Source organism: Scaptodrosophila lebanonensis, unplaced genomic scaffold, assembly GCF_003285725.1.
Source record: "Scaptodrosophila lebanonensis strain 11010-0011.00,11010-0021.00 unplaced genomic scaffold, SlebRS2 tig00000053-arrow-pilon, whole genome shotgun sequence".
NCBI classification, from domain to species: Eukaryota; Metazoa; Arthropoda; class Insecta; order Diptera; family Drosophilidae; genus Scaptodrosophila; species Scaptodrosophila lebanonensis.
Window position 1 is genome coordinate 6068027 of NW_022060548.1, and position 72089 is coordinate 6140115.

Below are 72089 nucleotides of genomic sequence, written 5' to 3' on the forward strand. Positions count from 1 at the left end.
TTCACATATCAGCCGAGGTCCTTGCATTGCCAATTGCCGCCTGCCACTCAATTAAACAACGGGTGGGCCAAATCGCTTCCGGTCGCACTTAACGTAATTCTGCGATAATGTTACGAATGTAATTTCCGAGAGGCCGTGGCCGAGGCCCATTGAAGACGCTGCGTTCCCTACAGGCCCACAGGACGACGACATTTCTGTTTGGCCGCGGCGGCGTCGGCATTGGCGTTGGTGTTGGCAGAGTCGGCGGCGCTCGGCCGCCACAAATTGTGGCCCGGCTCCGGCATCAGTTGTTGACCGGCATTGGCTTTAGCCTATTGTTGTTGCTGCTGCGCTGCGTACCAACAACCACGACAACAACAACAACAACAACAACCATCACAACAAACACAACAACAACAGTGACAAGCACGCAACGCATCGACAGCAATGTTGCTTCTGCAACAGCAATCCCAGCGTCTGCAGCCTCAGCGACGTCGCCGGAGCACGCTGTGCCAACCCGTGGCGCTTCTCGTGGCCGCCATGGCGCGCACAACACAACTTATAGTATTCCAGCCTTCGCAGGCATCGCCTTTACCACCGATTACCAGGGCAGCGCCACCACAACCACCGGCAACGCGAGCAATGCCAACGACACTGATCAGATGCTGCCACAGATTCCGCCGTATATACGCACAACCGCAATGTTCTTCTGCATAGTCATCATGGTTCTGGGGGTCGTCGGCAATGTTATGGTAAGTACGGATCGAAAGGGAACTAAACTATGGTTAGACGTGCAGAAATATTTTAGCAGATCTGGATGAAGTTGACGGTTTTACTTTAGTTCATCCAGCCGTAAGAGCTTTGCCATTTGCCATTTGCCCATCCTCTTTCCTCCCCAGGTGCCCATTGTCATTGTGAAGACGAAGGATATGCGCAACTCCACAAACATTTTCCTGACCAATCTCAGCATTGCCGATTTGCTGGTCCTGCTCGTCTGCACGCCCACCGTGCTCGTCGAGGTTAACACGCGCCCGGAGACCTGGGTACTGGGCCATGAGATGTGTGAGTAGACAGTAGAGTGTCTGACCTAATTGCCTGCCATCTTATCCTTCGAGTTCTCACTCTATCCCCTTCCATTGGTGTTTCTGCTTATGTTTCTCTTCGACAGGCAAGGCTGTGCCCTTCGTTGAGCTGACTGTCGCGCATGCCAGCGTCCTGACCATCCTGGCCATCTCATTCGAGCGCTACTATGCCATCTGTGAGCCATTAAAAGCCGGCTATGTGTGCACCAAGGCGCGTGCTATTCTCATCTGCGTCCTGGCCTGGGGCATTGCGGCGCTCTTTACGAGGTAAGCGCGCCAATTTTCAGACTCTGTGCTTTACTTACTCCCTACATAGTACAAATAGACTCGTATACATGCTATTTATTTAATTTCGGACAACGGTGCAATGAACCTGCCTCGTTGTCCGCCTGTCTGTCTATGTGTCTGTTTATCTGTCTGTCGCTTGGTCTCTCTGTGTCTGCTTGTTGTCTTAAAGTAAATTATAACATTAACATTATTATTTGATAATATGCTACAGCACACGCTCCATATGGAAACCACTGTTGCACAGAAAATTAGTTGTATTCATCCACTGTTCCTACACCTACAAGTACTCGTATATATATTCAAGGCTGACTACGTTTCAAAGAAATATTTTTGTTAATTAAAAGCACATTGTATATTTAGTATATGAATAACCAAAAAAAAATCACAAATCATGTCACATCATGAGAATGAGAATCAATCGAAAATATAGCTGTGGACCTAATCTTCAACTAACTTCAACTATTATACACGTAAATACACAGAATAGAATCAGCTTTAATGAATCGTCTCTATCTTGCTTCAAATAGAACATAATCCTAGTACTCGAATCAAAAGAAAGCGGAAATTTAAAACTAGAACATTTTTGATTTCGCGGCAATAAAAAATTTACAATTTCAAAATAAATATATTGAATTTAATAAATAATGATAAACTCTTATCATTAAATGTTAAAGTTTGTTTTATTTGCAAAATATTTATATTTGATATTTTTTGTGTATAGTATCTATTCCTTTATATAAGCTTTAGTTTTATTCACTGAGTACTAGGCATTGTTTAGATCAAATTTACGTCCATATAAATACATAGATAGAAAGCGTATACTTAATAACGAGCGTTTACTGTAACATATACATATGTAGGTATATATGTATATCTTTAAATGCATTGGTTGTGTTGGCCTGGGGTCTGGTGTTGGTTTCAGCTTTAGCCTGAATAGAACTGTCAGCTTTGGTCTGTTTATGATTTATTCTTCCTGTTTCACATTAAATTTGTCAACGCTGGCATTATCCTGTCTTTATTCGGTGGAGCATTAAACCTTTCAGCATTTATCTGTCCATCTATCTGCATATAATAATATACATACATAATTAATATTAATTCAGATCATTTTTAACGATTTGCTGTGATATTTTCTACTGACATTCTGGGCTTTTGTTTTGCGTCCACCGATGTCGATTTTCATGCTAAATAGAGGCCATTACTTGCACTCTACTTCCACATATTATCCTTCCTCGCAACTTCTCCTTTTCTATGCCTCTCTTCTTCTATCTCTAATGTGTTTCTGTCTTTGCCTTACAACGCGTTTTTTGTTTGTTTCGCGCCTCAAAACATTTGTACTCGTTTATTTTTTTTCTTCCGCCTGCCCCTCGCCCACAACTCCTTAACATCTATGGCTGTCCACTGTCCAGTGCCCGAAATTTCTCTACGCCTGGCCCGTTATCAGTGTGCTGTCATCTTTAATAAGCACCAATGTCCGCTATCATGGCATTTCATTTCATTGACACTTTATTATGTATAAAGACGACCCTTTTTAATATTGCATATCTTGCTGTGGACATAACAATGAAATAAACAGAACATTGCCCAGCATTCCCTGACCTTTCAACAACCACGACCATGGACAATAGGGAAGGAGGAGCATCATAGAGACTTAGACCTATAGGCAGGGCCATTAATTACGCTACATAAGAAGCCTGCCTCATAGGCAGCATTGACCAACCATTTTTCTGTCGCCCGCTGGCTGGTCGGCAGGAAATCGAAACCCCGCGGACGGGCACAGCTGGTGTGCCATTTAACGGACGCACGTCATTTGGACTCATCAACATGGGCAAACACTCCATACTCCACACCCAGGCACACACTTCATGTTCGAGGCTGCCTGTTGCCTATGGTCTCATTTTACTGCGGCTAGGATTCGTACTTACTCTGAATCCATTTATTGCCTACACAGAGAGGAGAGAGAAGCCTATTCTTTCGTAATGTCTAAAACGTTGTTTTTACGAGTATACTACTTACCGAAGCCTATTTGCATTTAACTGTAGAATGAATTACTCCTCAAGGAGTATCAATAAAGGACTACTTTACTCTAAAAAGAAGATGTATGTAGATGGTCTTTTTTAATTAAACCCACAGAAAATAATCAACAAATAAAGGTCAGCTTTTACTTACAACTGAAAAAAACATCACATATTCGTCATACACATTCGTCTTGTCAGTTGTTGGTCGTTCCGTCTAAAGGCGCTATTTTGATTTTTTCTCAGTGTACGCTTCATCTGCTTCTACGCCTCCCTATCCCCCTATCTCTCTTTCACTCTATTTCTCTTATTCGCTCTCTGCCTCACTTCCACTGTGCTCTTCACCAGCGCCACCAACATCAACCACCAACCATCTTTTTATTGGAGAACGTTGAATATTCCAACTCGATTATGTTTCTTGTTTGCTTTCTCTTCCCCTCTTTTTCCCAATTTTAATGCGTAGCCCCATACTCTGGGTGGCTGAGTACAAGTACGTTGAGTATGTTGATGGATCATCGGTGGCCGTTTGCCTGACGCAGGCCATCACCGATTGGACCATTGGCTTTTTCCTGATGACCATATCACTTTTCTTCGTGCTGCCATTCATTATATTGTTGATTCTATATGGCATTATAGCCAAGAACCTCATCTCTAATAAGGGCGCGATGTTGCGTGCCCGCCCCACGAAACCGGAGCTCAGTCTGAAGGCCAGAAAGCAGGTGGTGCTTATGCTTGGCGCCGTCGTTCTCTCCTTCTTTATCTGCCTGCTGCCCTTCCGGGTGCTAACCATTTGGATTATATTAAGCACCGAGCAGACCCTGCACGATATCGGTCTGGCCCGGTACTATAGCATGCTCTACTTTTGCCGCATCATGTTGTATCTGAACTCGGCCATGAATCCAATACTGTACAATCTGATGTCCTCGAAGTTTCGCAAAGGCTTTGCCCGACTATTCACCAGCGGTATGCTCCAGCTCGGTCGCAGCCTTGGCGGTGGTCGTGGTCGCAGCGGCACCATGTCCACGGGAGCCAACACCAATACCACAACATCTTCGAATGCGACAGCGGCTACGAACTCCAGCATTTTGTCGCGCAGCTCCAATAGACGTGGCAGCGAGGACATCAGTCGAACACGCCTCAAGATCGAACTGCAAATGCCATGTGGGAACGATTTGGAGACCATGGCCATGCTTCAAAACACAATGACGCGCACGCGTTTGCCGCCCAAGCGACGCGAAAGCGATAGCAAACTGTTATCCTTGTGCGGCACAGCGGTGGCGGTAAAGGAAACTGAACATCTCCACTAGCCACAACCTACAGATTGAAGAATGCTGTTGGGCGTCAAGTGTGAAAAATCGAGTTTAACCCGTTCACGCTTTCGCTTCAGTTGACTGGAATTTAGCAAGAGGTCGGCGCGACAACGGCACAAATAGCATTTTGAGCGTTTTCAGCGAACATAATCGATTTCATACAGTCGAGGTCTCTCGTCCTTGCCTTTGGACATTTCCGACACAAAAAACAATCAATTTTTCGGGCTATTAAACTCAAATGAATGTGCCAAAGATAAATAACAGCAACGACAGCCAAAGCACTACAACTATATGCTACAACTACAACTAGCCCCTTGAATGGGCGGGGCTGTAAGGCAGGCGGCAGGCGGTATGGCCATTAAACGTTTGGCGCATGTAAAGCACAGGAAATGGCTTAATATGGTTTCGGTAGCGAGCACCCATCAGTGCTGCGGATAAACATGATTTAGGTGTATTGAAATAGTTATTCCTTTACTTGCGGACCCAAATCCAATCCCATTCGTCGTCTCCTCACACTCAACCAACAAAGAGGCAGCCATTACAACCAAAAACTGTTGCCTACTTTCAGGCTGCGACTCGAACAGCAGCCGAAAAAAGTAAAACAAACAAATATAAAATGCTTAGTTCAATATGTACATGTTCTTCATATGTAAACACAGCTGTATATATATACACATATACACATACACACATACTATACAATATTATATATTTGGCCTAATGCTTATAAACACACACATACACACACCGCACACGCACACACAGCAACGTCGAGCTTGTAAGTAAATAAAATTTTTTATGACAACTCAACTGATCAACAAAAGCTTTTTCTGCGCTTCCCAGCGAAGCCTTTTGTGGGGCAAAGTTTGTACACATTTTTCGCAGAAATTGACGCATTAGCAAACCAAAGTGATGAGAAGGATTTGCGCGATGGCAGTTACAGTAAACCTAGGCTACAACGACTGTGTAGGCAAAAAGTAAGGAAGGTAGTAGGCACTGAAGAAACTAGGAAAAAGTATATTTTCAATTACAAAACAAAAACTCAGTCAGAATTAAAACTACTCGCCGCAGAACTATATGAATTATTTTCAGTATCTAAAAAAGGCTAAAAGCCACAGCTTTAAATTTATTACTGACATATTATGTGAAAATTAAAGTTTGCCAACTAGAACCACGCCTATGGCTAAAGGACAAAGCAAAATGTTCATCTCCAATAAGAAAATACTGTTCTATAAATTCATTTATAATTTTGCAGTAACAGAACATTTCTTATTTTCGATATGAAGCAACAGCAACAGCCATAATACACTAATTTGAACAATTTATTGAACCAAGCAGCAAAACACACAAGAAAATACTTCATCGTCGGTATAAATTAGAATAAGAATGTGCTCATACTTGCTTTATTAAAAGTACAAAATTGTCATAGCTGCGTAAAATTCGTTTTAAGTATAGCCGACTGTAATGTTACGTTTCTAGCGAAATTGTAAATATGTATGAGTTTATTTTTATCATTTAAGAAAACTGTATTTGTAATTTGGCAGTTGTACAGTGTAGAGTGACGTAGTTTTCGTTGTTGTTTTGAAAAGCCTGTTATATGAGCATACGAAATGAGTAGACATTTCCGCTTCCGCTTTACTTCTTAACCCTATAATTAAGTTGAGTGCTTCCTTAGAAAGTTGTACTGACAACTTATAAATGTGAATGTATCAATAGTTACTGAGTAATTTTTAAATGTTTGTTTTCCAATAATGCTGGAAAACTTTACAGACAAAAACAAAATACGCATGCCAACCCCTGCACAATATTTACATAACGTCGGTCTCAATCCATGATTTATTGCGTTTGAATTACAAGAAAACAAATATGGATATGGATATTCAAATTCGATATTTGAAGACAACAATATGGTAAAGCAGCTTGGGACAATATATTTGAAAATGCTATATAGAGAGAGAATCCGAAGACTGATTTCTAATTACTTTTCTCAATTATTGTTTTAGTTGTTTTAGTCAGTCGTATTTTTAGGATCTTTAACGTCATCTTTGTGGAATTGGATGAAGCTATTAAAATATATTTATAGGCTAACAAAATATAAATAATTGAAAGCAACAATTTCAACACTTATTGGCTGGCAGGTCTATAAACAAGTCGACGTCGTCAAAATCAATTTTATCGAGCTCCAAGATGATTTCATCATCAATGAATTTGGTCGGATCCTGAAAAAAGTTTCTCTTCATATGTTGTTATTATTATTATTTTAAGCTGCTTACAATTTTGGCGTACTTCCAGCATTCTAGCGCAGCATAATTGTCTCCGAGATGGATGTTCACTAAAGCCAGATGGGCCCAAATGTCCGGTACATGGGTATTATGTCTTGTACACCGCGCAAAATACTCGATCGCCTTTTCGTATTTCTGTAGCTTGTAGTAGGACTTTCCAATCATATAATTACAAACTAGCGGCACGAGTCGTCCACAAACTTGCTTTGAAAATGCCTTAATAGCAGTCTCATAATCGCCATTATCATACGATATATAGGCCAGCCGCAAAGCGCTTAATAGGAATCTATCTCTTTCATTTTCAGCCACCGGCAGCTCCAGATTCCGCTGATAGTAGTTGGCCGCCTTACTCATATTTCCTCGATGATATTCCAAGTTACCATTGGCCTGGGATAGAAACGCGCTCTAGCAATACAAAAATATATTTATGTATATTAAATAAACTTTGAATAATTTAGCAGCCTATTCACCATTTTCTTGCCGTGATCCGAACTGTCGAAACTGAACTGGCGAACTGTAAACTTCGGATCCAATTGATTTAGTAAAGTATTTAACGTCGTATTTATCAAATAGCGGTCCGATTCATTGCATAGATTTTCCACAGTCGAAAATATGACTTTGGCAAATTCGTAAAGGCCGAGTCGGACAAAGACTTTGAAAACATCGTAGAATATGTATCCGCGATCGTCATTGAATTTCGGATATAGATTTAGCACAATCCCCCATAAACTGTAGGGAGCCGACGATATGCTGCTTCGCAGCTGGTTATACTGATCCTCGTACCGCCATCGGGCATATGCAGAGCCCGGCACATATTTGAATTGTTTGTAATAACAATACAATAATATCCAACCGTCCATCTGAGCGGAGTGCTCTTCTGAATAGTTAGTAATACTATTTAAAAGGCACTCAGTGGCATTAACAGCCGTTACAGGATTACTTCGAGTATCCACATACGTTATGTAAAGCTTTATCCAGCCTCTAAATAAATCATTTAGTATGTAGATAGTAAAAAAAGAAAAAAAGAAAAAAGAAATATATAGAACATATACATGTATTCACAAAATTACTAAAATGAGAAAACAGTTGAACCAATTTTGTTTATATTCAATGGTCTTGAAGTTTGATTGTATAGTATCAATGAATTCTTTTGTTCTCATTTTTACAATTTATTGATTTATTTATATTTTCTATATGTATATGAATACTTAATACTCACGCAAAGTAGTCGTGCACTTCTGAGACTTTTTTGGGGGAAATGAAATAGGCTTTGGCTGCCTCATAATCTCCACGCTCCATATTACTGATAAGAAGATAAAAGTCTAGCAAGTCTGGATCGTGACATTCTCGTTTTATCTGAAAATGTTAAGGTTATTATTATTATTATTATTATTTTTTTTTTTTGATTAAAAAAAATGCCCCTTAACCTGCTCGTACAAAAATTTTTCCATACGCCCCGCCCTTACGGAATAGAGGATTTTTATTGCGTTCATATGATCGATGAGTGTATCCATCTGGGCGTGTTCATCACTGCTGACGTCTTCGAATCCGTCTTCTTCGACTTTTGCAACAATATTATGCACTCGCAGCTCCAACTCATTGTACGCAATAGAGCAGAGATTCTACAGAGTAGATAATACACTCCTATATCGTTTCGGACGAGGTAGTTATTGGCTTACCGCGAAATCCACATTAGTTTTGGTGGGAACACGAACATTGAAATCACTGCCCACCACCTTTAGAAGAATATTCGCGAAATTGTTAAGGATACAGCAAAAATACTCTCTCCGCTCCTCCACAGAATGGACATCGTTTTCCACAATATATGTAATTGTTTCCTGCATAAACTTATCGAACATACGATAAGCCTCGCGTTCAATTTCCGCATATTTCACAATATGTACATCTGAGGGAAGATGGTCGCAGATGCCCAAACGATTGTGGCTGACACAACTATCGCCGAGTCTTACGAGCTCCTTAGAAATTTCGCCCAATGGGGCAAACAGGCAGATCTTTACAATTGCAAAAGTGGGAAGTCTGGGCGCCGGATGGTTTTGTTTATTACGACTGGAGCTAATGCGTTGGCTAGCTAGGCTCGTCAAAGTTTGTCGCCTGGATTTGGGTTTTCCCTTTGGCCCCACATATTCGAGCTCGACGGCGAAGCGCATGGTGGTCACTAAAAGGGTTTTATAAAGAAAAGTTATGTAGAGATGTCGTATGATAACTTAGGGAAGGGGGGAATGATTTAAAGCTCCACTTTAAGCGGCATATGTTATGTTTGTATAGATCATTACCAGAAAAGTGTTTCATAAAGAAGAGAATTGCGCACAATGCTTACCATTGGGATAGACGAGTATAGCTGGATCCAGAACGCCACGAAATAGTTTTTGTCGCGTCTCTCCGGCCTGCCAAATATCGATGGCCACCACGAACTGTTGAAAGGCAATGGCCTGGACCAATATGCTGGACATCTCATGTGTCAAAGCATAGCGATGGAAGGAGTTGCAGACAATGACATCATCATACACTACATCTATGTATTCGAAGTCCACTTGCAGGCCTTCGGATCGCATCAGATCTAGAAAGAGTCTGTGCAGTTCCACCTCCATCACAGACTTCAGACCGGGGGCATTACATTCCTGCAGGTTTAAGGACTTGCTGCGAAAGGATTCAAAGACATGGTGAATGTGCTGCTTACTGATAGTGGTGTTGACCAGATGCTTAAAGGTACACAATGGTATCTCCTCATACTCGTTGCGCTCATTGGGGCGCGTGGAGCGAAAGGATAGGTCGATCTCCATTGTGTTGGTATCAATAACATAGTTATCCTTCAGATTGTAGATGGACTCAAACGTGATAAAAGCCATTTCCGTAAACTTCAGCTCCTTGGCTATGGGTAATAACGTATATAGATGCCATTCCGTTTTCACTGTCCGCCTCAACTCGTTGGGTACATCCGGGAATGGGTATAAAAATAAATCTTCCCGTGTCATGCAGCGTCGATGACTGAAGAGCTTTATTAAATCCAAATATCCCGCACAGAGCAGCAGCATTGTCTCATTTTCTAGATAGTAATCCACATCATCATCTTCTTCATGTTTTCCCGATTCCTCATATTGAACACTCGGTCGCACAGGTTCCTTTTGTATTTGCACTTCCGCTTCTGTTGTGGATGCGGGACGCTCTTCTGATTCGCCCTCATCCATCAGATTCTCCTCCTCCACTGACATTGGTGGCACCTCAAGCTTACGCATATAAAGCATAATGAGCAATGGATTGTCTACGGCATGATTTATCCTATCTATGTTGTCCTGTTGGAAAATAAGTGTAAACGTGGGCTTTGAATCGAACTCATTTTGCAAAATGTATCCATCAGTATTGTATTGCTCGCTGCACTTCACAATCAAACTACCGCCCTGCTCGAGATGTATTTCCAATGGATGAATAGTGGTCGGCAGGGAAGAAATGTTGGCCAGTTGGATATAAAGGAATATATTTGGTGCTTGCGGTTTTGTATAGGATTCATCAAACGCCGGCACCGGCTCTTCAATGAATTTCTTTTTGCCACGGTCTTGAGCAGTCTTCTTGATGCTACGACGGTTCGCCATTTCAGAATCTTTGAGTTCAAATTTTGTACACTTTGCTCTAAATTCGTAAAATATGACAACTTTTTGAATTACACAATAGTTGTAACGAATGGATAATGGATGTTATACTAACAAATGAATAATTTAAGGAAGCTTTGTAATGGCCCAATCTAGTCGGGCTAAATTTAAAAATGTAGTTTATACCCGATTTAAATTCCTTTTATATATTCAGCTTTAGAATGCAACTTTTTACGCAGCTTCGAATATTTGGTGCATATAAATGGAAACAATAGTGTCGCAAAGAGATCGCCATATATACTTGTAGTATAGCGCAAAAGCATGTAATAATACTTGGACGCTATCTAGAGATCTTTATATAACTTTATATTTGCTTTTCTGTAGCACCTCTAATACTGATTGCTGATTTATTTTATTTATTTAATTTATTAATGTAATTATTGTTGTATTCTTGTTATAGTATTTATTGTAACCATCCGATTTTGCCATATTGCCAGTTTATAGTTAGGAAATCTGAAGGTTCCATTGCTGTGAAAATATTTATTTATTTCAAAATATGCGAAAATAGTTGATATGTTATTTTCGAGAAGAAAGTATTCCCCAGCTCTTGCTCTTCAAATCAAATGTTAAAAAAATCGAAATGAATTGCGACCGACGATATGTATACCTCTTTGTTTATTTATGATACACTACCGTATTGAAAATTTGAATACGACCGTTGCAGCCCCATCATTGCCATTGCTAGCTACACCATAGAGCCGTACGGCGATGGAACGGACGCTCCCATTTGCATTACGGCAGCAGATGGCTTCTGGGCCACATTCTATTTTGTGGCCAGCATAACGCTGTTCTTCTTCCTGCCCTTCGGCATCCTTGTGCTACTCTATGCTGCCATTGCCTACAAGCTGCTGCGCCCCAATAATGCCTTTCATCGGCCCACCTCACCGCAGCCTCAGCCAGCGGCATCCAGTGTGGGACCCCCGAAGGGCAGCAGCCACCAGCAGAGCAACGGAATGAGAAAGCATCGCAAGCAGGTGATCTTCATGCTGGTGGCGGTCGTCTCCAGTTTCTTTGTCTGTCTGCTGCCCTTTCGGGCCTTCACGCTGTGGGTGATTACAGCGAATGCGGAGGATGTGCAGCATTTGGGCATTGCCGGTTACTATAATCTCCTCTATTTTTCACGCTTCATGCTTTATCTCAACTCGGCCATGAATCCCATTCTCTACAATTTGATGTCATCGAAGTTCCGCAGTGGCTTCTGGCGCCTGCTGCTCACATGCTGCGGTCAACGGCCACACCATCAGCGGCACCTGCATGGGGCACAGAGCATGCGGAACACCACAAGACGACCTACGAATGAGGCGGATGCTGGCACAGCTTTGGCCGGCACTGGAAGAGCTGCAGCCCAACAGGCACGTCGCACACTGCGTCGTGAGGCAACCTTTCTAATCAATTCCATATCGACATCCTCCGGCACGGAACGCACCTCCTCCACATGGCGCAGCAACAGTCTCTCCACTTCGCTGGGTCTACGCTTCTCCATTGAGGAGCGTAGAGGCAACTGCGGCAACGGTAACCACTGCCTGCCTATCGGGGCAGAGACGTTCCAGTAAAATCTAAGATCCCCTTTCATCCCACCTCTAAATGGTATTTAGTCAAATATTCCAACAGTTTCAGTTCGGCGCTAAGTCATTTAAAATACATACATACATAGTTTATACACATAATAAAGGAATTTTGTTGTTAAGACTGAAGTACCTCAGATGAAGTCAATAAACGATACAAATAAAACAGTTTTTGAAACCACACCACCGAGTTTTCTTTATATAATAGCGGCTTCAGGCAAATACAGAAAAGTAGCATTGTTTGAATTAAGAACTAAGAAAAACAGAATTTGTAACGTATGTAATTTTCCTCAGACTTTGAATATTTAAATTTATGCGCTATATATAACGATGCAAAGAAAACAGTTTTGGACCCTCATCACGAAGTTGTTCTCAATATTTTCGGATAAAGCCAAATTCAAACAGATCGTTACAGAATAGTAGGATTACAACCACACGTTTTAAATCTAATCAGATCCGAATTAGATTTTTAAAAACTTATTGAAAACGGTACCATTCATGTTCTGTTCAAGGCATCACCAATTGAGTTCGTTAATTGTTAGCCTTTATTAAGCCCAATATGTTCGCCAATTAAGTATATTGGGATTTGGGCATTCGATTCATTGAAGGATTTGAGAAGGCTCTGTGATTTACTCTCACGCAAGTTTTATTAAATTATATGTATACGTAATTATTCACTTTTATCATCATCATCATCATCGGCATCATTAAACTAATTATGTGGCTAAGCAAAACCGTCACTCAAAATATAAACACATATGTATGTAATTTGTTGTTAATTCTAATAAAAATTGTTTTGATTTACATAAAAATTACAATATGATAGAGACATGTGGCGAGCCCGTTGGATAATATGTATGTTCGTAAGTTTTAATTTAAATATAATAGCATACACAATGATGTTAAATATGTTCTCTTCTGGCTCCGTCTTTGTTTGTTTGTTTTTCTGGGGGTGTGTGTGGGCGTATTTATGTGTGACGGCGCTCGCCAAGGAGCTATGCTTACAATAAACGCAGTATTTCATTCATTTGTTTAACTCTTTACTTTCGCAATTGTTTACGTGTTTTAATAGTGTTCGGTTCGCGCTGCTGCTGTGGTAAGTAACTCTTACAATAGGTTAGATTAATTTAATTACTACACCTTTTTTTTCTTTTGCTTTGCACTACTTATGAACAGAAAACTCGAAATGAAAAAGACGTGTATAGTACTTGTTTTTTGTTTTTCGATTTCTTGGTTGCCTATTATTTGCTTAAATTGTGTCCACAGATTGGATTTTCATTTTCGTATTAATGGGGCATGCTAGCATTTTACTTCGCAGTGCTCATTTATACTCTCATTATATATGCTTGGTCATAATTATTAATATATAATTATGATTTGCTTTTTGCTTTTGTAATGTTGCTGTTTTTTCCTTTGTTTTAATTTATTATGTTTAAATTTTGTTTACTTTTATAATAATGATTCACAATCAGAGTTATTCAGCAGCAACCAGATTTGGTGTTTTCCACTGGACGTCCATTATCGATTTTCACTTTGCTAGCATTGTCGGTAGCGCTTGACGGCGGCCCGACACGGTTCTTGATCTCAGCTGCCATCGTCATGAAGGCCTGCTCTACATTGGTGGCGCTCTTGGCCGAAGTTTCAAGGAATGGAATGCCTAATTGGGTTGCATATTCCTATGGCATAGAAAACAATAAGCTTTTATATGTCGACTTGATTATTAATCCTTCTAATTGCTACATACCGCAGCCGTGGTATGATCCACAACTTTCTTGGTGGTCAAATCACTCTTGTTGCCCACCAGCAACTTATTAACATTCTCGCAGGCATATCGTTCGATTTCCTCCAGCCATTGCTTTACATTGTTAAAGGACTCCTGATCCGTGCAATCGTACACAACAATAATGCCATGCGCACCTCGATAATATGACGAAGTTATTGTACGGAAGCGCTCCTGGCCAGCAGTATCCCACTAAGTAAGAGCAACAGAAGATCTAATTAGGAAGGGAATGCTATAGGAAATGATTATGCTCTTACGATTTGCAACTTTATGGTCTTGCCATCCAGCTCTATAGTTCTGATTTTCTGTAGAATGAAAATAGTTTGTGAGTCACAAACAAGTCTTATAAAATCTTACTTACAAAATCTACACCAATTGTGCTGATATAGCTCTCTGTATATGTATCATCAGCAAACCGAAGCAACAAGCAGGACTTTCCAACGCCAGAGTCGCCGATAAGCAGCAGTTTGAAGAGATAATCACTGCAAAAATAGAGAAAAATAAAAAAAAAGTAGTCAATGTTTTGCAAACATACATCAACATATATATGTGCATACATACATTCACACATATTTGTATGTGAATGTATATTTTAGTCATTATTGTGTTGAAATGCGATATGAAGAATGTTTGATTTGCCAATGTAATCCTAGCTACCGACACTGACCGACGTACACACTAACTGTTTCATCACTCTGCCCTTTTGTTGACCAATGCATTTGCGCACTCAAACATAGACGAGAAGGGCAACAACAAAGAGTGGGACTTTCTACGTCTACGCATCTCAAGTTCAATTGTTTTCATTTAGTGAGCAAAGCAGAATAATTAAATCAAAATAGCGTAGAAGCTTTGATTACGTAGCAGATCGACGGCAATAGCAACGCAGCTGCAATGGACATCGACAACGAAAGTAGTCAAACAACAACAAAAAGTACGCGAGAGGGTAGGAGACGCCAGGCAGGTGACTCATCCGCCCCACGAATACGAATCAGCGGCGTAGTCAGGCAGCCACGGTTGAGACTTGGCAGGCAGCCACTCGAACTCGATAAAATACAAACAATTAACAGCAATTCCCTATGTACAAAGTCTGCTTACAGGCACCATGAGTTATTGAATTCGTTTTAACTATGAACCCATGGGTAAACTCATTCTTAATTTATTTAAATCGTCGTTTTTTGAGTTGCTCGCGCTACAATAATAAAAAGGGAGTGGGCTGGACCCCTGCCTATATGTATTACAAAAGTTGTCGTGGACTTCGCAAAAATGACGTCGCAGAAAATAAACGAGTATGACTACTGAACAAAAGTTCATATATGCAAAAATAAAATTGAAGAAAAATAAAATTGTGTATGATGTTATGCGCAATTTACGCATGTGACGACTTACTATTCTGGATTCATAGATGACATATTTTTGGCTTTTGCACACAATTACACTTTTGCCACGAACAAATATTTGATTTTTGCTTGGATCAGAGACGATTATAGTTTTAATTTCACAACAACTCTTCTTTGAATTGCACTGGTAATGCGCACAGTTTCACAGATTGGTTTTTTATTAACGCGCTATTGCATTTAATGCTGGTATTTCTACGGAAATTTAACTATTCCAAAGAAATTTTTTTCGGCCGAGAGAACGAGAACAATGGCGACCAAAAGATGACGAAGTGGCAATAGTGTGAGGCAGTGCCAATATGTGATTAGTGTTACTAAACGCTCACAGTCAGTGTGCCAGGGTTGCGCTAACTCCTAGGGCTACGCACCTAAGTGTGGGCGGCAACCACAATAACCACCTCCAAAAATCCATAATAAGCCTGCCTCCCGCCGTTGTTTAATATTTGCACTTGCAATTAATCTCTTATTATTAAACATTATTTGATTCTAAACATGCTGGACATTTAACATTTGAGAGTTTTTCTTGCATCAGAACACATAAATTCAGATAATAGTAATATGTAATAATAATACATATGTATGTATGTATGTATATGAAAGGATTCGATAAGCGGGTATTTGTATATGTATAACTAACCACAAGGGGCAATGGGAATGCATCGTTCACGCAAATGGGGCTCTACTCCAATGAGTTCAGCGTCAGCAGCTGCTTGAGCACTTTCGTTTGCGATGTCTCACGTATTTCGCCAGCTAAGAACATTTCGTCCACAACGCTATAGACTTTGTAAAAGTTAAATACCAGGTCCAGCTCGCATACGTTGTGGAAATACTCGTTCAGCACTTCGACAAAGTTGTGAATTGCCTCCAGATAGCACAAGTTATTGTCATTGACGTCCACACAAATGCAGAAGTAAAGGCCAGCATATCGTCTGTACACGATCTTGAAATTACGAAACTGTCGAATCCAAGAGGAGGGGGAACTTTACATTAGACTCAATTGCTACACGCCCCCAATTGTCTAAAATACATACCTCTACAAAGTTTGTGTGTTTCGCATCGCGTACTGTGACTACCGCATGCACTTCCTCAATTAGTTTTTGCTTCTCGTCATCATCAAAATTCATATACCACTTGGCCAGGCGAGTTTTGCCAGCTCGGTTTTGTATGAGTATAAAGCGTATCTGCGTGAATTCAAATGAATAAATCCCATTCAAAAATGCGGAACACAATAGGCTTACCATTTTGAAATATCTGTTTTGGTAATTATTTAGTAATTACTTGACTATTTACAGTTTTCAACAGCGGAAGCAAAAATCTGATAGTGAACAAATTCTGTATCACTGTTACCAGTGCTGCAATGCAACAGAACAGCTGTTATTTTATAGTGTTGGCAAGCGCAATCAGACTATACATTACGTTAGTTGGCAACACCACTGGATTACGTTTTCACTTTTCATATTTGTTTGGAGGCATAAATATCTCCCGAAGCTAGTCATTAACACTTCATTGCCAAAAATGCTGACAGCACGCTCAAGTCTATGGCCGCGTCTACCCCTGCTGCGCAGATGCTCCACAACCTCTGTGGGCCAGCAGAAAGAAGCAGCTGAAGCGCTTCACGACCCTCTCCAGGTGGCCGCTCTGAAGGAACAATGTATTTTGGTGGACGAGAAGGACAAAGCCATTGGGGCTGCATCTAAGGCGGACTGCCACCGAGTCCATGCAGAGACGGGGGAGGTGAAGCTACATCGTGCTTTCAGCGTCTTTCTCTTCAACAGCAAGGGCGAAATGCTGGTGCAGAGGCGCTCTGTACATAAGGTGGGTGTGGATGGCGATTGCTGTTGGGATTCGGATTTTTCATGTCACTCACATTTAGATAACTTTCCCAGACACGTATACGAATGCCTGCTGCAGTCATCCCTTGCATGACATAAAGGAGGAGCGTGAGGAGTCCAACGCTCGTGGAATACGCAAAGCAGCACAACGGCGCCTGAATTATGAGCTGGGAATACCGATCGAAGAGATCCAGCCGGAGAACTTTCACTACCTGACTCGAATACACTACGCTAACAAGGGCGACGGGGTGTGGGGTGAGCACGAGATCGACTACATACTGTTCCTGCAAAAGGACGTTACCTTGAAGCCAAACAGCAACGAGGTTAGTGAGGTGCGCTTTCTAAAACGAGATGAAATCGACAATGCTGTGTCTCAGTTTAGTGCACCCATGACTCCCTGGTTCGCACTCATTTTACGTCATCGTCTTAAACAGTGGTGGGACAATTTGCATAGACTGAAACAGTTCGAGGACTTGCATAATATACAACGCTTTTAAATGAAACAATATACATAAGCATATATAGTAAATCTCATAGTCGATGTTTTTTGAATTTTTATTTTAAATTCGCTTTATTCAAATGGAAAATAGTTTATGTATGTATGTGTGAATGTGTGCAAACAAAGAGCACAAAGCGGTTTTCATGTGTAACTCAATCGGTTATCAGTTCAGTGGGTATGAGTGGGGCTTATATATATGTATATATACGTAGATATAGTTTTGTATAACAAAATATATATGTGCATGTTGTATGATGCCATAGCACTAACCCTTATGTTTTTTCTGTTTTTTATATTATATAAATATTTAGCTCGTAAAATGATCACATCACGTTTCCATAATCATCATCTTCAAACATTGCATAGTCAGCGCGGGCTCGGAAGCTCGCAACGAACATAAATAAATATTTACAAAAATTGTACTATAAACTAAACGAGACTTGTTGGCGCACACAAGGCAAAATTTTAAAACCCTTAAACTAAAGTAAACGACGAGGAGAAAAAACACAAAACAACTACAGCGTTTTAACAGTAAACGCTTTCGAAAGCGCATTAAACCATGAAAATACGGCACGGCGCTAATTAATTTTGCGTTCATTTGCCATTTGGCACCTTGGCTTCATTGCCATTGTTTATGAACTCATCTGGACTGAGTAAAGCAAAACGCTTCTCTTAGGAAATTCCAACTTAAAGGTAGGTAGCGAATTCGATCGATCGAGAATTCACTATTCATTTAGGGGAGAGTGAGTATACATGCATGTATATGTTTTACATTCACCAAATCGCATGCGACTGTGTCGTAGAGTATATATAGTTCGTATATAGTGTGTGGGTGTGTATGTTTAGGTGCTTAGTTTAGAATGCACGAGCGCGCATCCTAAATTCGTATCGTTTTTTAAGGCACATGGTGAGTCTCTGTTGAATCTCAGGCTCGTTTAAAATATTTTAAAGCTGCTTATTGGCACACCTATTCGTCGCGATTAGCAGCTGCACCATCCTTTTCAGTTGCAAATGGCACCAATTATGACAGACCGAAAAGCTTCAGGGCATTGAAGGCTGTGGCCAAAGCCACCTCATCGGGAGTTTTCTTCATGAATGCAGCGATCATTTCCACAATGGCGGGTAAGCTACATGGCTCGTTACGTTGAAAAGTGCAATATCTATTTATAAACCAAACACATATATACACTTAATCTCCTCATATATGTAAGAATACTATTATATCCCACCTGTGTAAGTACAACAGAGAACGTTCGGTTATTCCAGTCTTGACGTGTTGCGGCAGCTTGGATGCTCTCGTATTTGGATACATAAATGGTGCATCGGTTTCCACCAGCAATCTATCCAAATGTAAAGATCCGTTTTCTAGCAACTTTCGTACGCCAGAATCGGATTTATCTTTGCACAAGTAACCAGTCAAACTAATGTAGAATCTGCGCTCCAGGTACTTCAGTGCCTCCTCAGCTGTTCCCATAAAACCTCTAACGATCACAGGCGGAAGATTCTCGAATCTATATTATTCAAAAACATCCAATAAATTAGGATTCGTCAGGCGTGCGTTTGTGTTTACTTACTTGTCGAGTATTTCGAGTAAATCGTTTTGCGCCGAACGCTCATGTATCAGAAGAGGTTTATTTAAACGAATTGCCAGTTGCAACTGTTTTACGAAAATCTGTTTCTGCACCTCCGGCTCGGAGAAATCGCGCTGATAGTCCAGACCACAGGGGCCCAAAGCAACGCACTCCGTCGCCTGTGCAATGTGTTCGAAGTCAAACCATGTGGTCGGCTCCTCCACAATTGACTTCGAGTCGTGGGGATGTATGCCAGCAGTCGAATATATTATGTCGGGATATATGCGCGAAAGGCGCAGCGCTTCCTTGCTTGATTTTACCGATGTGCCATGCACCATAAGTTTCTGAACACCTGCATGAGGAAGACATCAACAAAAGAAAAAGAGAAAGTTAGCTTGTATGTGTGGGCATTGAAAAAATGCAAGCTGCATCGCATTGGCCTCTGAACCGACGTGACATTCCAAAACAAAGAGGCACACACACAAATATACATATTGAGGCACACTGTTGCATGCCTATCGCAACCAACGTTTGACCTCAACGTTTGACCATCTGCCCACATACAAACATACATATATATGTATGTATGAATGCTTGTACGTGCGTATGCCTCGCCCAAGACGATGTCTTATTATTCGTCTTATCTTGCTTGTTCTTCTTCAATTAGTGATACACAACTAACCTGCGTCTCTTGCTCTTTGTACCACCGAATCTAGATCACGGCTATATTTCTTGTTAGTCAAATTTGCACCCACATCGATGACAATTAGGTTGTCAAAACAATGCTTCATGTTGTCATCAATGTCCAGCTCTTCATCAACTTGGGTCTGGGTCTGTGTAGATGCTCCCGCTTCGACCGCAGCTTGTTTTTGTTGTTTTTGTTCCATAGCGACAGAAATAGCAATGACGTATGAGGTGCGTTGTTTGTAATTGATTTATAAATGTATGCGGTTGTTGGCGCAAGGAAACGCTTCGGTTATGATAACCGTGAAGTGTAATTTTTTAATTTAGAAAGTCTTTCAAAAGCAAATAAACTATGGATAAATATTGAGAAACAGGAAAAAACTAAAAACAAATCCCGACACGAGCTACGACTGCTGGCTATGTATCGATACTTAAGAGTTCAGAGATAAGTAGTAGTAGCTCTGCTACCTGTGACTGTATCACTTATGCTGCATAAACTCAGTCGCAGTCACAAAGAATAATTCGTCGTTAAAAATACTAAAACATATGATTTTCGTTGCGTTTCAAAATGTATGCATACTCAATAAAAGTTGTATCGAAATTCAAACACATTTAAACATTTGTTTAATATATGCATGTATGTAATATTTATTAAATTGATTTTTACTAATGCTTTATCTTTGGTTTCGCTTGCATGCCATAAACATAAATATATCTGTATCGAATATTATTAAATACAATTATTTAACTTGAATAACGTTTTTCATTTTCTGCTTGTTACACAATAATAACGAACAAAATTAGTATGCATGTGGCTGTACTTAATGTTGTGTGTAAGTACTACTGCAATTGGTTTTAAAACTTAAAGTTCATTTTTATCTGATAAATATTGTTGCCTTTTCATATTAAATATGTATATTTATTAAAATGTGAAAGCTGTGTGGCTTTTTTAAAAGATTTTCTTTTACGCATGCATGTACATACATATATTGTAAATATCAATCGTATTTGTATTATTGTATATAATTACGTCACCAATAATATTTTGTAGTATATTTTATAAATGATAGGATACGGTTATTAATACACTTTTGCAATGTTGCTGGTTGAATGGGTTACATATGATGTATATATATATATATATATATATATATATATATAATATATATATATACATATATATATATATATATATATATATATGTATATATATATATTAAATATATATCCTTGATATTCCTTTGAGTACATAGTTAGTTTGTTGCGTTGCATTAAGCGCTTGAGTTTTGTACAGGCCGTGCGTTTGTTTGTTGTATCGGAGCTTGTAGCTCTATAAACTAACATGAAACTAATAGTTAGTTTAAACTAAATCGTTGTTGAATTTATTTAAAAGCAAGTCAAAACTACAAAACAGCGCCTAATGCTATATGTTTAAATTACGAGTTATATGTATGTATGTTGTAGGTAGTATATAAATATTTATTCATTGTTTGTTTACTTGACATTTATAAAATTTTGGCTAACAATAAAATTTCATAGTTTATCATTGTAGTTATTATAGTTATTTTTCTTTCGTTTATTTATCCATTTATTAAAAATGTTTCTTTTTAGCGTTCCTATTTATTTATTTGTTAGTATTTAAACAAATTTATTTCGATTATTGTTAGTTGTTACATAGTGATACGTTTAGTGCGAAATTTCTTGCTGCTTCTTCTCCCTAACCTGCTCTAACCCATTCCCAAATTTTATTTGTTGTTTTTTTTTTTAGTTGGTTGTACATACTGAGTGTTTCACCCCCACCCCGCCCCGTAAACATAAACACATGGTCATATGCTGCCCTATCGCTGCTTTGTGCGCTTTCAATGTTTACATCACCACTAAATCTATTGTGCTTGTGTACACATGTCTGTGTGTGTGTGCGCGTGTCTTCAGTTATTTGGTGTGATTCCGATTCCCCAAAACCTAACTAAACTAGCGGTCTAGCGTTTCATTCCATTGCGTTCGTTTTCTCGTCCCATTTTACCGTTGTGCCGTTCTCGCTGTCACGACTCAACGTGTTTTGTTGTGTAAAACTCTAATAAAATTGATTATTGTTGTTTCTTTGATAGATACATATGTATTACATATTGCTTATTCCAAAATCAATACAAATATATATATAAATTGTAAGAATTCCCATACAAAAATTTAGTAGGTACGTTTCTTTAGACCTCGGTGTGTTTTCAAATTTGATACTGGACTTCAAAAAACGCGCGCTCACCGCCATATTATGCGTGTTTTGCACGCGACTCTCAATTAGTATTCCACTAGTACAAAAAGTTTAGCTAAGCCCCAAAGGCTGCTGGTAAAAAATTGCACTGCCATTTCAAGATCAACTCTTCAAATTACAAGCTGCTTTTCGATATAGTAAATATTACGAATATAAACCGTCTTAAAACTGCATAACGGTACCTATTGCAAAGTGTGTTGTGTGTGTGTGTGTACCTTTGAAACGCGTATAAAACATCTATTGACTATGTGTGTGTGTGTGTGTGTGTATTTGATTGTGTGTTTGTGTGTGTTTGTGTATGTGTGAGTGCCTTACTAAGCAACTCTGCTATCAACTAGACCCGCCCTTAACAAATTGGTCCAACCCTAGCCCCACATGACGGATATTGCGGCATTCTCCTCGGGCCGAGTTCAAAGACAACCCGCTGCCAATGCCGATTTCAATCACAGCCGCCCATTACCTTCAGCCCTTCAGCCCGCATTCCCGACTAACCTATATATTTGTATATAGAAATATATGAAATTATATCGTATATGTCATTTTTGGTGTTGATAGTTCATATATACTTGTATATAGCAATTTTCTTAGACTTTACTCAAAATACTTAATGTAGGGAACACTAAATTTAAAAATGTATTTGTTATATGGTACTTATATATTTTAAGTACGGAGATCTATAAAAGCCTATATTTATGCGCATTTATTTTGATTTATTCTCATTTTGGGTGTATTCTCTCAATATTGTTGAATATTTTTATAAATACGTGTATATTTAATTCTAAAACAAACTAGAATGAAAACCAAAGCACATTTGTTATTACAATGAAAAATATACATATTGTAGACATATTTTAGTCCTTCCCCATTCCAATCAGATTTGTCGAAATCGATTTGGCTCAATTCTCTGATTTGTACAACATTTTGTAAAATAACCCTACAATTATACGAGTGTGATGCTATTTCCACACTAGAAATTCATCAACGAAAACGAAACACATTTAATATTTAAAATAAACTATGTAAAAAGCATAATGTTTAATCACTTTTAAATGTAAATTACCAAATCGATGTCGACAATTTAGATCGGATTCGGAAACGGAAACATGCTGGATTATAAGGTATTTAAAAGGATCTAAAAAATTTGATTAATTTGCTGATACCTTTTAATAAGGAATCGATTTTAAATTAAAATATCTTTAAAATCATCAGCAGACATTTTTATCCACTGAAATAACAGCAAAAACATATACACTTAGTGTTCCCTAGACATTTTTTAATTCGTTTTAGGTAAGTTAATAATTTAATATATATTTACTCATACAGCTCCGTATTCTTTCGGGGCGATGAGGATGACATACCAAGGCCATAACTCAATTGGGAGTCGGTCTTTTTTAGTATGGAAACATGGTGGGTGGGCGCATCGCTCGCTCGATTGGCCATAATCGAGTCCTGTTTGTTGAGCAGCCCACGTCGTTGATCGGCAAACGAGATAACCGAGTCCTGTTTCACTAGCTGATGACGTCGCAGCTCGGGTCGCTGATCCACAAACGAAATGACCGAGTCCTGTTTCACAAATTTCTGGCGCTTGTCGAACAATGCATTGCCAATGGGAGCCGGCGAACCTAGCATGCAGCCTCGTCGCGAATCAATCGAAATGCTGTCCTGCTGCGTGGCCACAGAGTCCTGGGTTGTAAGAGCATGGCCAGCGGCACGTTTCGCCTCCATGTACGACACAATAGAGTCCTGTTTGGAGAGCGAGATCTTCGAACCATTACTATCCTGCTGGCAGAGCGGACGTCGGGAGCCTTCGCTGGAAGCGCTCTCCTGCTTGATAAGGAACTGGCGCGAGCCGTGCGAGTCCTGCTTCAACAGCATTTGTTGCGACAGACTGCTATCCTGCTTCATCATCAGATTGGGGCGCCGCATGGAGTTGTGCTCATAGATGTAGGAGACAGCGTTGGTCTTACGCAGGCCAGGACTGCTGGGACTCTTGCGCGAACTATTGTGATGGTAGTGCGAGGACTTGCGTGTGCTCGTGGTGGACGAGGCAATGGCCACGTTGTCGTAGTATCTGTAAAGAATGCAAGGAAGGGTATTACTAGTTAACGGGAATCCTTTTCAAAACTATGTCTGGCACTCACCTTAAGCGTCCGCAGCAGCTGCGCGATTTTATAATAGCTCCAAAGCCCAGGCGATACTTTTTGTTGAAAGCCGCGTAGAGAATGGGATTGATGCATGAATTTGAAGAGCCCAACCATTGAGCCACCGGCGTCAATTTCTCAATAATGGCGAACTCCTCCGTTGATATATCCGTGCCGAATTTAATGCGAGCAAAGATGACGTAGAGGGGCAGCCAGGAGAGCACAAACAGAATGACTACCGCCACCAGCATCTTGATGACCTTAACCTTGGATTTCTGCTGCATTCGATCCATTTGCGCGTCCTTCGAGTCACCCGGAATGGAACGCGTCGACACCTTTATCCAGATAAGCACATAGCAGAGCGTAATCAAGGACAAAGGTAGCAAATAGCAGGCAACCAAATGGGCCAGCAAGAAGTACAGATTGCCGTCGGCGCCCGGAGGCCACACAGCCTGGCACAAGTACAAGGAGCGCGAGTACAGTGAGAGCAATGCTTCCGGCAGCACCTCCTCCGCTGGCACCAGCGTAAAGAACAACAATTCCGGTATGGTGGTGGTCAGGGCGATTACCCAAATGCCGAGTATCATGAAGCGAGCACGTCGCTTTGTCATCTGCTTCAGTGGCCACCAGATGGCAATGAACCTGCAAGAAGTGCCAACAAAGAATATTTAACAGCTGCTGTGCCAATGACAGCGATGACTACAATCCCTACGGCGGCGATAATAATGACAATCATCAACTGTTCCTCCAGCTAGACCAAGTCTAAGACTAAGATGACGACACCGTTTCGTTCTTCATCCGTGGCCTGGCATGCAAATATTTTAGCTGATTAATTTGCACACGCACTCGCCCTCGCAGCATCCATCCCCATACCCCTGGACACAACCATCGATGCACAGTGGTGCAGATTTATTTAAATGACAGTCAACAGTCACAGCAGGATTTTCCATAAATCAGAGTTGAAAGATTATACTCTGTGAAGAATGGGGTTTTTTAAGTTCTGCTCATAAAATTATTATAAGCCTTTCAAACACAAATGCCATTAAAAAATTTGGCAAAGAAAATTTAGAAATGATTGATTATTATATTTTCCTTTGATTGATTTATACACATATGTATTTCATTAAAATGTCCTAGCTATTCAATTCTCTGAGAAAAAAGTTGTTAATCTCACAATTTTACCTTTATTCTTCTATATGTGGTTATAAAAAGTAGACATGATTGTGTTGAGTGCTTAAAAATTGTGTCTCAAGGTCTTCAATTATAAAAACCCATATCAATTTACTAAAATGCATATGTTCAGAATTTCAAAAGCTCTTGAATTATTTGCTTTGTCATTATCTTTATCCCATTCATATATTAAGTACTATTGTGACGAAATTAAATAGAATGAGGGAACTTTTTTAGGCATTGTGTTGGTTCGGAGAACTTGTCAACCGCGTTATTTGATCTTTACAGACCACTGTGGGTGGCATAGCTCTGAGGACAGACAAGCAGACAACAACACCATCAGCACACCACACCATCCCACACAGCTGCCAGGTTAAGCCTTTTTCTGCTGACTGTTCATTTTCCAATCTCGTCTATTGAACTCTACTTTGCAGTACAGAACAACGCACATGAATAGTACGGCGGTTTCTGCTCCCGTTTCTTATTCTGCGCGCCATAATGAATTGTAATTTGAATAAGAGGCAGCACTCTGAGGTTGCAGCTCAACTTTTGTGTGGAATAACAGCAGCGACAAGAGTTCAACATTTTTCATTTAGCTTAGTGCAACCCGCTTATTATGATGGCGCCACAGTCGTAGCTCATTCAAAGCTGGCCAAAAATAGACGCACAACCACACACACACACACACACACACACACATACGTACGTAAATACAAACGCCTTGTCTTTGCCAAAATCTGAGGCATCCACGTAACTACGTGGCATAAAGAATAGAAGCCGCAGCATATGTGTGGCATGGCGACTGCGTTTGGGTCGTTGTCCACCGTTGGCTCAGGATTTTCCAGATAATTTTGTTGCAAGGCGTGAGCCAATTGCAACTGTTTTTTCTTCTTTTGTCGTTTATGTTCTAAAAATAGCTACAAAGAGCTGACGAAGTCAATGGGAGTCACTGCCTCCTACACACTTTCAAAAAGAAAGACACCGACTAGGCTTGAACTTAATATTTGTGGCTAATTTTTGTACTTTAGTTTTCTTTAATCTGTAGTGTAAAGCAAACTCAATGTATAGTACTTAGAGATAAAAATTGATTACAAAAAATCGAATTTAAAGTAGAATATAAGAATGTATGAATCTTGATTTAAGTAACCATTGACTGCCATTTTTTCTTTTTCTGCTTTCGGTTGCTTTCTCGGATTATGCAAAGTTATGTTATGTATGTATGTATTAAATATGTATACTATATGTATATGGATTCATTGTTTAAATTAATATCAGAAAGGAATTTTGTAGCATAAATCAAACCCACGTTAATTCTTAAAAACAAATTGAATATCAAATCAAGGCAAGTCGGGATATTGGAAAATACGTACTGGAAACAAGTCTTATTTATGTACCTGATTTGTTTACTATGAGATGAAGAAGTCTTGGACTTCGACTTTTAAACGTATGAGTCAAGCAAGTAGATATATATGTAATATAATCTTATAAGAATTACAAATAAAAATGTTAAATTACGGCATTATAATAAAAATAGAAACATATATATTTAGACACGTTTCCGTTTCCTTATTACATCAAATTATCCAAATTGATATATTGCTTTAATTCCAAAATGCTTTTGAAATATACGCCTTCAAATCGTTTCTAAAAACAAAATAAGATATAACACCACTCATAAAATTCAGTTCGGGAGAATTTGATGGAAAATGGAAAGAAAACCCGGATTGAATGTGTTATACTCGAAAGATATCATCAATAAAAATATTGTCGTATAAAGAAGTTGCAAAGGCAAACAAGCAGTATTAAACATATTTTAAAAAGTGTTATACTTGTAATCATGTATATATAGGGAATTTCATCCTATAAACAAGAATTCTCACACTTACTCAGCTATCAGTACCGTCCATACTTTATTTATGACAAAAATACAAATTATTTTTACTGAGGGTACATATATCTGGATTTGTCTTTGGATTTCTTTCTTTTTGCTTGCACTCTGACTTTTTCATTGTAAATAATAAATTGGCATAATATGCATAATATAAATGTAGATTCAAACAACATTGGCCATATTGTACATAAACCAACAGATAATGCTTAAAGCTGCTTAGTTGGCATCGCAATTCAGCCGAGCTTTTAATTGTGTTTAGTCTTGAAATAGAAAAGAAGAAGAAACGGCGCGCCATAATTTCAGGCAAATGGTCGGTCTGTGGTGGATGTGAAAGTATGCAGACATACTCGTAACTAGACATGTGTGTAAATTACTTCATCCTACCCACTAGTGGGCTATACATTAAAGACTTAGTCAGACAGTGAGGCATTAAAGTCCCTGCCATGAACAAGACAAATGCTAAGCAGACTTATTATTATGTTGATATGATCACAACTTTAGTGATAGAAAAACTAATTATTTAGGTTTCTTTCTATACTAATTTGTGCATACAAGCTGAAGAAGTTATGATTTTCTTTACAAGTTTGGAATTCATTGCTTATGGAAATATAAGCAGTGGTAGTTTAGGTCTTATGACATATATATGTATGAGTATTTTATTTTATAATATTACCTAAGACAGATATAAAAAAATCCCTGATTCCTCATCTAGATTGCTATCTACTATGAGTTAAAATCAAGAGCTCATCCACTTTCCTTCCTATCTATTTTCACGTCGTAATAAATAATTCTCTTTTTTATAAACAATTCAATTTTCACTAATAACAACATATTACGACAAACACAAAAACTGCGATAATCAAAGCAATGATTTGATTACTTGATCCGAATCATTAAATGCGCTTGTAGTAATTAATTTATTAAGGCAGTGGGCATTTATAAAATATTTCGAAAACTAAAGCTAACTTTTGTATTGATTAACCGTTTGTTGTCTTTGATTTGCTTAGGAAATAATTGTTTACAATATTTCCAATATTTAAGTTCATTAGTTTTGTATTTCTAAGCAAGTTATATTTTTATTCTCTAACTAATAATTGTAACTAATTGGGCAATCCACATCCCAACTGTGAAATGTTGTTTATTATTAATTAAATAATTTTAGGTGCTTTTGTAATAAGTAGAAACTATTTCCAACATCTTAGTTAATTTCTTAGCAAACTTAAGGAACGGCAAGAGCTAAGCTTTCAAGATTATGTTCACTAAATTTAGTATTTTATTTCACTTACGACAAGAGGTGAGGCTTTAATATAATATTTTCCAAATAACTGTAATACGATAAGCATATAATAAACCATAAAACAAAACTTATAATAAACGTAAATTGTATGAATCAATGTTAAATATGAGTCGCAGTTAGACCTTAGATTGTGGGCTCACAGCTCGCTTGCAAATAATAAACAAAAGCTAAGCACAAATAATAAATTGCACAACAGATGGTTGGAAAAGGGTCCATGGCGAGGCTATTTTGCTCTGAGTCCTTAAATGGACGTGCACTAAAAAAATGTAGAAAATAAAGCTATAAATTTGATGACTAGCAATTTTTTAGTGCGTCTTCTTATACTTGTATTAAATGGATATGTTTTCGAGCAAAACTTTGTAAATATTAATACATTTACGACTGCAATTTGTTAGTATGCTGGCTTTATAAATTAATAAATTTCCATTTACTGTTTATTAATACTTTGATATTGATTTTTTTGTTCAATTGATAAATAAGCAAAGTACGAGTGAACTAACTATTTTTAATTAAAAAAATAATATTGTAAGCATTTAATTTTGTTTATTATTAATCACACTTTTAGAATGATATTTTTCAAAACAGCATTTATATTTGTGTTATTCAAATTTGTGGGCTAAGTATAAATAGCAAGTATACTCGTATTATAATTGCAAAATATGGAATATTGTTTAATTTTGTTTGTTTTATAAAATTTAAACCAAACTAACAAATGGCACACTCTTAAAATTATATTTAAATATATATTTATATTCAATTTAACACAAAGCGTACTAATTTAATAGTAGACATTTCTTGAGGCTTAGTTGAGTTATCCTTTGAAATTAGATGTCTAAGAGGAAACTAGAAACCGGAGGCTAACTTCAATTGTCCTTTGAGAGAGAGAAAGAGAGATACGCGTATATTCAAACTATTGTCCACATCTACAGGCAAAGAATTAGGCCAACAAATGACTACTATACTATAAATGAGTATATATATACTTGTATACATATACATCTATTTTCCTTTGTAAACTAGCATATTAGATAAACAAAGAAAGTCCGTGATAGTAGAAAATTATGCATATGGTAGTTTTTATGTCTACTTACCATGCAAAATTGGTTGTAAATTAAATAACTTTATTTGGTTAAGACTACAGTGGTTCAGGATTTTTAAACTCTCCTACGCAGCAACTATACATATGTACATATGCTACTATATGTGTGTATTTACATAAAGCCCGTAGCAAATTTAATAATTGGCTTACATATTTCCTGCCCTGCGAGTTTTATGACTTTTTTGCTTTAGCATACTCGCGAGACAGGACCAAAGACAAAATTGTTGCGGTTGCTCATACGCACTGTTGACATTTCGCTTTGCACGAACAAAGATGGTGGCCACAAAAAAAAACACACACATAGCAGCTCGTAGTCATAAAGCTACTACTATGTTTAAACAGACAAGGGTGATATATCTACGACGTTTTATGTGTATGTGTATGGGAATGGGAGTGGGAAAGTGGGTGTGGATTTGTATGTGGATGGGGCCGTGCTACATAAAACTAAGGACCCTAATTAAATGTCATTGGTATAAGCCAGTGATAAGGAGGCGGGCTAACTCGGATGCTGGCGGCTGTAAGGCGAGTGAGTTGCCAAAACATTGACGAGCTGGGACCAGCGTAAGTTTCAAGTTGCTTGTTTTAGATAATAAATCTAAAATTCCGATTGAGTTTACGAGCTCGTAAAGGAAGCGAGCCAAACGACATTTAAAGGAGCGTATATTGAAGCGAATTTGAGGTGTGGGTGGTGTTCATGTCTTCTGACCAAACATCAAAACCAACACTGATGTTTATGTTCCACTTTTTGTTGATGCTGTCACCGCTGGCGGTGCCACTTGTGCGTTAAATAATGTTAAACCCACTGGACCGAACTAAATCAGCACAGTCAGAGAGACAGATAGAGGAAAACAAAAAACAAAATAAAGAAAAAATTGATATAAATGGAAATGGCGCGCCCACTTGGCGCCTTCTTTATGTATTCTGCTCTGGTTTCTTCAAAAAAAAAAAATTATGAGCACAACTGTCCAAAATGCCTTCATATCTTCGCTGTACAAATCCTCAACTCGCGGCATTTGCGACTTAAGGAACATAAATTTTGCGACAGATAGCCACACAAATGCACAAATCTCTTTTTATGGCTCCTGCCGACATTTGTGTGAACAAACGGAACTATATACATATTTATGTGTACGCATAAATTAAATAGAGAATGTGCGCATTAAGCGCGAATTCCTGGCGGCACATCATCAAAGGAGCATTAGGCAAATCCAATAAACGCCACAAGGCAATTCGGCAATTGTCAATTGAAATTACATAAAATTTTTTATTAAGTCGGCGCCATATATGTGCGTTCCAAGGCGCGTGACTAGAACAAGCTGTGAACTTGATCTTGAGACAACCAGCTGCCTGCCCCACTGACTGAAACAGCCAGCCAGCAAACTACTACCAGTTTCCCAACCAATTTTCATTGAGAAACCACCACATAGCGTTCACTTTCTAAGGCAGTTCACTCTGTCCAGCCACCGGTCGGCGGTCAGCCAGTTTTGTCATAACGACTATAAAATGGCCCGACAGCTCAGCATTTGACAACAGTAGCCAGTCATCGCTCAAGTCTGATTAACCACTTACTTACTTACAATTAGTCTAATCCACCACATCAGCATGTATAAAATTGTGAGTATGAGCCTGCGAATGGACAAAGCCTTTTCAATTCAAATATTTTCTGTTCGGTGCAGCTCTTTGTGCTCGCCGCCCTCGTCGCTGCTGAGGTCTATGCAGCTCCCGGTGTAGTCGCCGTTGCACCAGTGGTGCACACTCCAGTGGTGCATCCGGTGGTTCACACACCAATCATCCACCACGGCGCACATTCAGTGCACTCGTAAGTACAGAAGGATTGCTTAGTAATATTTTGTTTGTATGATGTTCTGAGGACTACAGTTTAACTTTTTGGCAAGATAATCGAATTATAAACTTAGGACAAGAATAATTCGTTCATTAGAGGACTATACACATTTTAGTAATTAGAATACAAAAAGGCAGCAAAAGTTGTTTTTAATAACTGGGACGGCCAATCGATTCAATCGATTGTTGACTTGGTTAGAAGGAAATCCTAGATATAATATTGGGAATATGTTTCAATAAACCGATGTCAGTCTATGCTTATGAATATCTGCGAGGGATTTCAAATGTGTCATGTAACCTTATTATTTGATAACAACATAAAACAGCTCTTGACGAGGCAAGAAACTTAATGGACATTTTAGTAAGACAACATTTTTATTTCTTTATTTCGATATCAAAAACAAGAAAATTATGAAAACAATTTTTTGAATGATAAGAAGGAATGGTAGAAAAGAATTAAAGGCAGAAATTGTAGGTAGCAATGATAGGAAGGAATGTTCGGAATAAAAGGAAGTAATGTTTTGTCATAGGTAGGAATGATAAGATGGATAGATATTATGCAAAGACAGATATGCATAACAGAAAGCAACGATAGAAAAAAAAATTATAGACAAAAAGTTTATGAACTATTGCTATATTAACATATTATTAAGGAGCAAGAGTCATAGGAAGGAATGATTAGATGGATAGATAGGATGCAAAGATAGATAATCATAATAGAAAGCAATGAGAGAAAACATTTTAGACAAAAAAGGATATAAACTATGGCACTATATGAACATTTAATTAAGGAGGAATAACTGTTTGATATTTTACAACTCAATCAAAAGTTACTTATAATCAATTCATATTAAGTGTACGAACTTTGTTTTTAAAAATTAATATAATTAATCAATTACTCAATTCCATACATATTTAATTTCTTTTTCCCTGTACATTGCAAGTTATATTAAAATTTGTCCTTTCCCTTCGCAGGCATGTGGTGCATCATCCGGCCCCGGTGGTACATAAGGTCGTAACACCCATTGTAGCCAAGCCCGTGGTGGCTGTGCATGCCGTGAAACCGGTGGTGCCATTGGTGTCTGTGCACCACGCCGCACCTGCAGTGGTTGTGCATCATTAATGATGTAGACCCCCACCCACGCTTACCCTCCCGATAAACGTAAACCATCCCGCTCCCTAACCTAACCTAGATACAAGTAATTCCCATTCCCACGCCACAAAATAAAAGTTCGTAGCTACGTATTTGCAAAGGTGTTTCATTTCACTTACCTGTCGAGTGAGACGGCAATTAGACTGTAAACGGATGCCGCGACCGAGACACCCTGTATATAGGGTACGCATTTGCACATCAGCCAGCCGAGCATCCAGGCTGTAGAGAGATATAAAGAATGATAGAGAGTGTTTGGGTGAGTGGGTGAACCAAATACATAAACAATGCTAAAATTATGCTGAGTAACTTTCGGTCATGTCCGTGGCTAAGCGTTCAATGGTTTTTGTCGATGCCATTGTTATTCTAGTTGTTTTTGTCGTTGTCGTTGTTGTCTCCACAGTTGTTTGTTGTTTGCGGACTGTGATTTATGTACTGCATATCATTCATAATTCGGTGACAAGTCTCGCATTGCGCCCAACCAGACCCATCCAGACTTGGGAGTTAGTCAATCAGTCAGCTCGTCAGGCATTCTGAACAGCATTGTTGTTTGCCAACACCATGTTATTTGGGTTTACACATTTCTCCCCCACAGCTTGAAGTTAATTTGTATTCCTTTTATTCCATTTGATGGAAGACACAAGACCGAAAAAAACACATAGTTGATAGTTGGACTATGCTGCGTTATGAATTTTATGCTAAAAGGCATAATTCAGACTCAGACGCGGACTCGAACTCGAACAAGGACAGACACAAAAGGTTATAAAGCACACATGGCCGCCCTGATGGACGTGGATCTCTGGCCTTTGACAGCCCTTTGTGGCTATGCCTGCTGCATGAAATATCGACTGACAATTAAACAATCAGCAATAAGCAATCACATTAATATGGTTTTTTTTTCGGACACCATACATCATTAGCGCAAGTTCGAGCAAAAGTTCAACGGCCATGTGGTTGGATATTGCTCTGGATTCTGGCTACAGCCAATTTCCTGTCTCGTTCGCCTGTCTTATCATGGCCTGTTGTCGCATTTTATTACGCATACGCACCGTGCAACGCACGCTAATAATGGCGAAAATTTAATACGATTTGGCACATAAAAATATAAATACAAATATTATTTGTGCTTTGTGCGTGCATGGGTGTGTGCCATGAACTCTTACCAAGTCCCCACCCAGCCCTATGTACAAAGCCAAAGTACGGGCAGTGGCAGAGACAGAGACAGTGGCTGTGGCTGTGTCGGAGGCGGAGACAGACCTAGACATAGACTGAGGCATTAACAGGTCTTTGCTTTTCATTTAAGCTACCTAATGGATAAATTTCAAGTGCAGCTGACAGTGTATTCTGGTTTCACGGCGTACTCGCATTTACTTTAATTCAATGATAATGGTTTTCTCATATTAAGTTAATACTTGTTGGATTAAGGTGCCACATTCTAAATGCTAATTCAATGTTTTACGTTTATTATTTTATTATAATAAAACACAATAATGAGGCAACGTTTTCCACAAATATTGAAAAATGACCCAGTTCAGGATTATTATGAATTCTAGATGGTTCCGCAACTCTTCCCAAAGGTTTGTTTTGCAAATATTAAAAAAACTTTTGCTTTGTTTAAGCTTAGACTTATATAAAATTATAAAGAATTTCAGAAACATGCCAAAACTAGCATTGGAAGCCCTCTGAGATATTCGAATAGTTGGCCTTCGTAAACCAAACGTCTTCATTAATTATAAAAGTCCTTCTTTTATTCAAATTGTTAACTGAATTAAAAAGGCATCAAAATTATCCTGCTTTTCATATTTATAAATTAATATTTCAACTACTGAGCTCAGAAAATGTTGTAACAAATACTCATTTATATAATGTACATTTTTTTGTTTTTAATACACGAAGAAGTTACGAAATTTAGTACGTTATTTAATTTTATAAATGATTTAGGACTTTTCCAGACATTGCCAAATATTCTATGTACCTCTGTTTTCTGTTTTGTTTTTTTAACAGTCTGTGCATTTTTATTACACCTTATCCCTTTTCGAAGTCTGCAATGGACCATTTTGAATTTCTAAATCTTCCCTCAAAAATAATAAGCCATAATTCCATTCCTATTTTAATTATTCAAGTTAATAAATGCAAATAAATTACTACAAGAAAATGCGAGCACTTCAGACTTACAACGAATTTTCGGAAAAACAAATAAATAAAAAGGAAAGAGTCGACCTCCCAAAGAAGACTTAAAAAAGCCAATTAGCATGAAGCACACGAAATGAAGTCAAGGACAACAATCGGTCCATAGCGAGCAATAAATTTCCCATCGCCCAACGACCTGAGATATATGGATTTTGTTATATCTGCCTATATTGGCAGGAGTGCCTTCCAACGGATGAGTCATGGGGGAGAGGTTTAGTGCTCAGTAGTGTGTACAAAGCCTGATTGTTAAGTGTGACAGGATAGCGCAGCTGAGCCTCAAAAGGCAAATGTCAAACACAGACTGCCTTTTTGTTATTACAGATTTTAGTACAACATATGAAAGCCGCAAAAATATAAAGCTGTGTTTTATCAAATTTAGAATGTTAATGGGGCATAGCTCAACGGGCTAGCTGAAATCCCACAATTTCAGTTGCAACATCAGTTAATAATTAAGTCAAGTTTAAAAATGTACAAAAAAAAAACAGAAAAAAAAACACTATTAGCATTGAGAATTAAAAAAAAATAAAATCAAATATCAATCAGTTGATGTATTTGTGCAAAAGTTATTGCCAACTTATAATAGCTTGCAAACAAATTTTAATGATATATAATCGATTTTAAAGGAATTTAATTACGTTTTACTTTTTCCCTACATTTGTTATTAGCAAGTCGAGTGCAGTCGATAATTTGTATCAGATTGTTTGTACTTGTTTGCCACAATTAAAGCAATGGAAAAGAAAGTCTTACAAAATTATATTATATTGGAAATATTTTTGAAGAATTAAAAATGATAAATGATTATATTGAAATCATTTTAAGGAATTAAAGCTCAGTGTTAAAAAACTGTTCAAAGCTATTAAATGCTGCTGAATAACTCAAAATAATTTGTATTATAACTGAGCCTTAACCTGCAACAAAATAATATATTTAAAATTATTCTTATTAAAAACAATTTCAATCAAACTAACAATGTTTGTTACTTCTTTTGTTCAACAAAAAAAAGTACATACTTAAAGCCCATTTTGGCTTTATTGCCAATTGTGCTTTTTCAAAAATATTGCAAACTGCAGCTCTATGCCTTCATCAACTTCATCAACATGTGGTATTTAATATTTTTGCAGCATTATTACGAATTAACGAACCGTGCACAGACAAATAATGTTGAAATTATTATATTTTCGCCTAACATTCGTAAATGATGCGACTGATTCGTTATCGTCTGAAATGTTATCTGTCCAACTAAAATTGGTTATATGGTATAACCAGACAGAGATGGCCAATAAAAGTAATAAAGGCGCGTACCAACAAATGTAGAAGACGCCAATTTTAGACACATACGAGCACATATATACGTAACGTGCATATATGTATGTATGTGTTAACGTATTCGTCGCGAACTCATCATTAGGTGAGGATTACATAAAAATGTACGCATCTATATTTTATTTGGTTTCTATAGCTGTACTTGAGAATATTAGCAGCTAAGTAGTTGTGGTTGTATTTTTGGTTTAGCCTTTGTTTTTGTTTTAGCAGCCTTACGGCTTCATATCTTCACAGCCGTTGTCCTTCAACCCGAGCCAAATGTCAACATAGACCTGAATTAGACTTGGAACTCGAACAACCACTATAGGCAAAAGTTTGCCGCAACGTGCCACAGGCAAAGTCAAATTTGTTTGCATTGTTCGTGCTGAACGCGCCACTCGGGGCTTCTCAGTGTGCAGCTTCCTCCCACAAACAAATATTCAACTACACTCGCACAATCAAGTATTTTGTTCAATTTTTGATAATATGCAATACAACGAACATCTTTAAAAGTACTTTTTACAACCTTGAAACACTGCATTTCACTTTAACATTAATTCTATTGCTTTTCCAATAATGTTGCCTATTTATGTTCATAGTCGAAAATTGAATTCATTCTCATGTTTCCTTTCATTTTGATAATATAATTTTGAGAATGATTAATAACTAATTAAATGTAGTTCAAGTGCTTCTTACAATTCTTACAGAGCTATAGAAAAGTCTCCTAAGTAAGGATCATAATTTGTATTATAATTGATTTGACTTGACAAATTTGCTTGTATTATAAAATTTCGAGCTTATTATGGATTCATTGGGATTGTTCGACATTTTGATTTCTGCATGATTATGAATAATCAATAAAATTCGAAATCCGAGATTATGTTTCTCATTTATTTATTTGTTATCATTTAATTGAACTTCTTTAGAATACCTCAAATTCTTAACTATACAACTCTTATTACTTAAAAGTATCTCAGAATTTGATCGAAATTTTCAGTTGTGCTTCATAAAATTCACTTTCTAGAAAAGATTGTTTCCTAATTTCTTCAAGCCTGTAAAGCAACTTCGGAAGCTGAACCATTGTCGTAGAATTTTTGCTGAGTGTACTTATTGTATACTATATATTTGTACATGGGAATAAATTGCAATACAAAGGACGGCCATAAACTTAATGAAATAATCAGGCGTAACAAATCCGCCATTGCCGAGAGTGAGATTATGGGAGTGTGGGAGTTTGATAGTGGATTGATGGTATGGCATGACATGGCAAGGCATGGAAAAGGCATAACACTTATGGCAAATGTGTTATTGTTATGATTATCACTTGAACGTCACGTAGAGAGGCGCCTGTTGGCCAACTCGACAAATTGAATACGACCGCAGAGTGAGCGCCTGGTGGCTGCTGTGTCTGCCGATGCTGTCGGCACATACCAACTAAATTAAAATACAATCGAGTATGGCTGAAAAATGACTTCATCAGCCATTGGCACGGGCATGGGCACGGGCACGGCATTGTTACGCATACGCCCCGATGGCCCGTTACACAAATCAAGCAAAGCAACATTTAATGAACGATTGCCAACGTGACTTTTAAATACGTGCCGAAGCGAACTCAAACAAAGTCTGATCTGTACTTTAATGATAACAGTTTAACATTGATAACAAAAAGGAAACAGCAACAATGCTGTGTGCGGTACTAGTAAAGGGCAGTGCAATGGCTAGAAATGCCATAAAATGAAAACCAGTTAAGGACACGCTTGGCAAATTCTACGCAGCTCAAGGCAAGAATACAAAACAAAAGTTACAACAACAACAACAATACAAACACTTTGTATGCCTCGAAAGGACGAGGAGGCAACACCCACAGCAAAGGCAACGGCAACGGCAAAGAAATCAATTCATTTCGCATTTTATTGGGTTTTCAAATACACATAAATAAGCACACAGTCCAATACATAAAAAGCAGCCAAGCAGCAGACACAAGACGGTCGTGTCAGGTACATACACACACACACACCCATACACACCTACAAACTTTCTATATAAATGTGTGTGTATAACCCTGACTATTAGGTTGTTGAGCAAAAATATTTAGGTCAATTTATCCAGCCGCAAAGAGCCTTGAATCCAAACAACCTTCCATTGCAATTCTGAGGCTGAAGGTGTGCTTAGATAATGACAGTGCCAACAACCACAACTACAACGCCAGCACACATGCACTTTCACACAAATACACACACAAGCACACACACACACAAATACAGACACAAAGTGCGATGGACAAACGCGACGTTGGCGCCGACGGCTACGCCAGCGCGAATTTGATTTCATATAATTCTTTTTAATGCTAGACGACGCACAGTGGTCCTTTCAGACTTCTCTGCTGCTAAAAATGACCAATTTTGAAGGAAAAAGGTAGCTTCAAAATTTGAAATGTCTAACTGAAAAATCGTCGGGTCGTTTAGAGTTGAGGACTAAGCTTTAACTATTGCTTGTTAATGAAAGAAACATAGCTGTTCTCCTTTTAAAATTAAATTAAAACTTCGTCTAAATAAGAGAAGATAATTGAAAAATGATAAATATATTATAAGTATATTATGTATATATATATATATATATATATTGTACATTGTATATGTATTATCTACATGTACATTATTGCTATGATAAACAATTAATTTGTCAGTTTCAATTTGAAATATTCCATTTTAACATTCAAGAAGTAGTTTTTTTAAAACATTTTTAAAATTCGCACTGTTTTAAATTTTTGGCTGCTTTTTAAGGATACAAACCATAGGCAACACATTCAAACATATTTTTATAATCAAGCAATATTACAGATAATATTGTCACGCCATTTTTTTGAATTAAAATTGTTTGAAAATGTTAACAAGGCTAGCTATAGTATTAAGTTTATTTACATAAAGCAGCAACATTTGTAGTCTGTAAATTCGAATTGGTCTTAACAAAAAATGTTCAATGATCCTTCTTCTCTCAACTACATATACAAGTAGTTCCCACAGAAAATTCAACAGTTTAAATTTGACCTCCACAAATGAAAATAATTTGCAATATTTTCCGCTACACTGAATTATCTTCTTCTATCGATTGCTAATAAGTACCTCTTTCAAAAAAACTTAACAATTTGCTTTACAATGGAAATCACGCTGAAGTATCTTCTCACAAGCTCAACAATCACAAATGTAGATTTTTTTAAAAAGATTAAACGCACCACTGTATGTCGCTAATGCTGGTGTGGGTGTGGGTGCGGGCGCGAACCTGAGCGGCCATTCTTTGTGGGCCGCTTGGACGAGGTTGTGAGGAGGCATCATAAAAAAATATCAGACGGCGGGCCCTGCTACGTCGTGCAAATATGCCAAATATGCAGGCCCTAAGACTCTCGCCTAGCTCGGTAGCCTTTCTCCCTCACACTCTATGGAATTTCCTTGCATAGTTGGAGGAAAAAAACCAAAACGTTGCTTGCAGTTTGCTGCTTGAGGTTGCCTTCGATTTAAAGCAAATTGTCGAAAGTGGAAAGAATTTGCATGCCCTACAAGGAAAGCTGAAGAAAACCCCCACCTCAAGTCAAGTGAAATACCAACAACATTTTGCTGTATCTCAAACGAAATATACGAGTACATACATACGTATAGTGTGCTTGCAACTGCTCCCAAGTTGAAAGCGAGAGGGGACCACCTCAGCAGAAACATCAAACATTTACAATTTACCGTTCACCTACCGCCACCCACAGTGACCCACTAAACGTTGGTCGCACATACAGACACACACACACACACACAGAGAGAGACACACACACTTATACAAAGACACTTGGTGTATGGCGAACCCTGCGCCTAAGTTGAATTTGTGAAATTAGGTCAGTTCTGTGTCGATGATCCTTTAGACCACCCCAAAAGTAAAAATAAAAAGCAAAAATGTAGCAGCAACAAACAAACATTGAGAGTGAGAGCATGAGAGACAGAGCGAGTGCGCACCGCACGCACACACACACACACACACACACACACACACACACACACACAAACAAACAAACACACACCCAATACAGTGACAAACATGGACACAGCCACAGACACAGTCACACTCAGGACTGCAAGGCAGCTCATTCATTTTTTCCCTTCTTCATTGTGCGCTTCATTCGCTTCATTCGTTTACTACAGTCTAGGCAGCCCTTCATTCTCCTTCCCCCAACCATTCGGCTGATTGTTGAGCCTCTTGAGTGCAATGCTGCCACTGTCGACTGTCGTCCGTGTCTGTGTCCCCTTCTGTGTATTTGTGCGCCTTGATGTAGGCAACAAGAAAATGTGTAAGGCAGCGCCATTTAATTGGCGAACGTTGGCGCTATGTTAAGCCTAAAAAAAGGGGACCAGGGCAATGGTGTTGGCGTCGAGCAGCTGCTGGCTCTGGTGAATAATGGTGCTGACTATGACCTGCCCTGCCCTTACTTGGCCCGACAAGGCGACATGCCATGCCATGCCAACCCAGCCAAGCCAAGCCAAACCAAACCAAGCCGAGCCAAGCCATTCAAGCCATGGCATGCATTACAATCAACGTTTGATTTCTGAAGGATTTTGATCATTTTTTCATGTCGGCAACGAATTTGCATGCGATTTCAGCTTAAACTGTGACAGTCAATTTAGTTGCCACACAAACACATCTAAAAAGATAGGCAGTTACAATACCGCAGGCCAATTTATTTAAATTAAAGAACACTTTTGTGCGTAACCTCGTTCGAATGAGACTGGAGGAGGGTCTCCTTCAGATTTGAAATTGAATGGGCGTTAATTAAATATGCTAATTGGCTTTTGTGTGGCAACTTGTAGGACATGTTTGGATAAGGCTCTGACACTTGACATTGGCCAGCAATAAAAACTGGGCATAGCAGCTGTTTATGGCGTCTCCTGAGTAGCAATAAAAAAGTTCACGTCCACTTTTTTTGTTGCTGTTTAATTAAGTTCTTAGGCATCTGCATTTTAAAGTGGACAGTGTGGATGTATTGCAATGCCAATTAATTCAATGCGTTGTACCAATTTTGAAATGGATTGATTTTATGGCAAAATAAAAAAGTTATTCGACTTAAAAGGTTTTTAGAAATTAAATAAAATTTGAAATAAATACGAGATTGGGAAAACAAGGTATATTGATAAAAAAAAAAAACCATAAACTTCGCTTAGTACAACTAAGAGTTTCTAAAATATCAAGTTATTTATAAACAAATGCCAAATTAACATATGTAATTAGTATAAAACCATTTTAAATAGCGTTATTTTGATATTAATAATAAATCGAAATTAAACGAAGCAAGCATTTTATTAAATTGTAAGATATATTAATTGAAAAGCGTAGTATATCGCCACTTTAGGAATTTGATTTAATAACACATTAATCAAGGAAATAAAATCTGACTCTGTCTGCAGGATATGTGAGGATACTTGTATGTTTAAAATATATAAAGATTTGTTTTTTCAAAGATACAAAAAATTTTGTTAAACTTCGAATAAGAATAGACCTGTAATGTAATTTGGTTGATTTTACTTTATCTTTTTATACGATTATAACAAAAATACTTTTATATTGTATATAAGGAAAAAAATTTCCTAAAATAAAGCGGTTATTTTTATACTCTGCACCCAAAATGTAAAGTGTATACACTTGGTGTAAGCAGAAATTTTGATTGATTTCCAAAAACATAGAATTGTTTTTGTTTAATAAAAATAAAGACTTTAATCATATTGATTTCTAGCTATTAGAAAATTCTCCTGGCGCATTATTTTGAATTTACATTTTATATAATTGAACAAAAACTTAAGCTGAACTATTTGCATTAAAAAATATATTAATTATATATTTTAACTGAAGGAAAACTATATATTATCATGTAAAGGGAAAGCCAGCTTCTAAAATTCTTCAAATAGTCATTATTGTTGCCAGTTCTTAAGTGTTAATTGTATTTAAATAATATTTAAGCTTGATTGCTTGATTTTAAGGATCTCATTATTGTCATCTGCTCTGTGCCTTATTATTTTTAATGTCTACTCCACCATGTTGTCAATTACAAGCCATTATAGGGTTAACGATATGAATAAAAAGCATGCAATCACAGTCACTTAGTATTTTATATTTTGCTTAGGAATTGCATCAAATGATGTAATGATATCATAAACTCGACCTTGAAGTCCATTTAATTGGACCATTCGAATTGTCTGTGCCTGTGTCTGGCATGTTATCGATGGAATCAAGCAAATGGTCCGTTTTATTTTGTGAGTCTCTTGACAAAAGGCGAGAGTCTGGCAATGTAAGTATACTTGTAGTATTTGGGATTTTCAACAAATTGCCTTTGATGTGTGTGCAGCTGTAATTTTAGGCTCGGCTAAGTACCACAGTTTTCCTCTTTGTCATTTGGCTAAGGGCTCATTTTGTTGAGCGGCCTACTCCATAGCCATATTAATTGCTTAACATAAATCCGGCTAATATGCACAGCACGCAAACATTAGCCAAAGAAGAGAATAGGAGTACCCGCAAGTATAGGCAGCGGACTAAGCAGAAAGTGCCAGTCAGGCCAGTCATGCATGAGCTTGTCGTAATGAGCGACCATTCGTGTTAATGAGAGTCTCGAGAGGCACTGTGCAGCAGCAAATAAATCTGAGCTGGCCGGCTATTAAGCATCCACTACCATTACCATTAAAATCTAACCAAAGAAAACATTACTTACGCACGAAAATGTTGCCAATCAGGGTTGCGGGTAGACAAAAGACAATCACCAGGATGTCGGCAATGGCCAGATTAACAATGAAATAGTTGGTGACGGTGCGCATGCGAGGAGCACGGAGGACGACGGCAATTACGAAACTGTTGCCAATCAGGCCCACCAGGAACACAATGACGTACGCAATGCTATAGACAATGGACATGGTCAGTGAGTGGCGATAGAGCGAGCCCATGCCATAGCCATAGTCCTGTGTCTCCAGCTGTTCCCAATAAGCGGCACTATCGTTATAGGACTTGGTGGCTGTCGCAACCGATATCATGCTGGTCGTTGCCGGCGACATGTCCAGCAACAGATTCGAAAAAAAGGTGGATGAGGTGGCATCAATAAGTATCGCTTGATCCTGCACGAAGGCGCCAGCATTTGCAGCGGTTGTTGTTGCTGCCGCCGCCGCCGCCACTGCGGCCGAAGACAAGGATGCTGTGCTGGTTGCTGTCAGTGTTGTGGTTATGGTTGTGGTGCTGTTCGCTGCCAATGTGGAGGACAACAGTGAAGTGACGGCGGGTGCCACAGTCGCCGTAGCCGTTGTCAAGACGTTGCCCAAAAGAGTGTCCATAATGGCGCCGTTACTCAATTTAATGTCACTTGACGAGACAACAGCATTGTTGTTGTTGTTGTTGCTGCTGCTGCTGACACTACTATTCAGACTGCCAATACTGAAGTCGTTGAAGTTCAACAAATTCTGCAATTCGACGAAATTATGCGTGAAATTATTATAATCCACATCCAAATCTATATCCATATTCTCAATCTCTGTCAACGGTCGTGGCTGCGCTTCCGTGCCAAGCACAGTTTTACTTGTTGTTGTTGGCAGCGCTGCTGTTGTTGTTGTTGTTGTTGTGGCGGCACCATTCGTATGGCTTTTATGTTTGTTGCGTTTGCGAAGCCGCCCACTGGCAGCCATTTTGTATCACTAAAAAGTCTCGATATATATGTACTTTTTGTGTTTCCAGCTTTTTTTTCACTTGTTCGATCGTCTAATTTATTTTTATTTATATGTTGTTGTGTGTATTTTTTTCTAGAAAAAGTTTATCAAAATTCCAGCGCGTTTCATTTTGTGGGACGCGTTTACATAAAAATTGTTCTCGTACTTGTTTGTGATATGCTGATTTTGTTCGTTTGCTTTAAATTTGAGGGAAATTCAATTAACTTTGTAATGCCACAAAATACACACTTCAATAACTGAGGGTGTGTGTATAGAAGTGTGTGCGTGTGTGTGTGTGTGTGGGAGGGTAGGGGGTGAGTTGCACAACACTTGCAATTTTCGCAGTCCCCAAGGTTGGTCTGCATTTCGAAAAATATTTGTAACTACCTACAATATTTGGTTGTTATTGTTACTGTTGTTGGTGTCGGTGGCGGTGTTGGTGTTGGTGGCTCGTTCGTCAGCTTGTTGCCAGGCATTACGAGAACTGGCAAAGGCCTTGTGTTGGCATATTCAGATAAGGCCAAATGTTGGCTGCCTGGACACATGGCGTAGCATTGAACGAAGTCAGCCTGATGGCAGGCAGCAGGCGGCAGGCAGGCATTGGGACAGGCTCAGGGACACGAGCATGGACAACACATGAACACCACATGCGCAACGTCTGCGTCTGCGTCCACCCGGCTATCTGCCCGTCTATCAGTCTACGGCTATATCTATATATCTGCCTGTGTCTTGGTTAATTAATTTTAATATCACTTTTTTCATGTTTTTTTATTTTTATTTTTCACCCACAATTGATATTGCAGTCCTGCACTTTGACCTCCAAATTTCAACGAAATATATAGAAGAACCAATCGACCAATCTGGCAATCGACGAATCGAGACACTAACAAAAAACAACTCAATGGCAGCATATAAAAAATCCATTAAGCACAACTGCCAAGCGCACGACACACTCCGATTGAGTGCCAAATTCGCCAATAAGACTTAAAACAATTGCCCTGTGCGCATATGTACTATACATTTGCAGCACATTCGATACAGTCTATATTCCTATAAACCCACTATGTTTCAAAATTAAATAGCAAAAAGTTATTAACAAAAATTGTGAAAAATTAAAAAAAAACCTTAAGGCACTTTTTAAATCAATTATAAATGTGAACAAATAGTTTTGAAATGAAATCACAAAGAAAACTAATGTATCCTAACAACCACAAATTATTTAAACTTTTTCTATCAAACACTATATTTAACTTAGGAGTTGTTCAATTCAATTTATTCAATTTCTATTTATTTCAAAATTATAAACAAAATATATATGCCTATAGTTGAAAACAGTACAAAACATAATTTAAATTTGACAAAAAAAAAATGGAAAAACATTAATATTTGTTTACATTATTCAAATTGGAGCTTACATATTAAAACAATTCGTGCTTTTAAAATGTTTACTACAAGCACATTAAAATTCTTTAGAAACCACATAAGAAAGAAACTTTAATACCTAAACTTTAACTTAAATACGAAATTTTATTTACGCAAATTAAAATATCAAACCGATTTTAAGTCCAAACACATAGTTTTGAATGGTTTATTTTAAAATTAGAAGTCGAAAATTGGTTCAACTTCTAATTCGATTTTTTAACGACTATAATATTATTTAAAGCGCTCGCATCAATTACAAAAAATAATAATAAACTCTACAAAAGAATATATTATTGGAATGAAAAAAATACTTAATAAATGCTAGCAAAATATTCAATTTAGAATTAATTGACACAATTAAAAAATATATATACGATATAAGCTACAACAAAATCTTTAAAGATGAAACAACTATTTAAAAATAGTAACTACAAGATTTAGCTTTCCAATGTCAAAAAGAATGCGAAGGCAGAAAGTAAATTTTGAGTCTCTTAAAATGAATTCAAACTAGTTTACAACAAAACATGAGTTTCAAAATATTGAAAATTCATTTCAAAATTGATAAAACGTATGTATAAGAAACCCTAAAATATAACACTACGTTAATTTCATCAAGACTTGCTCATATCAATAAGAAATTATAAAAGACTTTACAAAACAATTAATACGAATTACTATTATGAAATAATATTGCCAAAAACTTTCTAATCGATTGGTTTTGTTTTAGATTATTGTAAAGGAAGTTCACTGTGCAAAGGCTAAGCCACGAATATAATAAGCAAGTGGCACGTCTGTGTTGCTGCGCCACTAGTTTCAATTCGATTCGATTGAGGCAGGAGTGGCCTGGTTGCCAATCGCCAGCTGCCAGTTGGTAGTTGCCACTAACCAGTGCTGGCGGCCCCAGCAGACAAACTGGCGACAAAAGACCCATTAACACAATTCGCTTGCCTGAGCGCCAATGTGGCCGATATTCTGACTCTGACATGACTGTGGCTCTGACTCCATGGCTATGGCTATGGCTATGGCTGTGCCTGAACGAGCGTGAAAGTGCTTCAAACTTAATTGAGCTGACATGCTGTGACATGGCCTGGTCAAAGGTCCAATGAGGCGTGTGAAAAAATGTCAGCTCGCCAATTGTTGTTGTTTTTGTTGCCATTACAATTATATTTCTTGTTTAGCTATCCTTATAGCAATTAGAAAAATCTAACAAGTTTATTCTTTAGCCCACGCTTCAAAAATAATGCAACAATGTGCAGCATAGAGTTCCATTTTGGGCAAAGTTTTCGCACAACTCCAACGCAACTCCTACACACACACACAAACACCAACATAAACACCATCACACACACACACACACACACCTTCGCAGTTAACAGTTAAGAACACTACGCGTGGTCGTTTCCGTGTGCCATGCTAAGGTTTTACCGAAAACCTTTTGGCCGCCGCGTTGTTTACGGTATCGTGTCTGAAGCAGCACTGCTGGAAATAGTCCACGGGTAAGTCGTTTTTCAGGCTATCCGAATGCAACGAGTGGCCACGACGAGTGCGATAACAGCGCTGCCGAAGCTGAGACGAACAAATGTAGGTCCTTGTTGCCAAACCGCGCCCGTCGCCAACGGCTCCACATACCGAGCTTCGTGTGCGCTCAATTCTAGCAAGCGAGCGCGCGAGCCCACGTCCTTGTCGCCTATGTGTGCATGCCTATCTGTACATATAGTATTTGGGTATGTGTATGTGTGTGTGTGTGTGTGTATGTGCATGTATGGTGTGCTGAACCAATGGCCCTCAAATGCAATGACAAAGTTTTGCTGTTTGTTTTTGCTCCTGCTTTTCACTTTATTTTATTTTCCTTTTCTTCTTTATGCATTGCCCCTCACACACACACACACACACACATATGCACATGGAAAGCGTGGGCTTAGCATAGTGCGAAATACATATATACAGACAACTTTGTAGGCTTAAAACTGAAGGACCACATTTGGTAATAAACAAGGTTAAATTACAAAATGTCAAAGAGAAGAAGCAAAAAAGATGCGCGAAGGCGACTTTACAGCCTCTGTGGGTGTGTGTTTGTTTGGTGTGATTGCAGTGGTTGGGGAAAGCAATAAAACAAAACAAAACACGTACATAAATAAGAATGCTAGCTGCCACATAAATACATTTATTATGCCATTTCCATTTCCCCTTATTGCGGTGCATTGTGTTGAGTAAGCGACGCCGTTAGCTATGCTACACATTTTTTCCTTTCCCACTTTCCTTTCGTTGTATTTCTTCAATTTACCGTAAGTCCTGTGGCACAGGAAACAAAACAAAACAAAAGCAACAAGAGAGGCCCAATTGTTGTCATTTAGCAGCCACCAGCCAACATTTTGCACACACGCGCTCACACACGGCGTATACGCAATTTCCTAACTGTTATCCGTTATCATTGTTGGGACCTTTTGTGTTGTTTTTGAAATTGTCGCCTTCAGTCTTTATTTTGCTGTTACTGTTATGGCCAATGTTATGCCTTCCTTCCAGCATTGTGCACTTACACTTGTTGTTATTGTTTTGCTATTCCTTTCGACCGAACCGAAAACGGAAGTAGGGAGACTCATAATGCGTCTTCTGCCCTTTTGCATTTGCATCTGCTAAGCTGGGCAGACATGCTGGGCAAGTTGGTTAAGCTTGGTAAGCTGGGTAAGCAATTAAAAGCATTACGATTGCCTTTAGCCCCCACTCCCGGGACAACAATCAAAACTTTTGGCTCCTATCGTTCCGTTTTGCATACTTTTTGTTCGAAGTTTAATGGCAGTTGCGAAGCTTTGCCCCGTTACGCTCGTTAGCAAGTTGAGTGTGCGCCCATTTGAGCGCAATTTGCCATAACGCTCAATTCTATTTACCGTTGGCACGCTCAAGGATACACTCACACTCATTCTCACATTTACACTCACCACCAACACCACCATCACCTCTACTCACCCCTAAGCGTTGAGTGCAGGATATGCGCGCGCTCACAACAGCTGGCAGGCTGGCCTGCTGAGCGAGCGCAATAGGCGGCCAAAGGTTCAAAAACCTTGTGTTTGATTTCAGACACACATACAGCCACACACACAGGCATTTGTGCTGCCTGCATACACTGAGAACATTTTCAGCGACGGATGCGATGGTGGCGGAGGGTTTTGCCCTTTTAGCCAGTTTAGGTACAACAGTTAGGGGTTAAAAAGGGTAGCTTATTAGGTAGAAACGAGTGTTTGGTTGGCTAATTGTTTTCAAATTTTAAGTATATTTAAATGTAGAAAAGAATTTTTTTATGAATTGGTTGTCTATGTAGAAGAGAGTTTACACAAAAAAGATCGAATAGCAGAAAATACAAGCACGAAACAGACTATAGGCCACGTGCAAATATGAACACAAATTTATGTTAATTTATAAGTTGGTTTTGAAAAGTAAATCAAAAAGAGGTTTCTTGTAGAAAAATTATATTTAACTGAAACTATATTTCAGCCATTAAATACACCAAAAACAATTGTATTCTACACAAAGCCCTATTTTTTTATCCTTTTCTTTCATTTCAATAATAATGTCATTTAGTCTTAGCAGTATTATTGCCTTATATTACAAAAATATATATGTGTTTACACCATTTATACAGCATATTTAAAAAAGTAATTTTTAGTTATACTAAGGACACAGATATGTACATATGTATCTAACAGAAGTAGGCGTTATACCCAGAATGCAGAGACGATATAGGTGCATAAATTTATTTTAAGTCCAAATACCCCATTATTATTTTTATTTAGCTAATATACTTGCATGAACATTAGCAAAAAAAATAAGTCGCAGTTTAATATCATTCTTGTGTTCTTAAAAACTGCTTGTAAATATATATGTATTTGATATAAAGAAATTATATAATTTATTTATAATAATAAATAAATATTATATAAAGACTTTTCTAACTTCGGATTCATCATCAAGAAACGTTTAGACTGTGTTGAATTCCTATCAATTATAGAGCATACGTTTTGTGAATTATTTCTATAAGAACGAAATTCAAATTGGCGCTTGAACAGTGGAATATTCCTCAAACATCACGATGGCAACGCCAGAATCAGCATTAGTTATATACATATAGCTGTCTCTTGCACACACTGCTTAGTTCGGTTTCTACCCTCGACGTTTTGTAAACGTCTGTGAATACAGCCAGTGAGTCACGTATTTAGCGTTATTATGCGTGCTCGCTCACACAACGTCAAAATAATGTCATTCGGTGGGGTGGGAACGCCGGCACAGACCGGCAGATGTTTCACGAAACGTGGGGTCAACAGAGCCCTAAAACAGGCATACATTCGGCAACTCTTTTTATGCCAATACGAATATTAAAGAATTTAAAATATATGCATGAGTGTGTATTCATATATATACATATGCATATATGTAAATAACATAACTTTTATTATTTGTGTAGCTATACTCTACATTGTTATAGTAAACTAGCGTCCTGCCCCTGCTTCGCACGGGTATTTTTACAAAAATTTTACAAATTATATCTTTTATAACACACACACTTAACACACATACACCCTTCTTTTTGCTATGAGTTACTAAGAAGGAGTGAAATTTATTTTGGATATTATTATTTTAATGATTTTTTGTTCGTTTTTAGATTTTTTTGTTATTCTTTATTAGGTCAGATATTCTCTATTTGATGTTTTATTTTGTGGTAGCAAAATAAATAGATTTTCAGGAGCTCCGACCCGTGATAGGTCAACATAACGTAAAACATTGCTTTCATATGTCGATCCCTCCTAATTCGAAGGCTTGGCCTTGGGACTACCGGAAATTGAAGCCATATAAATGATGAAATGGGATCATCGGTATCCTCGTTATATGTGCTAGTTGACCAGTTGCTGGGCCGTTGATAATAGTTGCTACACTTAAATTGTCCTGCAATTCCTTAATAATCAGCCTCGTCCCATTGCACATGCTTGGAAGGCTTTAATTTCTTAAAAGCATGATTGCAATTCCGAATTTTACCGTCAGTCCAGAATGGTTTAGTGAATTTAAATGTCTTCAATGCTGGGGGCTTTTGAATAATATTGCCTTAATATTTAAAGTGACAATGTTTCGAGGATGATTATGAACTAACAACTTGCTATTCAGGTTTTTTTACACCTTTGGTTACATGATTGGCGTTTTAGTAAGGATTCCATTTCTTTTTTGCAAATATAATATAGCCCATCGATAGTATAGCTTCCCAACAGTGAAAGAATCCATTAAATCCGCCTTTTCAATTCAAACAAACAAACAAACAATCAAATCTTTCCTCTAGTATAGATAACCTTTTTGCATCAAAATCTTCATTAAGAAAGGTTTACTCTTTGTTGAATACCTATGTATGCACACATGCAGATACACAAATAGTATGAATGAAAAATTAAGGTGCATATTTTGTGCAAATTATTTCAAAAATCAATGAAATTCAAATGATGCTCGTATACTGGAATATTCCTTAAACCTCATGCTGGCAACGCCATGAATTAGCAATACTAATATACATATATGCAGCTGTCTTGCTTCCGCGACTTCGTACTTTTCTTTCTACCCCATAACGTTGGGTAAACGTTTGTAAAAACAGGTAGAGCGTCACGTAGGCCGCATCGTATATGCGAGCTCGCTCACACAACAGCAAAATAAAGCCACGCGAAAGGGAGGGTGCGTCGACAGACTAAGCAGACCGGCAGATGTTACAAGAAACTTCGAGACGTCAGCAAAACTAGCTCAGAAATGGGTATAAATAGGGCTGCCAAGCCCAGTGGTAGCCATTCGAAAAATAAAAGTGTCCAAGTGTGTTTCTCCAGTGAATTTATAAGAAGTTGAAAAAGTGCCAGTTTTCTGCTATATCTATAGCACAGTTACAAATACATCCAAATGTATTACTCATCAGAAATTGAAAAGTGTAAAAATGGCGTCGCAAAGGCCAGTCAACGAAGTTACAACATGTTACGAAGGCCCAAATAGTGGCATACAAAGGCAGGCAGAATTGCTATGAGAAAATGAAATTTGATTGAAGAAAGAAAGTCAGCGTCGTCATCGTCGGGCAGAGTTTCACAATGCGGAAATGAGGCTACACAAAACCCATACAGCGTTGCAGATTTTGTCGCTCGTTCGGACAGAAAATTGGTTACTAGGCAGGCTCTGAAGCAGATGCAAAGTGAAGGTTGAGGCTTTTGAATCACCACACAGGCAGGAAATGCACTGAAGGCGTTGTTGTAGCCGATTCCGATTTCTGCTGACATTGAGGAATTGTCATAGGAAGCAGGTATTGAATCCAGCGGTCTTAACGTGTTCACTTTATACCTCTAGTAATCCGTAAGCAAACACACCTTATCCTAAGTACTTGTAATTATCAATCATCAAAAACAACAAAAGCAAACTGTTTTCAATCGTTGCGTCAAGGTTTTCTACTTGAAATGCGTTCCAAACGATTTCTTCTGCTATATACATACATATTTGTTGCTCTGTCTTTATTAACCAAACTTGTGTAATTTACATTTGCGTATATATTTTATATTACATTCTATTACGTAATTGCGCATCTAGAAAATTCCCAGCCCGCAGAACAGGCCCACTTGTTCTGGTCGAACATTCTCGATATATTTTAACCCCCCACTAAGCGGGTCAGCACTAAAAATAGCGTATGACTGTTCTATAGCTGCGTCTCGCTTCCACTTACGATTTGAAATTACAAAATACGAATACAATATATATACATACAAGTACATACATACATATATTCAAACGGGTATACATAAATAATTGTATGTATCTATACATTTCTCCCTTTGTGCCAAATTTGCAATTCAACGTTTTTCATACGTTTTTCCTCAAGTTGACGGAAAATTTCACCGCAATAAATGAACAAACATACATACAATATCTGTTGTACTTTTTAGCAAGCACGATACTCTCTTGTTATACAATTTCGCTAATATTGGATTTTCTATGTATACGCTCTTCTAGTCGTTTATAACATACCCATAGTTGTTTAGAGTTAATTATAATGTTATATGCTTTTAGCAACACTGATATTTTTTTACAACTTAACCAAGCAATATGTATTTCTCTTTTTAAACTTTATAGTTGGGCGTTGAAAGTTGATACGCGATCGATCGAACTTGAACTCGAACCCCTGTGCTGTAAAGGGCGTGCCTTATGAATGCTGAAACATTTTGCATTTTGGCCGCCTGACGCAGTCCAGATTCCTGCGACTGTGTCGAGTCACTCAGGGTGCATCGTGTATATCAGATTGATTGTGCGGATTAAATTATAGGAACTCTGGTGTATCGACTTCTCTGCTCCACTAGACTCTTGCCAAAGTCACACAGTCTGTTGTTTATCTACATAACATCATACCGACACCAAAACATACAGATATATCTCTGTTCCGACTATCGATCGGTTGATCTTGCCAGCGTATTAAATCTGTCGAAAGAAACATCGTCCCCTGGAGTATCAAATAATCGAACGAGTCGAAGAAACTGTAGTTGGTTGGTAACATTAGCAAACAAGTTAATTTTGGAATTTATGTTTCTTTTATAACTTTAAACTCAACAATGCAAAAAAAACACACACGCAAACAGCGTCTCTCACTTAAGTTCTTAAATAGCTGAAACTGTTTAAAGACTTTTCTGTTTTTGTACAACCACAATGCTAAGAAAACAACTATCTTATAATACTGTAATTTAACTTTTCCAGTTAAAAAAAAAACATTTTACCAAGAGCAAAAGAGAAAAATTATCTGAAAAAGAATAAAAATATAAGATCTACAATAAATTTCTAAAAATTTGGGCTTCATACTTTTATTTAAGTTCTAAAAACTTTCAGTACGTCTAGCTTTCAACGAATAAGAAACATCTAATTATATGTCGTCGACAAATGAATTCAAATCCTTAAATTGAAGATGAAAATCCATAACGGGAGCTACTAGGCAGAGGTAAACTGAAAAGGGAGTAAACAACTATTTTAAGATCACAATATTATTACACATGGTTTTATCCCAGGTTTATGAAAAGCGAAATTTAATTTGCAAATTTAGTAACTCGATAAACGGTATATATATTATATGAAGAACATAAACCTTAAGTTACCCAATTTCAAACTCTTCTGACACGAAGTCGAAACAAATCAACAAGAATTTCATTCCCTACACAAAAATTATATGGAAAAATACTTATGGCACATAATTATAACAAGTATCTAGTCTTCGTAAACTATAAATAATGCAATCACGTTATAACATCACATCAACAAAGGCAACATCAACTATATCAAATACTTAAATCCAATTACTGGACACACATTTTCCGGGCTTCTCCTCAAAATCAACATGTTTTCAATCAATAGCTTGAAATACTCCTTCCAGCAGGACTCACAAACAATATTTTCTTCAAAATAAATAACGATTTCAACAATCTAATTCGTTTTTTATACAAAATCCTAATTGATATTCATACAAATGGAGATAAAATTCTTGATTAATACAAAATTAATTTTGAAAAATATCAATATAAATCCAAAGCTGCCGAATAGAAACTTATTCTTCTTGACGTTAACCACACACAATTTTGTATGGATATAAATTCAACTTTCTGGAGTAATCCACTGACATATATCCTCTCACTAATATGAACGTCCTTAAAAGTCTTAAAAAATATAGAATCTCTAAGCCATTCTAATAAGTGCTGAAACATCGAAAGAAAGGATATACACGAAGAGCTCAGAATCATTACAATCTACGCGATTCACGAACATACTCTACATGCGAGCAAAATTAAAACATCTGAAATTCGTTGCTACAAAATTCCTATCAACTACAGCTATCTAAAATAATTTCCCCACAGTCTTCAATTTGCAAGTTGTCTTATTTCATAAAATCCCAGGAGTTAATGGCTTTATTTTCGGCTTATGAAAATGCAAATACTCTCAGAATTATAGTATTTAAGGATATCAAGTTCGACGGCGATCCAAATGTCTGCACTCAAAAGTACAAAACCAACACTAAGGAATATGATATAAAATAGCGTTCATATATGGTATACAAGTTTGGATAACGCGGAATTACTTCCCACGCGTGAAAGGTTTTTGAGTAAAGGATCTCAAATGTGGCTTATTTTATATCCAAATACAACTACAACAAAAAAAAACGTCGAAAATTTCTCACCTCATCGAAACACAATCATGTATGGTTATAAAAATCTATTCCCACATTCAAACGACAGGCAGGATAAAAGGCTTAACTATATAACATCAGTAACACAAACGTCGGATGCGAATAACTCGGAAATGACTTCTCACCTCAAAGGTTTATTGAAATGCGTCCTTAATATACATCGAAACACACTTATACAAGGTTTTAAAGAAATATTCCCAATTTCAAACAACAGGCAGGATCAAAGGTTTAATTATATAACATAAGTTACACAAACGTCGAATGCGAATAACTCGGAAATGACTTCTCACCTCCAAGGTTTATTGAAATGCGTCCTTAATATACATCGAAACACAATTATACAAGGTTTTAAAAAAATATTCCCAATTTCAAACAACAGGCAGGATCAAAGGTTTAATTATATAACATAAGTAACACAAACGTCGAATGCGAATAACTCGGAAATGACTTCTCACCTCAAAGGTTTATTGAAATGCGTCCTTAATATATATCTCAACACAATTATACAAGGTTTTAAAGAAATATTCCCAATTTCAAACAACAGGCAGGACAAAAGGTTTAAATATATAACATAAGTTTACTTCTCACCTCAAAGGTTTATTGAAATGCGTCTTTATACATCGAAACACAATTATACAAGGTTTTAAAGAAATATTCCCAATTTCAAACAACAGGCAGGACAAAAGGTTTAATTATATAACATAAGTAAAACACACGTCGAATGCGAATAACTCGGAAATGACTTCTCACCTCAAAGGTTTATTGAAATGCGTCCTTAATATACATCGAAACACAATTATACAAGGTTTTAAAGAAATATTCCCAATTTCAAACAACAGGCAGGACAAAAGGTTTAAATATATAACATAAGTTACACAAACGTCGATTGCGAATAACTCGAAAATTACTTCTCACCTCAAAGGTTTATTGAAATGCGTCCTTAATATACATCGAAACACAATTATACAAGGTTTTAAAGAAATATTCCCAATTTCAAACAACAGGCAGGATCAAAGGTTTAATTATATAACATAAGTAACACAAACGTCGAATGCGAATAACTCGAAAATGACTTCTCACCTCAAAGGTTTATTGAAATGCGTCCTTAATATACATCGAAACACAATTATACAAGGTTTTAAAGAAATATTCCCAATTTCAAACAACAGGCAGGACAAAAGGTTTTAAAAAATAACATAAGTAACACAAACGTCGAATGCGAATAACTCGAAAATGACTTCTCACTACAAAGGTTTATTGAAATGCGTCCTTAATATACATCGAAACACAATTATACAAGGTTTTAAAGAAATATTCCCAATTTCAAACAACAGGCAGGAGAAAAGGTTTATATTTTCACTTTCATCCTTCAGGATATCTAAAAATTTAATATAAGCTTTGCAAACATCACAATTTCAACCTCGTCTCACGACAAACAACTGATTTTTTAATACTATTCCCAATTTCAAACAACAGGCAGGAGGAAAGGTTTAAATATATAAAAAAGGTTACACAAACGTCGAGTGCGGATAACTCAGAATTTACTTCTCACCTCAAAGGTTTATTGAAATGCGTCTCTATACATCGAAACACAATTATACAAGGTTTTAAAGAAATATTCCCAATTTCAAACAACAGGCAGGAGAAAAGGTTTAAATATATAACATAAAAAACACAAACGTCGAATACGAATAACTCAGAATTTACTTCTCACCTCAAAGGTTTATTGAAATGCGTCCTTAATATACATCGAAACACAATTATACAAGGTTTAAAGAAATATTCCCAATTTCAAACAACAGGCAGGATAAAAGGTATAAATATATAATAAAGGTTACACAAACGTCGACTGCGAATAACTCAGAATTTACTTCTCACCTCAAAGGTTTATTGAAATGCGTCCTTATACATCGAAACACAACCATACAAGGTTTTAAGGAAATATTCCCAATTTCAAACAACAGGCAGGACAAAAGGTTCAAATATATAACATAAGTAACACAAACGTCGAATGCGAATAACTCGGAAATGACTTCTCACCTCAAACGTTTATTGAAATGCGCCCTTAATTCATCATACAAGGTTTTAAAGAAATATTCCCAATTTCAAACAACAGGCAGGAGAAAAGGTTTATATTTTCACTTTCATCCTTCAGGATATCTAAAAATTTAATATAAGCTTTGCAAACATCACAATTTCAACCTCGTCTCACGACAAACAACTGATTTTTTAATACTATTCCCAATTTCAAACAACAGAATAACTCAGAATTTACTTCTCACCTCAAAGGTTTATTGAAATGCGTCCTTAATATACATCGAAACACAATTATACAAGGTTTAAAGAAATATTCCCAATTTCAAACAACAGGCAGGATAAAAGGTATAAATATATAATAAAGGTTACACAAACGTCGAATGCGAATAACTCGGAAATTACTTCTCACCTCAAAGGTTTATTGAAATGCGTCCTTAATATACATCGAAACACAATTATACAAGGTTTAAAGAAATATTCCCAATTTCAAACAACAGGCAGGAGAAAAGGTTCAAATATATAACATAAGTAACACAAACGTCGAATGCGAATAACTCGGAAATGACTTCTCACCTCAAAGGTTTATTGAAATGCGTCCTTAATTCATCATACAAGGTTTTAAAGAAATATTCCCAATTTCAAACAACAGGCAGGAGAAAAGGTTTATATTTTCACTTTCATCATTCAGGATATCTAAAAATTTAATATAAGCTTTGCAAACATCACAATTTCAACCTCGTCTCACGACAAACAACTGATTTTTTAATACTATTCCCAATTTCAAACAACAGGCAGGAGGAAAGGTTTAAATATATAAAAAAGGTTACACAAACGTCGAGTGCGGATAACTCAGAATTTACTTCTCACCTCAAAGGTTTATTGAAATGCGTCTTTATACATCGAAACACAACTATACAAGGTTTTAAGGAAATATTCCAAATTTCAAACAACAGGCAGGACAAAAGGTTCAAATATATCACATAAGTAACACAAACGTCGAATGCGAATAACTCGGAAATGACTTCTCACCTCAAAGGTTTATTGAAATGCGTCTTTATACATCGAAACACAACTATAAAAGGTTTTACAGAAATATTCCCAATTTCAAACAACAGGCAGGAGGAAAAGTTTAAATATATAAAAAAGGTTACACAAACGTCGAGTGCGGATAACTCAGAATTTACTTCTCACCTCAAAGGTTTATTGAAATGCGTCTTTATACATCGAAACACAACTATACAAGGTTTTAAGGAAATATTCCAAATTTCAAACAACAGGCAGGACAAAAGGTTCAAATATATCACATAAGTAACACAAACGTCGAATGCGAATAACTCGGAAATGACTTCTCACCTCAAAGGTTTATTGAAATGCGTCTTTATACATCGAAACACAACTATACAAGGTTTTAAGAAAATATTCCCAATTTCAAACAACAGGCAGGACAAAAGGTTTAAATATATAAAAAAGGTTACACAAACGTCGAATGCGAATAACTCGGAAATGACTTCTCACCTCAAAGGTTTATTGAAATGCGTCCTTAATATACATCGAAACACAATTATACAAGGTTTTAAAGAAATATTCCCAATTTCAAACAACAGGCACGATCAACGGTTTAATTATATAACATAAGTAACACAAACGTCGAATGCGAATAACTCGGAAATGACTTCTCACCTCAAAGGTTTATTGAAATGCGTCTCTATACATCGAAACACAATTATACAAGGTTTTAAAGAAATATTCCCAATTTCAAACAACAGGCAGGACAAAAGGTTTAAATATATAACATAAGTTACACAAACGTCGAATGCGAATAACTCGGAAATGACTTCTCACCTCAAAGGTTTATTGAAATGCGTCCTTAATATACATCGAAACACAATTATACAAGGTTTAAAGAAATATTCCCAATTTCAAACAACAGGCAGGAGAAAAGGTTCAAATATATAACATAAGTAACACAAACGTCGAATGCGAATAACTCGGAAATGACTTCTCACCTCAAAGGTTTATTGAAATGCGTCCTTAATTCATCATACAAGGTTTTAAAGAAATATTCCCAATTTCAAACAACAGGCAGGAGAAAAGGTTTATATTTTCACTTTCATCATTCAGGATATCTAAAAATTTAATATAAGCTTTGCAAACATCACAATTTCAACCTCGTCTCACGACAAACAACTGATTTTTTAATACTATTCCCAATTTCAAACAACAGGCAGGAGGAAAGGTTTAAATATATAAAAAAGGTTACACAAACGTCGAGTGCGGATAACTCAGAATTTACTTCTCACCTCAAAGGTTTATTGAAATGCGTCTTTATACATCGAAACACAACTATACAAGGTTTTAAGGAAATATTCCAAATTTCAAACAACAGGCAGGACAAAAGGTTCAAATATATCACATAAGTAACACAAACGTCGAATGCGAATAACTCGGAGATGACTTCTCACCTCAAAGGTTTATTGAAATGCGTCCTTAATATACATCGAAACACAATTATACAAGGTTTAAAGAAATATTCCCAATTTCAAACAACAGGCAGGAGAAAAGGTTCAAATATATAACATAAGTAACACAAACGTCGAATGCGAATAACTCGGAAATGACTTCTCACCTCAAAGGTTTATTGAAATGCGTCCTTAATATACATCGAAACACAATTATACAAGGTTTTAAAGAAATATTCCCAATTTCAAACAACAGGCAGGACAAAAGGTTTAAATATATAACATAAGTTACACAAACGTCGAATGCGAATAACTCGGAAATGACTTCTCACCTCAAAGGTTTATTGAAATGCGTCCTTAATATACATCGAAACACAATTATACAAGGTTTAAAGAAATATTCCCAATTTCAAACAACAGGCAGGAGAAAAGGTTCAAATATATAACATAAGTAACACAAACGTCGAATGCGAATAACTCGGAAATGACTTCTCACCTCAAAGGTTTATTGAAATGCGTCCTTAATTCATCATACAAGGTTTTAAAGAAATATTCCCAATTTCAAACAACAGGCAGGAGAAAAGGTTTATATTTTCACTTTCATCATTCAGGATATCTAAAAATTTAATATAAGCTTTGCAAACATCACAATTTCAACCTCGTCTCACGACAAACAACTGATTTTTTAATACTATTCCCAATTTCAAACAACAGGCAGGAGGAAAGGTTTAAATATATAAAAAAGGTTACACAAACGTCGAGTGCGGATAACTCAGAATTTACTTCTCACCTCAAAGGTTTATTGAAATGCGTCTTTATACATCGAAACACAACTATACAAGGTTTTAAGGAAATATTCCAAATTTCAAACAACAGGCAGGACAAAAGGTTCAAATATATAACATAAGTAACACAAACGTCGAATGCGAATAACTCGGAAATTACTTCTCACCTCAAAGGTTTATTGAAATGCGTCCTTAATATACATCGAAACACAATTATACAAGGTTTTAAAGAAATATTCCCAATTTCAAACAACAGGCACGATCAACGGTTTAATTATATAACATAAGTAACACAAACGTCGAATGCGAATAACTCGGAAATGACTTCTCACCTCAAAGGTTTATTGAAATGCGTCTCTATACATCGAAACACAATTATACAAGGTTTTAAAGAAATATTCCCAATTTCAAACAACAGGCAGGACAAAAGGTTTAAATATATAACATAAGTTACACAAACGTCGAATGCGAATAACTCGGAAATGACTTCTCACCTCAAAGGTTTATTGAAATGCGTCCTTAATATACATCGAAACACAATTATACAAGGTTTTAAAGAAATATTCCCAATTTCAAACAACAGGCACGATCAACGGTTTAATTATATAACATAAGTAACACAAACGTCGAATGCGAATAACTCGGAAATGACTTCTCACCTCAAAGGTTTATTGAAATGCGTCTCTATACATCGAAACACAATTATACAAGGTTTTAAAGAAATATTCCCAATTTCAAACAACAGGCAGGACAAAAGGTTTAAATATATAACATAAGTTACACAAACGTCGAATGCGAATAACTCGGAAATGACTTCTCACCTCAAAGGTTTATTGAAATGCGTCCTTAATATACATCGAAACACAATTATACAAGGTTTTAAAGAAATATTCCCAATTTCAAACAACAGGCACGATCAACGGTTTAATTATATAACATAAGTAACACAAACGTCGAATGCGAATAACTCGGAAATGACTTCTCACCTCAAAGGTTTATTGAAATGCGTCTCTATACATCGAAACACAATTATACAAGGTTTTAAAGAAATATTCCCAATTTCAAACAACAGGCAGGACAAAAGGTTTAAATATATAACATAAGTAACACAAACGTCGAATGCGAATAACTCGGAAATGACTTCTCACCTCAAAGGTTTATTGAAATGCGTCCTTAATATACATCGAAACGCAATTATACAAGGTTTTAAAGAAATATTCCCAATTTCAAACAACAGGCAGGACAAAAGGTTTATATTTTCACTTTCATCCTTCAGGATATCTAAAAATTTAATAGAAGCTTTGCAAACATCACAATTTCAACATCGTCTCACGACAAACAACTGATTTTTAAATCTATTCCCAATTTCAAACAACAGGCAGGAGAAAAGGTTTAAATATATAAAAAAGGTTACACAAACGTCGAGTGCGGATAACTCAGAATTTACTTCCACCTAAAAGGTTTATTGAAATGCGTCCTTAATATACATCGAAACACAATTATACAAGGTTTAAAGAAATATTCCCAATTTCAAACAACAGGCAGGATAAAAGGTATAAATATATAATAAAGGTTACACAAACGTCGACTGCGAATAACTCAGAATTTACTTCTCACCTCAAAGGTTTATTGAAATGCGTCCTTATACATCGAAACACAACCATACAAGGTTTTAAGGAAATATTCCCAATTTCAAACAACAGGCAGGACAAAAGGTTCAAATATATAACATAAGTAACACAAACGTCGAATGCGAATAACTCGGAAATTACTTCTCACCTCAAAGGTTTATTGAAATACGTCCTTAATATACATCGAAACACAATTATACAAGGTTTTAAAGAAATATTCCCAATTTCAAACAACAGGCAGGATCAAAGGTTTAATTATATAACTCGGATAACTCGGAAATGACTTCTCACTACAAAGGTTTATTAAAATGCGTCCTTAATATACATCGAAACACAATTATACAAGGTTTTAAAGAAATATTCCCAATTTCAAACAACAGGCAGGATCAAAGGTTTAATTATATAACATAAGTAACACAAACGTCGAATGCGAATAACTCGGAAATGACTTCTCACCTCAAAGGTTTATTGAAATGCGTCCTTAATATACATCGAAACACAATTATACAAGGTTTTAAAGAAATATTCCCAATTTCAAACAACAGGCAGGATCAAAGGTTTAAATATATAAAAAAGGTTACACAAACGTCGAGTGCGGATAACTCAGAATTTACTTCTCACCTCAAAGGTTTATTGAAATGCTTCTTTATGCATCGAAATACAATTATACAAGGTTTTAAAGAAATATCCCCAATTTCAAACAACAGGCAGGACAAAAGGTTTAAATATATAACATAAGTAACACAAACGTCGAATGCGAATAACTCGGCAATGACTTCTCACCTCAAAGGTTTATTGAAATGCGTCCTTAATATACATCGAAACGCAATTATACAAGGTTTTAAAGAAATATTTCCAATTTCAAACAACAGGCAGGAGAAAAGGTTTAAATATATAACATAAGTAACACAAACGTCGAATGCGAATAACTCGGAAATGACTTCTCACCTCAAAGGTTTATTGAAATGCGTCCTTAATATACATCGAAACACAATTATACAAGGTTTTAAAGAAATATTCCCAATTTCAAACAACAGGCAGGAGAAAAGGTTTATATTTTCACTTTCATCCTTCAGGATATCTAAAAATTTAATATAAGCTTTGCAAACATCACAATTTCAACCTCGTCTCACGACAAACAACTGATTTTTTAATACTATTCCCAATTTCAAAAAACAGGCAGGAGGAAAAGTTTAAATATATAAAAAAGGTTACACAAACGTCGAGTGCGGATAACTCAGAATTTACTTCTCACCTCAAAGGTTTATTGAAATGCTTCTTTATGCATCGAAATACAATTATACAAGGTTTTAAAGAAATATTCCCAATTTCAAACAACAGGCAGGACAAAAGGTTTAAATATATAACATAAGTAACACAAACGTCGAATGCGAATAACTCGAAAATTACTTCTCACTACAAAGGTTTATTGAAATGCGTCCTTAATATACATCGAAACACAATTATACAAGGTTTTAAAGAAATATTCCCAATTTCAAACAACAGGCAGGATCAAAGGTTTAATTATATAACATAAGTAACACAAACGTCGAATGCGAATAACTCGGAAATGACTTCTCACCTCAAAGGTTTATTGAAATGCGTCCTTAATATACATCGAAACACAATTATACAAGGTTTTAAAGAAATATTCCCAATTTCAAACAACAGGCAGGATCAAAGGATTAATTATATAACATAAGTAACACAAACGTCGAATGCGAATAACTCAGAATTTACTTCTCACCTCAAAGGTTTATTGAAATGCGTCCTTAATATACATCGAAACACAATTATACAAGGTTTAAAGAAATATTCCCAATTTCAAACAACAGGCAGGATAAAAGGTATAAATATATAATAAAGGTTACACAAACGTCGACTGCGAATAACTCAGAATTTACTTCTCACCTCAAAGGTTTATTGAAATGCGTCCTTATACATCGAAACACAACCATACAAGGTTTTAAGGAAATATTCCCAATTTCAAACAACAGGCAGGACAAAAGGTTTAAATATATAACATAAGTAACACAAACGTCGAATGCGAATAACTCGGAAATTACTTCTCACCTCAAAGGTTTATTGAAATACGTCCTTAATATACATCGAAACACAATTATACAAGGTTTTAAAGAAATATTCCCAATTTCAAACAACAGGCAGGATCAAAGGTTTAATTATATAACTCGGATAACTCGGAAATGACTTCTCACTACAAAGGTTTATTAAAATGCGTCCTTAATATACATCGAAACACAATTATACAAGGTTTTAAAGAAATATTCCCAATTTCAAACAACAGGCAGGAGAAAAGGTTTAAATATATAAAAAAGGTTACACAAACGTCGAGTGCGGATAACTCAGAATTTACTTCTCACCTCAAAGGTTTATTGAAATGCGTCTCTATACATCGAAACACAATTATACAAGGTTTTAAAGAAATATTCCCAATTTCAAACAACAGGCAGGACAAAAGGTTTAAATATATAACATAAGTTACACAAACGTCGATTGCGAATAACTCGAAAATGACTTCTCACTACAAAGGTTTATTGAAATGCGTCCTTAATATACATCGAAACACAATTATACAAGGTTTTAAAGAAATATTCCCAATTTCAAACAACAGGCAGGAGAAAAGGTTTATATTTTCACTTTCATCCTTCAGGATATCTAAAAATTTAATATAAGCTTTGCAAACATCACAATTTCAACCTCGTCTCACGACAAACAACTGATTTTTAAATACTATTCCCAATTTCAAACAACAGGCAGGAGGAAAGGTTTAAATACATAAAAAAGGTTACACAAACGTCGAGTGCGGATAACTCAGAATTTACTTCTCACCTCAAAGGTTTATTGAAATGCGTCCTTAATATACATCGAAACACAATTATACAAGGTTTTAAAGAAATATTCCCAATTTCAAACAACAGGCAGGATAAAAGGTATAAATATATAATAAAGGTTACACAAACGTCGACTGCGAATAACTCAGAATTTACTTCTCACCTCAAAGGTTTATTGAAATGCGTCTCTATACATCGAAACACAATTATACAAGGTTTTAAAGAAATATTCCCAATTTCAAACAACAGGCAGGACAAAAGGTTTAAATATATAACATAAGTTACACAAACGTCGATTGCGAATAACTCGAAAATGACTTCTCACCTCAAAGGTTTATTGAAATGCGTCCTTAATATACATCGAAACACAATTATACAAGGTTTTAAAGAAATATTCCTACTTTCAAACAACAGGCAGGAGAAAAGGTTTATATTTTCACTTTCATCCTTCAGGATATCTAAAAATTTAATATAAGCTTTGCAAACATCACAATTTCAACCTCGTCTCACGATAAACAACTGATTTTTTAATACTATTCCCAATTTCAAACAACAGGCAGGACAAAAGGTTTAAATATATAAAAAAGGTTACACAAACGTCGAGTGCGGATAACTCAGAATTTACTTCTCACCTCAAAGGTTTATTGAAATGCGTCCTTAATATACATCGAAACACAATTATACAAGATTTTAAAGAAATATTCCCAATTTCAAACAACAGGCAGGAGAAAAGGTTTAAATATATAACATAAGTAACACAAACGTCGAATGCGAATAACTCAGAATTTACTTCTCACCTCAAAGGCTTATTGAAATGCGTCCTTAATATACATCGAAACACAATTATACAAGGTTTAAAGAAATATTCCCAATTTCAAACAACAGGCAGGATAAAAGGTATAAATATATAATAAAGGTTACACAAACGTCGACTGCGAATAACTCAGAATTTACTTCTCACCTCAAAGGTTTATTGAAATGCGTCCTTATACATCGAAACACAACCATACAAGGTTTTAAGGAAATATTCCCAATTTCAAACAACAGGCAGGACAAAAGGTTTAAATATATAACATAAGTAACACAAACGTCGAATGCGAATAACTCGGAAATTACTTCTCACCTCAAAGGTTTATTGAAATGCGTCCTTAATATACATCGAAACACAATTATACAAGGTTTTAAAGAAATATTCCCAATTTCAAACAGCAGGCAGGACAAGAGGTTCAAAAATATAATAAAGGTTACACAAACGTCGACTGCGAATAACTCAGAATTTACTTCCACCTCAAAGGTTTATTGAAATGCGTCTTTATACATCGAAACACTATTATACAAGGTTTTAAAGAAATATTCCCAATTTCAAACAACAGGCAGGAGAAAAGGTTTATATTTTCACTTTCATCCTTCAGGATATCTAAAAATTTAATATAAGCTTTGCAAACATCACAATTTCAACCTCGTCTCACGACAAACAACTGATTTTTAAATACTATTCCCAATTTCAAACAACAGGCAGGAGGAAAGGTTTAAATATATAAAAAAGGTTACACAAACGTCGAGTGCGGATAACTCAGAATTTACTTCTCACCTCAAAGGTTTATTGAAATGCGTCTCTATACATCGAAACACAATTATACAAGGTTTTAAAGAAATATTCCCAATTTCAAACAACAGGCAGGATCAAAGGTTTAATTATATAACATAAGTAACACAAACGTCGAATGCGAATAACTCGAAAATGACTTCTCACCTCAAAGGTTTATTGAAATGCGTCCTTAATATACATCGAAACACAATTATACAAGGTTTTAAAGAAATATTCCCAATTTCAAACAACAGGCAGGAGAAAAGGTTTATATTTTCACTTTCATCCTTCAGGATATCTAAAAATTTAATATAAGCTTTGCAAACATCACAATTTCAACCTCGTCTCACGATAAACAACTGATTTTTTAATACTATTCCCAATTTCAAACAACAGGCAGGAGGAAAGGTTTAAATATATAAAAAAGGTTACACAAACGTCGAGTGCGGATAACTCAGAATTTACTTCTCACCTCAAAGGTTTATTGAAATGCGTCCTTAATATACATCGAAACGCAATTATACAAGGTTTTAAAGAAATATTCCCAATTTCAAACAACAGGCAGGAGAAAAGGTTTAAATATATAACATAAGTAACACAAACGTCGACTGCGAATAACTCAGAATTTACTTCTCACCTCAAAGGTTTATTGAAATGCGTCCTTATACATCGAAACACAACCATACAAGGTTTTAAGGAAATATTCCCAATTTCAAACAACAGGCAGGAGAAAAGGTTTATATTTTCACTTTCATCCTTCAGGATATCTAAAAATTTAATATAAGCTTTGCAAACATCACAATTTCAACCTCGTCTCACGACAAACAACTGATTTTTAAATACTATTCCCAATTTCAAACAACAGGCAGGAGGAAAGGTTTAAATATATAAAAAAGGTTACACAAACGTCGAGTGCGGATAACTCAGAATTTACTTCTCACCTCAAAGGTTTATTGAAATGCGTCTCTATACATCGAAACACAATTATACAAGGTTTTAAAGAAATATTCCCAATTTCAAACAACAGGCAGGATCAAAGGTTTAATTATATAACATAAGTAACACAAACGTCGAATGCGAATAACTCGAAAATGACTTCTCACCTCAAAGGTTTATTGAAATGCGTCCTTAATATACATCGAAACACAATTATACAAGGTTTTAAAGAAATATTCCCAATTTCAAACAACAGGCAGGAGAAAAGGTTTATATTTTCACTTTCATCCTTCAGGATATCTAAAAATTTAATATAAGCTTCGCAAACATCACAATTTCAACCTCGTCTCACGACAAACAACTGATTTTTTAATACTATTCCCAATTTCAAACAACAGGCAGGACAAAAGGTTTAAATATATAACATAAGTAACACAAACGTCGACTGCGAATAACTCAGAATTTACTTCTCACCTCAAAGGTTTATTGAAATGCGTCCTTAATATACATCGAAACACAATTATACAAGGTTTTAAAGAAATATTCCCAATTTCAAACAACAGGCAGGAGAAAAGGTTTATATTTTCACTTTCATCCTTCAGGATATCTAAAAATTTAATATAAGCTTTGCAAACATCACAATTTCAACCTCGTCTCACGACAAACAACTGATTTTTAAATACTATTCCCAATTTCAAACAACAGGCAGGAGGAAAGGTTTAAATATATAAAAAAGGTTACACAAACGTCGAGTGCGGATAACTCAGAATTTACTTCTCACCTCAAAGGTTTATTGAAATGCGTCTCTATACATCGAAACACAATTATACAAGGTTTTAAAGAAATATTCCCAATTTCAAACAACAGGCAGGATCAAAGATTTAATTATATAACATAAGTAACACAAACGTCGAATGCGAATAACTCGGAAATGACTTCTCACCTCAAAGGTTTATTGAAATGCGTCTCTATACATCGAAACACAATTATACAAGGTTTTAAAGAAATATTCCCAATTTCAAACAACAGGCAGGATCAAAGGTTTAATTATATAACATAAGTAACACAAACGTCGAATGCGAATAACTCGAAAATGACTTCTCACCTCAAAGGTTTATTGAAATGCGTCCTTAATATACATCGAAACACAATTATACAAGGTTTTAAAGAAATATTCCCAATTTCAAACAACAGGCAGGAGAAAAGGTTTATATTTTCACTTTCATCCTTCAGGATATCTAAAAATTTAATATAAGCTTCGCAAACATCACAATTTCAACCTCGTCTCACGACAAACAACTGATTTTTTAATACTATTCCCAATTTCAAACAACAGGCAGGACAAAAGGTTTAAATATATAACATAAGTAACACAAACGTCGAATGCGAATAACTCGGAAATTACTTCTCACCTCAAAGGTTTATTGAAATGCGTCCTTAATATACATCGAAACACAATTATACAAGGTTTTAAAGAAATATTCCCAATTTCAAACAACAGGCAGGAGAAAAGGTTTAAATATATAACATAAGTAACACAAACGTCGACTGCGAATAACTCAGAATTTACTTCTCACCTCAAACGTTTATTGAAATGCGTCCTTAATTCATCATACAAGGTTTTAAAGAAATATTCCCAATTTCAAACAACAGGCAGGAGAAAAGGTTTATATTTTCACTTTCATCCTTCAGGATATCTAAAAATTTAATATAAGCTTCGCAAACATCACAATTTCAACCTCGTCTCACGACAAACAACTGATTTTTTAATACTATTCCCAATTTCAAACAACAGGCAGGACAAAAGGTTTAAATATATAACATAAGTAACACAAACGTCGAATGCGAATAACTCGGAAATTACTTCTCACCTCAAAGGTTTATTGAAATGCGTCCTTAATATACATCGAAACACAATTATACAAGGTTTTAAAGAAATATTCCCAATTTCAAACAGCAGGCAGGAGAAAAGGTTTATATTTTCACTTTCATCCTTCAGGATATCTAAAAATTTAATATAAGCTTTGCAAACATCACAATTTCAAACTCGTCTCTCGACAAACAACTGATTTTTAAATACTATTCCCAATTTCAAACAACAGGCAGGAGGAAAGGTTTAAATATATAACAAAGATTACACAACCGTCGACTGCGAATAACTCAGAATTTACTTCAAGGTTTTAAAGAAATATTCCCAATTCCAAACAGCAGGCAGGACAAGAGGTTCAAAAATATAATAAAGGTTACACAAACGTCGACTGCGAATAACTCAGAATTTACTTCCACCTCAAAGGTTTATTGAAATGCGTCCTTAATATACATCGAAACACAATTATACAAGGTTTTAAAGAAATATTCCCAATTTCAAACAGCAGGCAGGACAACGGTTTAAATATATAACATAAGTAACACAAACGTCGACTGCGAATAACTCGGAAATGACTTCTCACCTCAAAGGTTTATTGAAATGCGTCTTTATACATCGAAACACAATTATACAAGGTTTAAAGAAATATTCCCAATTTCAAACAGTAGGCAGGATAAAAGGTTTAAATATATAACATAAGTAACACAAACGTCGAATGCGAATAACTCAGAATTTACTTCTCACCTCAAAGGCTTATTGAAATGCGTCCTTAATATACATCGAAACACAATTATACAAGGTTTTAAAGAAATATTCCCAATTTCAAACAACAGGCAGGAGAAAAGGTTTAATTATATAACATAAGTAACACAAACGTCGAATGCGAATAACTCGGAAATGACTTCTCACCTCAAAGGTTTATTGAAATGCGTCTTTATACATCGAAACACTATTATACAAGGTTTTAAAGAAATATTCCCAATTTCAAACAACAGGCAGGAGAAAAGGTTTATATTTTCACTTTCATCCTTCAGGATATCTAAAAATTTAATATCAGCTTTGCAAACATCACAATTTCAAACTCGTCTCTCGACAAACAACTGATTTTTAAATACTATTCCCAATTTCAAACAACAGGCAGGAGGAAAGGTTTAAATATATAAAAAAGGTTACACAAACGTCGAGTGCGGATAACTCAGAATTTACTTCTCACCTCAAAGGTTTATTGAAATGCGTCCTTAATATACATCGAAACACAATTATACAAGGTTTTAAAGAAATATTCCCAATTTCAAACAACAGGCAGGACAAGAGGCTTAAATATATAATAAAGGTTACACAAACGTCGACTGCGAATAACTCAGAATTTACTTCTCACTTCAAAGGTTTATTGAAATGCGTCCTTAATATACATCGAAACACAATTATACAAGGTTTTAAAGAAATATTCCCAATTTCAAACAACAGGCAGGACAAGAGGCTTAAATATATAACATAAGTAACACAAACGTCGAATGCGAATAACTCGGAAATGACTTCTCACCTCAAAGGTTTATTGAAATGCGTTCTTAATATACATCGAAACACAATTATATAAGGTTTTAAAGAAATATTCCCAATTTCAAACAGCAGGCAGGATAAAAGTTTTAAATATATAAAAAAGGTTACACAAACGTCGAGTGCGGATAACTCAGAATTTACTTCTCACTTCAAAGGTTTATTGAAATGCGTCCTTAATATACATCGAAACACAATTATACAAGGTTTTAAAGAAATATTCCCAATTTCAAACAACAGGCAGGACAAGAGGCTTAAATATATAATAAAGGTTACACAAACGTCGACTGCGAATAACTCAGAATTTACTTCTCACCTCAAAGGTTTATTGAAATGCGTCCTTAATATACATCGAAACACAATTATACAAGGTTTTAAAGAAATATTCCCAATTTCAAACAACAGGCAGGACAAGAGGCTTAAATATATAATAAAGGTTACACAAACGTCGACTGCGAATAACTCAGAATTTACTTCTCACCTCAAAGGTTTATTGAAACGCGTCCTTAATATACATCGAAACACAATTATACATGGTTTTAAAGAAATATTCCCAATTTCAAACAACAGGCAGGACAAGAGGCTTAAATATATAATAAAGGTTACACAAACGTCGACTGCGAATAACTCAGAATTTACTTCTCACCTCAAAGGTTTATTGAAACGCGTCCTTAGTATACATCGAAACACAATTATACAAGGTTTTAAAGAAATATTCCCAATTTCAAACAACAGGAAGGATCAAAGGTATAATTATATAACATAAGTAACACAAACGTCGACTGCGAATAACTCGGAAATGACTTCTCCCCCCCCCCCCCCCTTCCCTTACAAACATTTTCTATATAAGTCGACAACACGTTCATTATTATGACGCACTATTTCGCCTTTCATTGGAACTGAGTTGGATTTGTTGAAGTTTTTTCATTGATCATATGCATAAATTATTTTTAAATGCATCGTGCATTATTTAATCAAAATTGTAATTGTTTGATAAGTTTTTGTACAGAACAAAAAATTATAAGGATTTCTTAATTTTTTCCCCCTTTCAAATATCAGGCAGGAGAAATAGTCTCTTAATTTAGATTTTCACTTTCAATCATCAGGCAATCTAAAAATTAAATATGAAGTCATGTAGTCATCGAACGCTGATAACACGAAAACTAACTTATGTGTGATTTCCATTTTCAAATATTGGGCAGAAGAAAGGGATTATTGCAATGCCCCCATAAGTTAATATATATCTTAACCTATTCCTAAAATTTCTTATTTTCTATTTCCACTATAGTACATGTGAAGAGGCTTAAGGCTTTATCACAAAATCTTCTATACTCTTATATTGATAGTTTTCCACCGTAAAATTAACGACAAGAAATGTGTTTTTTGCAGCAATAATATTTTGTTTGAAGGTTTCTAAATTATTTATAAGCTTTAATATCATTTGTATAAAGTATTGAGATATATAAATATTTGTAAAGAAGTTTTATTTCCAGCTGGGGTATAACTCAGCTGTCCAGGGTTCATTACAAGAAAATTTATAAATGTGACGGGACCATGCGACAAGAGGGACTCGATGCACACTGTAGGGTGTCAGTCGCCTTGCGGCCGGTAGTTTTGGCGTTATGTCTGCATGCTCATGCGCTGCAAACTAACCTCCAAAACTCCGTTGGTCGAGTGGACTATTTCATATATCGCGGTTCATACACGCTATACATGAAATAGGCCC

General features: G+C 36.6%; 8 protein-coding genes and 1 long non-coding RNA gene across 9 annotated transcripts; 4 read left to right on the forward strand and 5 right to left on the reverse strand.

Annotated features, from left to right (window-relative positions):
* The first annotated feature begins 641 nt into the window (after positions 1-641).
* LOC115623875 (growth hormone secretagogue receptor type 1) lies at positions 642-12174 on the forward strand. Its single transcript, XM_030518423.1, has 4 exons — positions 642-731; positions 879-1041; positions 1148-1328; positions 11286-12174. Exons 1-4 carry the CDS (start codon positions 642-644, stop codon positions 12172-12174), a joined length of 1323 nt encoding a protein of 440 aa, XP_030374283.1.
* LOC115623659 lies at positions 6728-10578 on the reverse strand. Its single transcript, XM_030518117.1, has 7 exons — positions 9295-10578; positions 8636-9132; positions 8384-8578; positions 8176-8312; positions 7427-7937; positions 6948-7361; positions 6728-6893 (listed from the first exon to the last, which is right to left on the reverse strand). The coding sequence occupies exons 1-7, from the start codon at positions 10562-10564 to the stop codon at positions 6792-6794; spliced, it is 3126 nt and encodes a 1041-aa protein (XP_030373977.1). The 5' UTR covers positions 10565-10578; the 3' UTR covers positions 6728-6791.
* A 775-nt stretch (positions 12175-12949) lies between the features above and the next one.
* LOC115623675 (ras-related protein Rab-1A) lies at positions 12950-15612 on the reverse strand. Its single transcript, XM_030518145.1, has 5 exons — positions 15353-15612; positions 14328-14448; positions 14224-14271; positions 13931-14158; positions 12950-13862 (listed from the first exon to the last, which is right to left on the reverse strand). Exons 1-5 carry the CDS (start codon positions 15373-15375, stop codon positions 13665-13667), a joined length of 618 nt encoding a protein of 205 aa, XP_030374005.1. The 5' UTR covers positions 15376-15612; the 3' UTR covers positions 12950-13664.
* A 250-nt stretch (positions 15613-15862) lies between these two features.
* LOC115623676 (AP-2 complex subunit sigma) lies at positions 15863-16701 on the reverse strand. Its single transcript, XM_030518146.1, has 3 exons — positions 16599-16701; positions 16392-16541; positions 15863-16315 (listed from the first exon to the last, which is right to left on the reverse strand). Exons 1-3 carry the CDS (start codon positions 16599-16601, stop codon positions 16040-16042), a joined length of 429 nt encoding a protein of 142 aa, XP_030374006.1. The 5' UTR covers positions 16602-16701; the 3' UTR covers positions 15863-16039.
* A 16-nt stretch (positions 16702-16717) lies between these two features.
* On the forward strand, positions 16718-17966 carry LOC115623678 (isopentenyl-diphosphate Delta-isomerase 1). Its single transcript, XM_030518147.1, has 2 exons — positions 16718-17175; positions 17234-17966. The coding sequence occupies exons 1-2, from the start codon at positions 16876-16878 to the stop codon at positions 17687-17689; spliced, it is 756 nt and encodes a 251-aa protein (XP_030374007.1). The 5' UTR covers positions 16718-16875; the 3' UTR covers positions 17690-17966.
* A 402-nt stretch (positions 17967-18368) lies between these two features.
* On the reverse strand, positions 18369-20330 carry LOC115623671 (3'-5' ssDNA/RNA exonuclease TatD). The gene is made up of 4 exons (XM_030518137.1): positions 19945-20330; positions 19266-19614; positions 18921-19202; positions 18369-18851 (listed from the first exon to the last, which is right to left on the reverse strand). Exons 1-4 carry the CDS (start codon positions 20147-20149, stop codon positions 18713-18715), a joined length of 975 nt encoding a protein of 324 aa, XP_030373997.1. The 5' UTR covers positions 20150-20330; the 3' UTR covers positions 18369-18712.
* Positions 20331-23526: 3196 nt separating this feature from the next.
* Positions 23527-43988, reverse strand: LOC115623666 (neuropeptide SIFamide receptor). Its single transcript, XM_030518133.1, has 5 exons — positions 43573-43988; positions 43031-43509; positions 32928-33027; positions 24357-24998; positions 23527-24286 (listed from the first exon to the last, which is right to left on the reverse strand). The coding sequence occupies exons 1-5, from the start codon at positions 43986-43988 to the stop codon at positions 23527-23529; spliced, it is 2397 nt and encodes a 798-aa protein (XP_030373993.1).
* LOC115623679 lies at positions 31416-32778 on the forward strand. The gene is made up of 3 exons (XM_030518148.1): positions 31416-31427; positions 31490-31632; positions 32631-32778. Exons 1-3 carry the CDS (start codon positions 31416-31418, stop codon positions 32776-32778), a joined length of 303 nt encoding a protein of 100 aa, XP_030374008.1.
* A 7284-nt stretch (positions 43989-51272) lies between the features above and the next one.
* Positions 51273-53269, forward strand: LOC115623501. The gene is made up of 2 exons (XR_003995410.1): positions 51273-51741; positions 52563-53269. It is a non-coding gene; the product is annotated as an uncharacterized LOC115623501 (long non-coding RNA).
* The last annotated feature ends 18820 nt before the right edge of the window (positions 53270-72089 follow it).

Excerpts from the sequence above, each read along its gene's own strand:
- LOC115623678 (XM_030518147.1), top strand. The coding sequence starts at position 16,876 with ATGCTGACAGCACGCTCAAGTCTATGGCCGCGTCTACCCCTGCTGCGC. Across the intron at positions 17,176-17,233 it reads AGAGGCGCTCTGTACATAAG|ATAACTTTCCCAGACACGTA; the intron begins GTGGGTGTGGAT and ends ACTCACATTTAG.
- LOC115623659 (XM_030518117.1), bottom strand. The coding sequence starts at position 10,564 with ATGGCGAACCGTCGTAGCATCAAGAAGACTGCTCAAGACCGTGGCAAA. Across the intron at positions 9,133-9,294 it reads TATACTCGTCTATCCCAATG|TGACCACCATGCGCTTCGCC; the intron begins GTAAGCATTGTG and ends AAACCCTTTTAG. Across the intron at positions 8,313-8,383 it reads AAAAATTTTTGTACGAGCAG|ATAAAACGAGAATGTCACGA; the intron begins GTTAAGGGGCAT and ends TAACATTTTCAG.
- LOC115623676 (XM_030518146.1), bottom strand. Across the intron at positions 16,316-16,391 it reads AACACACAAACTTTGTAGAG|TTTCGTAATTTCAAGATCGT; the intron begins GTATGTATTTTA and ends TGGATTCGACAG.
- LOC115623675 (XM_030518145.1), bottom strand. The coding sequence starts at position 15,375 with ATGTCATCTATGAATCCAGAATA. Across the intron at positions 14,449-15,352 it reads TCATCTATGAATCCAGAATA|TGATTATCTCTTCAAACTGC; the intron begins GTAAGTCGTCAC and ends CTATTTTTGCAG. Across the intron at positions 13,863-13,930 it reads TGGATCATACCACGGCTGCG|GAATATGCAACCCAATTAGG; the intron begins GTATGTAGCAAT and ends TCTATGCCATAG.
- LOC115623875 (XM_030518423.1), top strand. The coding sequence starts at position 642 with ATGCTGCCACAGATTCCGCCGTATATACGCACAACCGCAATGTTCTTC. Across the intron at positions 1,042-1,147 it reads GGTACTGGGCCATGAGATGT|GCAAGGCTGTGCCCTTCGTT; the intron begins GTGAGTAGACAG and ends TCTCTTCGACAG. Across the intron at positions 1,329-11,285 it reads ATTGCGGCGCTCTTTACGAG|CCCCATCATTGCCATTGCTA; the intron begins GTAAGCGCGCCA and ends CGACCGTTGCAG.
- LOC115623671 (XM_030518137.1), bottom strand. The coding sequence starts at position 20,149 with ATGGAACAAAAACAACAAAAACAAGCTGCGGTCGAAGCGGGAGCATCT. Across the intron at positions 19,615-19,944 it reads ACAAAGAGCAAGAGACGCAG|GTGTTCAGAAACTTATGGTG; the intron begins GTTAGTTGTGTA and ends TTCCTCATGCAG. Across the intron at positions 18,852-18,920 it reads TCTCTGTTGTACTTACACAG|ATATTGCACTTTTCAACGTA; the intron begins GTGGGATATAAT and ends GTTTATAAATAG.
- LOC115623679 (XM_030518148.1), top strand. Across the intron at positions 31,633-32,630 it reads GGCGCACATTCAGTGCACTC|GCATGTGGTGCATCATCCGG; the intron begins GTAAGTACAGAA and ends TTCCCTTCGCAG.
- LOC115623666 (XM_030518133.1), bottom strand. The coding sequence starts at position 43,988 with ATGGCTGCCAGTGGGCGGCTTCGCAAACGCAACAAACATAAAAGCCAT. Across the intron at positions 33,028-43,030 it reads GATTGGCAACATTTTCGTGC|CCTGGATGCTCGGCTGGCTG; the intron begins GTAAGTAATGTT and ends ATCTCTCTACAG. Across the intron at positions 24,287-24,356 it reads AGCTGCTGCGGACGCTTAAG|ATACTACGACAACGTGGCCA; the intron begins GTGAGTGCCAGA and ends CATTCTTTACAG.